Raw genomic sequence first — 67075 nt, 5'->3', positions numbered from 1 at the left:
CAGCCTAGTAGTATTCAAATTTTGGAGCCACATACAGCTGCTCTTGTAGATCCAAATCTTCCCAATCTCCTGCTCCCCATTCCCCAATAATTGTCCATAATTGTTTTGGTAAAGAAAAAGAATAAAACCTTTTGATGTTTAATACCCAAGTTTAATCACATTCAATGAAAAAGTTTCTGTAAAAAAAGTTACTGCTTTCATTTTGGGTTTCCTTTTATAGTGCTGAGACACTTTGTCGTTGGTTATTTGACAGGTGTCGTCTCTAGTCCAAACTCTTGAGAAGCATCAGATCCCCCAAAACCTAAGAATTCTTGTGTCGTTTTCTTCAATAATTTGACACCCAAATCGATAGCAGTTCAACTCTTTATAGGCATTTCAGGTTAAAGTTGAAGTCTTTGGTGTGGGAAATCATGGAGGCTTCACACGAATTGTGTTCCATAGAGGAAGATGGGGATGGTGAGAAGGCCATGACTACCACTTCTTATCCCGCCGGCGCCTCCGACTTCCGGTTGTTTGACCGGCAAGGCTCAGTTCACGATTGCTTTGGTGGGGGACAAGGTCAGCAAAGATTGAACCTTTATGCTCATTTATCCAAACTTGTATGAGGTTTTTTACATTTGGGTATGTCTTTGATTTGTTTTCCCTCTTTTAGAGTTTAGGGTTTGTCATTTGGAAATGGTAGGGTTTAGCTTTTTGATTAGCTTAAGATGATGATGTTCATGGTTGGTTGTGAGTGTATGTGGCAATGTTGAGTGGCATAATGTTGGGGTTATGGAAATGACTGAAACGAGGAGAGGATTGACAATGTTCATAGTTGAAAACAATGTGTAAATAGGGAAAGCTTTTGAAGGAAATAAGATGCCTGAAAATTATGGGTGGGGGAATGTTTGGGGTTTTTTCATGTTCTTTTGATTAATTAGGATATATGATATTGAATCTGATTTTTAGTAAAGCATGACATTGTTGGAGTGGTGTTACTTGCTTTTTAGTGTAGAAGCTGGCCGTGTCACAAGGCTTGCCTCATGAGTTGGGTGAATGTGTTTCATGTTGGACTCGAGGAAACTAAGAGTTAATTCCATTGCGATGACTCTACTATAGTAGGAGCATTAGTATCGTGATGGTGAATAGCAATGCCAGTGTGCAAGGCTTAAAACTGCTTTCTCATGAGTTGAGGCATGTTGATAAACTTCAATCAGATAGACATGCTCTGGTTTTCTAGGAGTGTCAGCTGCCTATGCTTCAATTTTCTAGTGGTTCAGGGACTCTCACTTATAAGGAGGGGCGTATTTTCTGGGAGTTTTCTTTTAATACACCATTTCTATCAGTATGAGCGTTAAATTTTACCTGCCTGGACATTTTTCAATTACTTTCATTGGGAGCCTTGTAAAGTAGCTTTGCCACCTGTTCCCATGTATTTCGTAATATAGGAATTGTTATACTTTCAGTCTGAGCTATGAATGGTTTTGAATGGTGTTTCGTTGATGTATAGTACTCTTTACTTTTTGGGTTACTCTTCTGTGTTCAACCCTTTCTGTTCTATAGTATTTGACCTACTGTGTATCATTTAAATTTTGTGGCCTATTCAAGTGGCTGTAATTATATTTTCTTCGTTTGAAATATATGTAAAGATGGTAGGTCTCCATTAGAAGAAGTTCCACATTTCCCTAGATGATTGAAGTTTCTTTCACATGTCAGAGGAAAAATTATGCAGTTGGTTTTGGATAAAACAGTTCTATAAATCACATTCACGTACCTGCTACAGCTTATTTGTATATATACCTCTTTTCTTTTCTGAAGATCATTCTGTTTAATATTTTACTTTACTCTCTATTTCTTCTTCCTATAGCTGCTGATGTTCTGTTGTGGAGACGGCGGCGTGTTTCTATCGGTGCTATTGTTGCCGCCACAGTCTCTTGGCTTCTGTTAGAGCGGTCTGGATTATCATGCTTAACAGTTTGCTCAGATATCTTGCTGATTTTGGTTGTATTGCAATTCCTTCGAGCCAACTATGCTGTTTTTCGAAATAGGTATGATTTTCTACCCTTTTCACCTATATTAAGCACTCAGACTGTTTTCAATGAGGATAAGTTTCCTATTCTCTGTGTAGACAATTGCAAGCAATACCAGAGCTAGTGGTATCAGAGGAAATGGTTAACAATGCCGCCGCATCATTTCGGGTTAAAATCAACAACGTGCTGCTTATGGCTCATGACATCACTATTGGGAAAGATTTTAAATTGTTTTTCAAGGTCAGTATTAGTCTGCATTTTATCATACAATACAAGACATTCTGAGGTTATATTGCTGTCTTGCAAGCCTGGTGTGGCTTTGGCTTTCTAAGATGTTGTCAAGTGTTAAGCATTTTTGTTTGGCAAATCACCATCTAGCAAACTGTGGCTTAGATATATCTGATAACAATACAGTTTATAGTTGATTTGCATGGCAGTAAGTCGGAACAGTTGTATTTGGGGCCGCTTGCATTATAGAGCTCTCTACTATTAGAATATATTTCGTGAGATTACTATATATATAAATATTTCTCTTTTGACTTTACATATGTCCAAATACTGAGTTAAATGAGAAAGTTTCTAACAACACTACTTTGCATTTGCCAGGTGGTGGTTTGTTTGTGGCTCATGTCTGTCATTGGCAGCTTTTTCTCTTTCTTCACCCTTGCTTATATTGGTATGTACATGTTCTCCTGGTGTGTTAAACAAATGACCTGCATGATGTCTCATAGTTTTCAATCTCCTTTGTTCGTTCTAATTTTCACTTTCTTTTCCTGTATAATGACTGTCACATACATCCCCTGTGGTCCATCACATTAACATGCTGTTCAAGACTTTGAAGATACTGATGAATTGTGATTCATTTGGTGATACACGCACCTTATGCTATGTCGCTAGTGTAGTCATGAGTTCTTTCATCCATATATTGCATTAATGGTTGAGGTCTGGAGACCCCTTGAACAAGTTTCTTTGCAAAATGAAATGGGGGATACACGAAACTTTCTTGTATGGTTTTATACTTATACTTCTCCTTTGTTGGTGGCAGGTTCAGTCATGTCCATAACAATTCCTGCCTTGTTCAGCAAATATGAAGGGACTGTGGATAAGTATTGTGGAAAGATCCACCGCCAATTTTCAAGGCATTATAAAGTCGTGGATGAGAGTGTTTTTAACAGACTCCCCAGAAATACATCCAAAGACAAAGACCCTTAATCCAGATACTTTAGATTTAGACCCCAAAACTAATAGATGTGTTGCTGCTGTGTAAAAGACTGTCATTCAAGGCTTACACTGAGTTTCAATCATTTTAGATGCAGTTATTCTTGTCCAGTCATTGATATGTTGATATCTAATTGTTATGGGTCATTCGATGAGTGCCTTTTTCAGCATATTCTCAGTTTCCTATCTCTAAATCCTGAAGTGAAACGCACGTTCACCTCATCACCTGGTGAAATATGTAGCACCTGATTATTTCTTATTCAAACTTTTAAGCTCTGAATAAAGCAGGTATTTAATTTTGATTAACCGGAAGAACAAACGGTGATCCAAGGATAGATGTGATACTCTAAAATAATCTGATGCCCAAGCAGATGCCATAAATTACCAAGTAGCTCTGGAAGTTCCATGCATTCTCCAAGAGAATAGCAATTCAATTGGTAATTAACATAAACCATTCGGTTTTACACACGAGAAGTCGCACACTTCAGCTCCAGTACATGAAAGGTTTTACAGTGCAAAATGACAGAATGGCTTGTACATCTTCAAGCTCCTTGCTCTTTGCTCCTCTAGGCTTTAAGCAATTTATTTGCCTTGTCCAACCAGACATTGTAAATATCTTCAGAGAAAAGAACGCAGTGCACTTGCAACAATGTAGAATGTAGCTGCTAGTAAATATATTATAATATTAAACTGTTCAAGGGTTTTGGATCAGCAGTGTATTTAACTTCAGTAAGATAATGCTTCAGATAGTTTCCAATATCGGGGTAAAAAATGTTCTGCTTCCCACAAGAACAAAGCCTGACCCATCTAAATAGAGAAAGTGAACATGTGGAATCGCATGAAGAAAGAACGAAAAATTAAGATGGAAAAGAAGACCCACATTACTGCCATGACAAGAAGCAGATATAAGCATACCATACCTCTTTTATGTCATTCACTGATTCTTTAATTGTGGATAGAGCCACTTCGGAAGCTTCATCATAAGGATATCTGGTAGAACATGACAAATTAAGAAGAGATTAATCTGTCAGTCGCTTGTTCAGTTGTTTACAACTCCAATACAAAAAATCCAATGACGAATTACCACAACTTGGTTTCGACTCCAAGTAATGAAAGGAATGAATTGTAACTCAATCAGCTGATCCAAAATGATCAGCAGGTACCGTCATTCCTACCCTTCATGTAAAGCTTATGCAGTGGAACCAAACCATGAACGAAGTTCAGTTGGGAACTTACCCATACCCACCACAAGATATAGCAGGAAATGCAACATACTGAATGTTGTGTTCCTTGGCTATGCTCAAGCTGCTCCTGTTAACATTTTCATCAAAGAAATCTCAATGAGCACAAAAAATTAGATTCCGAGCAAAGTAGCAGCATCTAGAAACAAAAAGTTACGACTAATCACCTGTATGCAGAGCTCAGATAGACTTCAGGGTTATTATAAGCACAGTATACAGGTCCAACGGTGTGAATTACATAAGCCGCCGGCAACTTAAAACCCCTGCATCATTTACAAATGCAGTTGGTTACTAACGCGCAGTACCAATCAAAAGCAATATCAAGTCACAAGTGTTAAATACTACTCTAATCATGACAACTTACGGGGTAATTCTCGCTTCTCCGGTGGGGCAGCGGACTCCAGGCCTGGCTTCCGGAACACATAGCATGCCTGTAGAAGATCTGGCCCAGCAGCCCTATGTACAGCTGCAAGGTGAACCAAAATCAGCATACCAACACTGAATTCATTTTGAAAGTTCATCGTTACAAAACCATTATTTACCTCCATCTACATCACCACCTCCACCACCTCCAAGCATTCTCTCATTAGCTGAATTAACCTACACAATATCATGTTATTAGATTAACCTCCAAACATTCTACACTAAACTCAAAATTGATTTGAGATTCATGATTAAACTTACACTAAACCCAGATTAAAAACTCTTTAGGATACTCAACTAAAAGTCATCACTACAATCTAAAACCCTGAATTTACTGTCATGAACTACAAAAAAAAAAAAAAAAAAATTAAAAATAAATAATAATAATAATTGAGACTAACAATTGCATCAGTGGAGCCGTCGATGAACCACTTGGTGATATCGCCCATTTGTATCACGAGAGTGCTTTTATCAGACAAAGCAAACCTCACAGCTCCTTCTCCACTCGCCATCGCCGAAACCCTAACAAAGCTCTGAGCTTTACCACACCTCAAACTGATCGCCCTCAGACGTCTCGCCATTCCCTTTCAGAGCTTTATCAATGTCAAAATTTCAGAGAGTCCCAGAAATTTACAAGTCACTTGCCACCTGGCGCAACCTGATTGGCTTCACAGAATTGGCCCATATCGGGGCGACAAAACCCGGCCCATTGATGTAACCCAACGCGCTCTTTCGTCTTCAATGATAATAACCATGATGAAAGGTCTGTATTGCCCCCACAATCCGATTGATTTCCGGATACGTATCCGGACGTATCAGACGCGTATCGGGCTATTTTAACGAGTTACCGGAAGTTTCAGCCATACCAGCGAGTAGCCGGAGGGTTCAGAATCTGTCCTCGGATACGCAGGAAGCCGGAAACGTATCCGGAAATAAATCAGATCGTGGGGGCAATACAGACATTTCATATTAAAACAAAAGAAAGTAAAAGTGTGCTATGTTGCTAGTGCAGTCATTGAGTTCTTTCATCCATATATTGCGTAAATGGTTGGGGTCTGGAGACCCCTTTAACAAGTTTCTTTGCAAAATAATGGGGGGGGATACACGAAACTTTCTTGTATGGTTTTATACTTATACTTCTCCTTTGATGGTGGCAGGTTCAGTCCTGTGCATAACAATTCCTGCCTTTGTACAGCAAATATGAAGGGACTGTGGGTAAGTATTGTGGAAAGATCCACCGCCAATTTTCAAGGCATTATAAAGTTGTGGATGAGAGTGTTTTTAACAGACTCCCCAGAAATACATCCAAAGACAAAGACCCTTAATCCAGAGACTTTAGATTTAGACTCCAAAACTAATAGATGTGTTGCTGCTGTGTAAAAGACTGCCATTCAAGGCTTACACTGATTTTCAATCATTTTAGATGCAGTTGTTCTTGTCCATTGTTTGACAAAGATGTAAAACTTTATGGCATTTGATGAGTGCCTTTTCTGCATATTCTGATTATTCTCAGTTTCCTATCTCTAAATCCCGAAATGAAACACACATTCACCTTATCACCTGGTGAAATATGTAGCAGATGATTATTTCTTATTTAAACTTTCAAGCTTTGAATAAAGCAGGTATTTAATTTTGATTAACCAAAAGAACAAACGGTGATCCAAGGATAAATGTGATGCTGTAAAATAATCTGATGCCCAAGCAGATGCCATTAATTACCAAGTAGCTCTGGAAGTTCCATCATTCTCCAAGATAATAGCAATTCTACTGGTAACTAACATAAACCATTCAGTTTTACACACGTGAAGTCACAGGCTTCAGCTCCAGTACATGAAAAGGTTTTACATTGCAAAATGACAGAATGGCTTATACATCTTCAAGCTCCTTGCTCTTTGCTCCTCTAAGCTTTAAGCAATTTATTTGCCTTGTCCAACCAGACATTGTAAATATCTTCAGAGAAAAGAACAAAGTGCACCTGCAACAATGTAGAATATAGCTGGTAGTGAATATATTATAATATTAAACTGTTCAAGGGTTTTGATCAGCAGTATATTTAACTTCAGTAAGATAATACTTCAGATAATTTCCAATATTGGGGTAAACAATGTTCTGCTTCCCACAACCATCTAAATAGAGGCAACGAAAATGTGGAACCGCATGAAGAAAGAACGAAAATTGAAGATAAAAAAAAACCCACATTACTACCATGTCAAGAAGCAAATATAAGCAAACCATACCTCCTTTATGTCATTCACAGATTCTTTAACTGTGGATAGAGCCACTTCGGAAGCTTCATCATAAGGATATCTGGTAGAACATGACAAATCAAGAAGAAATTAATCTGTCAGTCACTTGTTCAGTTGTTTACAACTTCATTACAAAACATCACATGACGAATTAGCACGACTCGGTTTCAACTCCATGTAATGAAAGGAATGAAATACAACTCAATCCGCTAGCAGATACTGTGATTCCTATCCTTCATGTAAAGCTTATGCACTGGAACCAAATCAACAAGGAAGTTCATTTGGGAACTTACCCATACACACCACAAGATATAGCAGGAAATGCAACATACTGAATGTTGTGTTCTTTGGCTATGCTCAAGCTATTCCTGTTAACAATTTGCATCAAAGAAATCTGAATAAGCAAAAGACATTACATTCCGAGCAAAGTAGCAGCCTTTAGAATCATAAAGTTACGCCTAATCACCTGTATGCAGAGCTCAGATAGACTTCAGGGTTGTTACCAGGACGGTATACAGGTCCAACAGTGTGAATTACATGAGCCACAGGCAACTTAAATCCTCTGCATCATTTACAAATGCAGTTGGTTACCAAAATGCAGCACGAATCAAAACCTATATATTAAGTCACAAGTGTTAAATACAGAAATACTACTCTAATCATGACAACTTACGGGGTAATCCTCGCCTCTCCGGTAGGGCAGCGGACTCCAGGCCTGGCTTCCGGAACACCATAGCATGCCTGTAAAAGATCCGGGCCTGCAGCCCTATGTATAGCTGCAACATCAACAAAATTCAGCACCACTAACAATCAATTCATTTTGAAAGTTCTTCATTACAAAACCATTACTTACCTCCATCTGCACCACCACCTCCAAGCATTCTCTCATTTGCTGGATTAACCTACACAACATGCTATTATTAGACTAAACTTCAAGCATTTCTACACTGGACTCAAATTGATTTTAGATTAATGATAAAAGAATTACATTAAACAAGATTATAACTACAATCTAAAACCCTAAATTTACCATCTTGAACTCTAAAGGCTCAAAATTTCCCTATAAATTTCTCTGAACCGCACAAAAACAAAAAAGGTGAGACTAACAATGGCGTCAGTGGAGCCGTCGATGAACCACTTGGTGATATCGCCCATTTGTATCACCAGAGTGCTTTTATCAGACAACGGAAACCTCACAGCTCCTTCACCACTCGCCATAGCCGAAACCCTAACAAATCTCCGAACTTTTCCACACCTCAAACTGATCGCCGGAGCCGACCTCACAAATCTCGCTGCTTTAGGCCCCAAGCTCGCCATTCCTATTACCTATAGTCAAAATTTCAGTCCCAGAAATTTACAAGTCCACTTGCCACCTGGCGTAATCTGATTGGCTTCATAATTGGGCCAAATCGGGGCGCCAACCCGCTTTTCTTACTTGTGCTAAATAATATTAACAAACCAACATGAAAAGTCATTATTGCCCCCATATATATTATTATTTCCGGATGCGTATCCGGACGTGGTGAGGCTGAAGCTGCCTCAGGCTCCAAATTTTTTTATGTATATGTATAAATATTTTCATATAAACTCTCGATTTCTCATGTCTATTCTACTCATCTATCTATTTGTCTGGAGCTAATTTATTTTTGTCCATAGTTACTTTCTTCATCTAGTTATCTATAGCTACAAAGTTATTTATAGCTACAAATTTTGAGAGATGACCAATTTTTTATGCCCAATTCACCTTTTTTTTTTCTCGTATAATCATAGGGCACCATTCTTATAACTCGCCTCATGTCTTCAAATCTCAAGTCCAGTCCTGCGTATCGGGCCTTTTTAAAGCGTTCCCTGAAGTTTTAGTCATACCATCGCGTAGCCGGTGCCATGTATGTTCAGAATATGTTCTCTGATACGCCGGAAACCCGTCGGAAACGGCCCGATACGTCCGAATACGTATCCTGAAATAAATTAGATCGTGGGGGTAATAATGACATTTCATATCTTAAAAAAAAGAAAATGAAAGAGTATCCCGATGTTGGATCATATAGTCAAAACCGAAATCAAATCCAGAAGGAGAAGGAGAGGAGGAAGTAGAGCATCTTCAGTACACGGCATGTATCTTCACATACATACATGAATGGTCAGGATTAGATGAAATAATATAGAAATATGGTAGTCAAACATATGAATTGTTATGAACGGTTAAGATTGCGTCGTGTAAATACACGTCGTGCATACAAGAATTTATAGAAGAAGAACAAAGAAAAGATGAGCATGTCTCGCGTGGATGCAATCCTATCCATGTTCGTTACGGTGCACCCTCACGAGACCTCGGCTCTGCTCCACTCCTCCGCCTGCTTCTTCTTCGTAAGCTCCTTTACACTCATTTCCATCTTCATTTACACTAATTTCAATTCTGTGAGTTTTAATTTTGGTTATTTGAGCTTGAAATTCTGATTCTTCGACGCAGATTTTGTGCGCTTACTTCGTTGTGCTTCCTCTTCGTGACGAAGGAGCAATCTCTCTAGGCTTGTCCAACCTTCCCAGCCTATTTATCGGCTCATTGCTTCTCACCTCCGTTGCTGCTCCGCTCCCTACTCTCTTCTTCTCCTTGCCTAATGTTCCGAAAAGCAAGGCACGTATGACACATTCACTCTCTACTGAATTACTGACATTTCGATTTTTCAGATAGTTGCAGTAGTGATTTTGAATTGGATTTGAAGTTTTTAGTTTTTACAATTAGGTTGGGGTGAAATGCAAATTGATATAGGTGATTTCAGTAGGATGTTGTTTAGGTTTCGGTTACGTTTCGCACTGTAATACTTGCTTCTTGAAATTCCAGGCTTTGGTTTTAATGCACAGGTTTTTTAGTGTTTCACTTGTTGTGTTTCAGTAGGATTTGAGTATGCATGGCTCCATTGTGTGTATCCAAGGTGTGGCGTCTGCGTCTGTAAGTGAACGAGACGGTGATGGTGTTAATCAAGCTAGTACTGCACATCCCATTTGTTGGGAGCACCTCGATTGTTTCTCCGTCTCTGTTCGAATTGGATTGTTCCTTTGGGTATGAAAATTCATGATTTCGTTTTCTTTCTTTTGGAAGTTTGTTATAAGCTTGCTCGGAATGTGAAAATGTATTTATAGTGACGAAATTGTCTGTCTGAAATTGTCTCAACTTTGTATTTGATAACATTATCATCAGTGCAGATGTTGTCTGAAATTACAAGTGCGTACCTGGAAACGACTCGATCGAGGAGTGTTGCTTTTCTCTTATATATCTTCGAAATTAATTAGTACGCAAGGGATGTGTGCTATCTGGTGCCGGTATCGACCTTTGTATCTCTCTTCAAGCAGAGGACAGTTGTCAATATAAAGTCGCTCAAGTGAAAGAGGCAGGCCTTCCTCCACTGGAAGGGTTGTAAGCTTCGGACAGTCGGAGATGAAAAGACTTTCAAGAGAGGTGTGGAATTGAAAGCCCTTGCTCAGTTTCTTTAGATTTGGGAAGCCTCGAATACTCAAATCAACAAGAGATCTGGGGAGCAGTATCTCCGTCTCCTTTGAATTCTCAGCAGCAGGCGGAAATGACACCAGACCTCCATCATCTTCACCCCGTAGACGCAATTCTCTCAAAGAGGCGAGTCTCTGCAACCCTTGAGATTCCATCAGCGCCTTACAATTCTTGATCTTGTAAATTGCCAGTGATGTTAGGTTGGTGGGGAAGGAAGTTGTAGTAGTCAAACCTTCAAAGTAATCAATACTCAGTTTTTCAAGATTACTGGTGTGCATCATGTCTCTGGCCAACTGTGCCACCTCCAATTTATCGCAATTTTCGATCCGTATCACTCTTGGCCACACATTCATTCTCGGCAACGAAACAAGACTTTGACAATCCCAAACAATTAATGACCAAAGGTTGGTGAGGTCGGACAGTCCCTCGGGTAAGGATTTCAGGTTTGGGCACTCCCAGATGTGAATTTCTTCGAGTTGGCAGCTGTCATCGAGGAACCTCTCACTGATTAGCTTCAGCTGTCCACAACCACCTATCTCAAGCTGTTTAAGAGACCTGGGTAATTGACCTTTGCATAATAAGCACATCAAAGAGGGACATTCCCTTATCTTCAAACGCTCAAGACAAGAAGAAAAGAACCGTTACCCACCTCCTCCTCTTTCTCTATTAATGACTTCAAATTCCCACAATTTGTGATCTCTATTCTTTTTAGGCTGGGAGGAATCCGATATTTTGCAAAGTGCAATAGAGATTCGCAGTCCTCAATCACTATGACTTGGAGACAAGGTGACAGACCAACATCAGGAAAAGAAACAAGACTTGAACATAAACTTATCCGGAGCTCTTTAAGTGATGTAAGGTGATGCAATCCTTGTGGTACCTTCACAAGGCTTCCACACCTGCTTAATTCCAGATGTTCAATATTGAAATCCAGGATTTGCAATTACACCAACTGCTTTGCTTCAATCCCTAGCTTTTCAACAAGGATCGAGTTGTCTTCGATATACAGACGACCAAGAGAAATCAAGTGTTTCAGTAATCTATCTTGAAAGCAACATGTAAGCTCCTCACAACCAGTGATCTTCAACTTTTTAACATTTTTCAAGCTTTTCATGAACGCCTCTTTTTGGAATCTCAACTCTGGTATATTTGAAATTGTCAAACTCTCTAGTAAGTCAAATCCAACTGTACTTGTGTCGTACACCACCATCTTGCACTTTTCAATGTTTGATCTATGAAGCTGTTTATATTTGGATACTGAAACCACCAATTCCTCACATCCAAATATCTCAAGCTGTGCTAATGAATCGAGCTTCTCTGGTAAATCACCCTCCAATTTGGGGCAGCCCCTGATGGAAAGTTCTTTCAGGCAAGAGAAAAGCCCCACCCCCTCATTTTGTTGGCAAGGAGACCACTTCTTCCAATTTTTCAGTTCACGAAACTCAAGGGTCTCTAAAACATGAAACGGCAGGTCACTTTCTCCATAAAACTCAACACCAACACTCTCGACTGCATCCATTTCTTGTATACAAAGTTCTTTGAGACAAGGCAATTGTCCGAATGGTGGCAAGAATTGACAATGATTACAACCTTCTAACCATACCTGCACCATTTTTGTGAATGAAGGATTCCCAATCCATGTTGAAAATTTCAATCCAGCATAACCTTTGATGCTGAGCTGTTTGAGCTTGCTATGAGGTTGTAACATGTCAAGCACAATTGCTGCATCTTCTGTTGAGACACTCGAAGAAAACCATTCAAGAAATAGGGCTTCAAGCCTTTCCTTGCTCTTTAAGTTGGCACTCCTGGCGTCCTCGACATAAATCACATTTTCTAGTCTTGAGATGTGCAATGTCCCTTGCAGATGCAATAATGACTCAATCTCTCTTACTCCTGATCCACTACCTTTGCCAATAACAAACTCAGGCAATGTTTGGAGGTTAGTCAATTGACCAAGCTGAGGAGGCATTTCTTCCAATGACCGTGTACTGAATTGTTGAGATGACGCAAATTAACTAGGTTCCTCATGCTTGTGGGCAGTGCCTTCAACCGACCACACCATTTCAATATCAATGTCTGCAAGTTGTAAAGAGTGGTTGTTGAGTCTGGCAAACTTTCTATCAATGTGTAGGAGAGATCAAGATACCGTAGATGCTTCAATTCACCAATTGTATCTGGCAACTCGGTTATTCGGTATCCATTTAGAGAGAGCAGTCGTAAGTAATGGAGTTTGGTCAATAAATAAGAAGTAACCTTATGAGCCAGATAATGAATTGAAAGTGACCCAAGTGGTAAGAACGTTCGCAAAGATGTAGCTTCAGAATAGACCTCAAACTTCTTAACTCCATCATACATACCAAGAATGTAAGACGAATGACGAATCTTGGGCAAACATGTACATTGATGCGAGTCATAATTCTGCATATCCTCCAATCTACAACATGAACTTCCTGCAGCCCAACGTGCCAAATCAGTAACCAGGTCATGCATTATGTACAGCGACTTTCCATTTCTTGATTTTTGAAACAATGATCTAGACACCAACTCATGAAAATAGTCACGTCCCAAATCTTCCATTTGCTTACGTTCTTTGGGTTGCTGCGGAATCAAACCCTCTGCCATCCACCAAAGGATCAATTGCATCTCCTCAAATTCATAATCATTTGGAAGTATTGCACAGTAGGAGAAACATCGTTTCAAAGTTGGAGGAAGATAATGATAGCTCAGTTTTAATGCTGGAAGGATATCGTCCTCCTTGTTCTGGTCTGAGTCTGATAGTGTCCACATCTTGTGGTCTAATATGTCTTCCCATTCGTCTACTTCTTTACAACGTAAAAGCCCACCAAGAGTCCTTGCAGCTAACGGTAACCCATTGCATTTTTCTACAATTTTCTCTTTAAGGAACTCAACATGTTCAGGTCTGTTATTTAAGAGTGCATGTTGCTGAAAGAGTTCCCAACAATCATCTTCTGACATCGGCTTCAAGTTATAAGGGCTACTATCTCCCATCATCTTTGCGACTTTGGCGTCACGTGTTGTCACGATGATCTTACTTCCAGCTGCTCCAACACGAAAGGAGGCCTGCAGTGTAGTCCATTGACCATAGCTACAAGTGCGCCAGACATCATCAAGAACAATTAAAAACTTCTTGCCAGCCAATTCCTTACTTATCTTCTCCAGAATTGAGTTAAGCTCCTTGACCTGAACTGGAGCTGACGTGACTGATTCCAAAACGGCTGCTGCCACCCTTACAATGTCAAAGTCGTCTGACACAGATACCCATCCTTTTGGGGAAAACTGGCCAGTTGCAGCATCGTTGAATACATGTTTAGCAAGTGTTGTCTTTCCTAGTCCTCCAGTACCGACAATACCAACCACATGATAATTTTCTTGTTTTGAAAGCAAATCATGGATAATCTTAGCCTTTGCTTCATCCCTTCCGATCACAGGTCCGTCAAGTTGATAAGTAGTGGGTGGCATTTTCCATGGCTTTTTAGACACTCCAAGTTTCTTCAAACCAAACTGCTTCTCTCGAGTACTTATCTCCTCAAGTCGATCACTTATCTTCTTGATTGCTGAGTTCAGACCAAAATTGGACTTAACTTTAGAGATAGAGAGTGAGCTCCATAGCTTGCTTTTGCTTCCTTGTTTCTTTTCAATCCTCCGCTTCAGCATTTTAGTATCAAATATGTCCAATACATCTTGAACATCGTAAGCCAAATCTCTGAGATCATCCAGCCACTGTTTTACTGCTCTTTGTGTTAGTTGCTTCTCCTCAGCATCACTCAGCACCGCTTCAATGGCCGTCAACGTTCTAGTCCATTTCTCCAGCACCTTTTTGTCGACCCCCTTAAGGCGTCCGAAGTACACAGTGATCTCTTGATCCGCCAACTTCTCAAGCAGCACCGGGAGGAATGCACCAAGAACAGCCTCCCCCATGGTTTCTTTTTTGTACAATCGACGGTATTCAAAACTGCAGAAAGTGAAGCTAGTAGTTAATTAAGGTACAGTTCTAGTTGATCCATGCATGCTAGAAAATAATTTAAACAATGAAATGGGTGTTTAAATTTGATTTGTTTCCCTTAATTTGCAAGATCGGAAAACATGCACTTACATGAAAAGTTGATTATTTCTTCTGTGAGATCACAACTAAAACATTTGCAACGTTAATTCTTCCACAAGGTGAGCCAAGTCTCTTAGATCATGATCATGACAGACTTTCTTGTTGCAGATCGATCTGATTCCAGTTTAATTAGTTCATAATGATAATCCAACATGAATAAAACTGATTAACAGAATGAAATTAGTAACGGATTCAAGAAGAGCTTACATGGATCAAAGGATATCTGAAGCCCTTTCTTCTTTAGAGATGAAAGTCTAGATATGAAAACTTTCCAAAAAGTCAATCGATGAAAACAAAGGTGAGCCACCTCCAATTCTAGGTTAATGATAACGTGTCATATTTTCATTCGTGGCATAAGTTTGGCACTGGTTTTTATCCACGACTGTTTGGATGGACCTTAATTAAATAACTCACAGTTAATGATTTTTGGAAGATGCAAGTTCCAAAACTCACAGTTAATAAATCAAAGTTCAGATTATCCGACTGTTTTTATCCACGACTGTTTGGTTTTCAGACTGTTTGGATCAACGAAGATGCGTTTTTGGCCACCGTTTGGGCCACCGTTTTTTGGTGAATTTGAAAAATTATTGAATAGACTTCACAGAGATGGGCTCATGGGCAATATCATTCAAAACCATACAATTATTCAAAAATTTGGCAAGAGTCAAGAGAGTTTTACATATACATTTGTACCGAAATGAGAGCTGGAGATTGGTTCCATAACACATGTAGTAGACAAACAAGAAGTTTCTCATACATACGTTGAACATAGATAAGCCTCCACAGGAAAGGATCATTCACCATGGTAAAGTAAAACATCTGAACCAAAAGAGAAAAGTTTGACAAATCAGAACAAGTTAGACTTGATATGATAGCAAAGAAGCAACTTGTGTTCAACGCAAAGCTACAATTGAAATGAGCATGGAAACATGGAAAGAAAACAGTAGAAAGGGCCATTTAGTAAAGGGATTGGAGATGTACCAGTATCACTTGTTTTGTTTAGCAACGGTCCTTTGAACAGTTGAAACTCCATCCACAAACTTTGTCCGGAAAAGGACATTAGCATTATTGAACATGCCTTCTTTCAGTGAAACCACAATGAACTGAAAAAAAAATGTGATAAACAAGAAAAATGGGTAAGTAGACGTCGCATATAATCTTTTTAAGTTATGCCACAATCTGCTCTTTTGTAGAATGAGGTTTGAATTACAAACTCCAGAATACCAGACTCTACAACCACCCAAGGGACAATGCCATGTCAAAGAGCAGTGGTTATGCCAGATCAAAACTATGCCTAAAAGTCTAAAACGTTCTGTGAACTTTTTAATATTTGTAAAATTCAGATGGTATTACTCATTTACTTATATAATGACGGAAAAGAAGTTATATCTTAGCTAAATCTAACTTTATGGATTACTAAAGGAAAAGATGGTACATGTCAGAAGAAGATTCCAGCTAGGTAAAATGTAAATAACCAGATGACAGAATCCACCAACCTGGGAGTGCGGGAAATGACTTTTGATCATTCTTCCAATATTCTGGGTGTGACTTAGATCAAGAGCTGCATCAACCTGTAAGTGAATAATAAGATGCTGATAACTGTTTCACCTTAACAATTAGAGACCAATACAATATAATGAACCCACATTAAAGCTTTGCAAATACCACTACAGTCTACAGATGCTCTAAGAATCTCACAAGATTACTCCAAAAAAAAGAAAATGAAAAAAAGAGAGTAAAACTTTGAATGACAACTCCCACATGTGGAGTAGCTATTTCAAACAAAGAAACGACACAAAAAATAGCTAAAACCCATGTAAAAAAGAGCACCAAAGTTGTAGAAATGTTTTGGTAGAGAATCCATAGGAGAAGCTTGTAGTCTAATCCTAAACCCAAATTGCACCCAGTTCAGTTAATAAACCCTAAAAAAAAGTTAAGTATACCTCATCCAGTATATACAGAGGAGCTGGTTTGAAGAGAAGTAATGCCAAGATCAGAGAAAGCGCCAGCAGGGATCGCTGACCTCCACTCAGTTCAGACAAGGACTGTTTCCAAACACCCCCAAATGCAACACGCACCTCAAGGCCGTCTAGGAAGTTACACCCTTCAGGAGGTTCAAGCTTTCCCATCGTGCCGGGTAAAAGGGTAGAAAAGATAGACCCGAAGTCTCTGAAGGAAGAAAGTTTTGATCAGTTTCAGGTTGGAGTCAAAGACAAATAGCATCGGAAGTATAGAGAAGTTGATGAAAATCACAAAGTCAACCGAGAATGACTCACTTGTTAACTTTGACCCAAGTAACGTTCAACGTTTCCTTCTTTTTCTCATCCAGCTCTTCAATCACCATCTTGATCTTAGATTTGTCATTCTAAGAAGGCAAATCTAGAAGTAAGTAAAAGCAAAGGAAAAACAGCACACAGACAGATCAAGGTTCACCAACCTCAATGATGTTCTTCTTAGCCATTAGGTCATTGTACTCGTCTTCTGCTTTCTCAAACATTGCCATAACTTTCTTATTCACCCTTTTCTCAAGGCTACAAAAGGAAGAAAAAGTCATCTCTCAGCCTCATGGAAGGTACTAATAACAAACTTCAGAACATATCAAAAATTTAAATACTCCAGCAAGTATAACCAACAATAATGAAGAAGAAAAATCCAAGTCACGAACCCAGATTGTTGAGCCTGCAGTTTATCTAGTTCTTCCCTTGCATTGCAAGGATCCCGCGTGGCAAAATCATAATCAGTTCCAGTTTTCCCAAACAGCTGTTTCTCAGAAGTTATCCAGGCATGCCTCTCTATCAACTTATCTACTTTCGTAGAGCAGTCTTTCTGTTCCGTTTCCATACGTTTTACCTAATTAATATTTCCAGAAAGATTAGAAATGAGTTATAATTATGGAGAACACTTGGAGGACCATTAGCAAAGTACCTCATTTTCCATCCTCTTCCGTTCAAGATTTGTCTCGCGAAGTTTGTCTTGAAGTCTTTGCTGCTCAGATTCAATGCCATTAATTTGGGAATCACACTCCTTCATCTTCATACGAATTGAATCAAGCTGGGATTTTGCATGATCATGCTTATTTCTTGTAGAATTTACCTGTGAAAGAGAAGTTTGTAGCATGAATAATTGTACACAAAATATGAGTCAAAAACAGTATCAGAGTTTTTACCTTCTCTTTCTGTTCTTCTACTTCTGAAATGAGTCCATCAATTTGTGCTCTCAAAGAAGACAACTGAGTCTCCAAAGATGCAAGCTCTTTTAAAACAACATCCTTTTCCATAATAAGCTTCTCCTTTTCATTTTCATGTCCCTATCAGTCAGTAAAATCATATCACACAAAAATTAAAGAGCTGATGTGGAATCAGACAATAATAATCAACCCAGAAACTGGAGCAGTTTCCAAACAGAATTAGCCACATGAAGACTTCTAAATAACATTGGCAGACATCTTCCAAAATGCTAATCTTTTACTTTTTCCTGGATGTTTCAATTACGGAGGGAGCATCTTAGTTAAACAACTCCCGTGCAGTTTATTTTTCCATAACAAAGTTATGTAAATTGGATTAGAAAGCAAAAGACTTAATGATATTCATAACTAAGTTTATTTTTAAATTTGTTTTATATAAAAAGATGTTGAACATAGAAATCCTTTTAGGAATTACACTTATAATAGTATGAGATCCAAAATTTGATAGGTGGTTCAGCAGGCCAGCCAAACGATCACAAGATCCACTATCTGACAATGAACATCATCAAACAAGTTGTTTCAAATAAAGTAAGCTCAATGAGATCCCATGGACGATATTTCTATTAAATCTCAGCAATAATAAAACTTACCTTGAGATCCTTTGAAGCTGACTGGAGTAGAGCTTTTGTCTCTTTGATCTTCTTTTCCAAATCTTTCAGCCTTCCCTCCCGACTGTTGTCATGCTCTTTGATTGATTTCTCAAGAAATGACACTTTATTCACACAATCTTCATGCAAAAGTTTCTTTTCTTTGGCTGCACTATTTGCTTCTTGTAGCTCTAGCTCAATCCTCTTTACTAATTCACCAAGCTAGATAGCAGAATAAAAAAATTAGGATTCATGTCATAAATGAACCAGTAAACACAGTCCGCAGCATAGTTCTGCAACTGAGTATGCTAAAAGAGAAAAGAAACGTGACAAAACCTTATGATACTCATTTTGTTCAGCCCTGCCCTGAAATAATTTAAGGTCATATGATTTGAGTTCTAACTGTTGTTTAAGCTCCATGAACTTCTTGTGAAGAGGCTGAATCTCTCTTATCTGCAAATAGTAATACATTGATGAAATTACTATGGAAATGAAGTGCCCAATGACATGTAAAACAGCCACAATATGAATTGTCAATTGCATAGTGTGATATGGAATTTCAGTATCTTATTGAGAGAAAATAAGATTTCATAGGCAACCTTAGCTTCAATCTCAGTCAACTTTTTCTGATGCTCAGAGAGTTTTAGCTCAGCTTCAGCCAGCTCATGAAGCTGCCTTAACAGATCACCCCCACCCCTGTGACAGGAAATGATTGCTTAAGAAGGAAAACTAGCTAGAAGTATATGTACTTTGAATTGATAAATGATAAGGACAACACAAGCACATGAAATCTGAACTGGAGGAAAAAGAATAGTGGCTTACTTGCGGCTTCCACCAGTCAAAAGACCACTGGGCTGAAAGATATCACCTTCAAGAGTGACACTAGGGGTACGAACTTCCCTGTTGAAAGCAACCTAGGAAACATTCATAGAGAACCAGATTGGGTCATGCCACTTTCCAGTTTAGATTACAAGTGTTTGAAAGGACAACACTATAAAATCAGCCTACAGCACAATCAAATCAACCTCTCACCTCCTTTGCAGCATCAGTAGTCTTGCACACAAAGGTTGAACCGAAGACATATTCCATAGCACTCTGCAGTGAACATTAAATAGTAGGTAACGTGAGCAATTATCATATTCCGATTGTCTGTAATTTGTTTATGATCGAAAGATACCCTCAGTTGCTCATCATAGCCAACCAAAGAAAGTGCAAGTTCAGCGTTTTCCTTGCCAACCTGATCATAGAAATCAAGGTTTTTAGTATACAAACCACCCCCATTGAGAGGAAAGAAAAGCCTAGAACGAGGTTGGGGCAGGACCAACTATTGGCAAAGGAAACTAACCAATTTAGCAGCAGCATTTTGAACCCTAGGAGGAACCGTGTGAGCTTGAATTTTGTTCAAGGGTATGATTGTCACTCTTCTTCGAAGATTGCCATTCTGAAGAAGTTGTTTTCCAGTACTTTCCGTGTCTACAACTACATTAAATAACTTTCCACCGGCAGTGACCTAGAAATCAAAGATATGCTAGTTAATACACATTCTATAAGTCATGAGATGAAATCATCTGTAATAAATGCATTTTCACCTCTAAGGCAGTCATTGTGGAGCTATCCTTCACTTTGATAAGTTTTGCAACAACACCCTTGACCTTAGACCTATCAAAATTGTTCACAGGATCTCTATAAGAAAAGTCAACGTTTCCCAAGTGTCCTGAAAGATTACGCATTTCATCCTTCAACTTCTGCACACACTCCAACTCAGATGATCGGTCCTGAATAAAATATTCATTTAGAGAAGGATCCAAATATAGAGTTATAAACTGTCTAGATGTAAAAAGAATGATCAAACAGACAGCATGTTAACCTTTTGCAAAGCTTCCATCTGGCCCTCCTTATATGGAAGAGACTCCAGTGCCAATTTAACATTTTCAACATCTGTTTTCCTAGCCTTCAGCTCACTCTCTACAGCAACAGCTTCTTCACGCTTTGACATTAGTTGAGAACTTTTCTCTTTCAACTCCTTTTCACAGTGACGAATTTTTGTTTTCAACTGTTCCAGTTCTGTTTCAGCACTCCCTACAGCTCTTTTGGCATCACCCAATTGATCTTCAAGGCATTTCTCCTCATTTCCACTACTCTTGCCAGCAATTACACCCTGGAAACATTAATGAATCAAAAATCATAGTGATTCCAAAAGTAACTCGCACACCATGCAAGCCTAACATGTGACTTAGATGAACAAGGTATAGGCAACACATAGATACACTATTTACCTGGTACTGAGTCTCATACTCATTCAGACTATGAGAAAGTTCCTCCGCTCTTCTTTTCAAATCAGCAGCTCCTTCTTCAGCATTTCTTATAGCACAGTCCCTATCTTTTAGAGATTGTTTCATGTCTTCAATGTTGCTAGCGATCTGACAACAGAGAGAGGCAAATTCTATGTTACCAAAACCATTTCAGACAAAGCATGTAGCAAATGATTACATAACAGACTTGAAAGTGCTTGGTGTCATACCAAAGAAAGCAGTAAGTAATACGATATATCAATTACCTTTCTAGCATTTTCATTTTCAGTGTCAAGATTGTCCTTCATGTTATCCAGTATAGACACTTCCCTCACTACATCTTGAGAAAGCGCATCTACTTGGTTGGACAGAGTTTTCACTTCTCCACCCATACTAGCCTCCTTTTCAGCAGTCAACTTGGACACTTGTGCCTCCATTTCCTTTATTGTTGCCTGCATCTTTCTGGTATCATTGTCAACCTCAGAAATTTTGGCCTTCACTTGTTCCACCTCACAAACTGCACTGTCTCTAATCCTCTCCGCTTGAACATATTCATAAGCAATGCAAAACCTCTTGAGCCGATCCAAGTCAGCATTGCCATTAGCCCACTGCATATACTGTGTCCTTTCTCTCCTCAACTTGTCCAACGCAGGCAGTATCTCATGGTCCAGAAGCTTATTGATCTCATCAACTTTACTCTGCTTCTTCTCAAGTGTCTTAAGAGCTGCTTCCTTTTTGGTCTCATACATTCTCGTCCCGGCAGCCTCTTCAAGCATAGACAAAATCTCAGGGGGTTTCATATTCAAAACCTTGGTAATCCGGCCTTGCATAATCAGAAAATGCGGATTATTCACATTGAGCTGCACCGAATGAAAAAGATTCTGGACCTGACTCGGCTGCGCAAGTTTCCCGTTGATCAAGTACTTGTTCCTCCCACCAACCACAATCTGTAGAGCAACTTATAACTAAATTCAACCTTTTAAGCAAGAAACCCTGGATTTCAACTACTTATCGGCTCAACTAAATTCCGGTTGCGATTATCTAACTTCTCATAAAATTACAACTTATTCACTAAAATTCAACTTAAAAACAGTAAGGAAACAAAGCAATTAAGCCACAACCCCCAAAATTCAACATCAAAAACGACATCAAAATTCCACAAACGACATACCTGCCGTGTGACGGTGAGCTCCGAATGGGCCTCATACCCGAGAGGACTGCGCGCCCGATCCGAATTGTCGAAGACGATTGACACGGTGGCCTTAGTAATTCCGGCCTGGCCTTGCTTATACACCAGCTCCTGAAGATTGGCGGCCCTCACTTGCTGTAAATTGGTGATGCCCAGAACGAAGCAAATCGAGTCGAGAATGTTGGACTTACCCGACCCGTTTAGCCCAGTTATGGCGTTGAAAAACGGGTCGAATCCCGGCACCACCGTCCGCGTCGCGTAGGACTTGAATCCTTCCAAGGTCACCTCGTTGATGTACATAGCTGCGGTCGCCAGAGAGATGCGGACGCTAATCGGTGGCCGATTTTGGAGAGATTTGGGGTCGGTGATAGATCGGAACCCTAGAAATTTGAGCTTCTGGTTTTTGCTTTCGGAAGTTGAAAGTGTGAAAATGGTTCGAATTTTTTTTGTTTTCCGCTTTTTGGGTGGGTTCGAATTTTTAACCCTAGACAAAGGCGGGAAACTACTTGGATTTTGGGCCTGTGATTTACATATTGCGTTTTATCCAACGGTTAATGAGCTTTAAACTCCTGAACGACGTCGTTTTGGACTGCATGATATCGATTGTAAATGAAAAATTCAAAATTAATACAAAAAGTTTTTGAGAATAGCTGCTCCAAGTTACATAACTCGAAAATCTCAATTCAGTTTTTTTCTAATGATTTTCTTGGTATTCCGAGTTTGAAAAATCATTAAAAGAATTCGGGTGAAGATTTTTGAAGTTGATCAGTTTTGAAATTGCTTAAAAATCATGATTTACCAAAGTAAGGACTTTGGGGAGCATATAAGAACATTAAATTTTTGTCAAAAAAACATGTGTTACAACCCACGATTTCGGATTTTGAACAATTTCTTGTTTTCTTAGAAAAATCTCTGCAGTTGGTTCCTATTGTAAAATTGGTGTTTAACAGTGTTTTCCGGAGCAATTTCTACGATATAGAATAGTCAAAACTTCTTTCTCTCAGAAATACTAGTTCAGTACAACAGGCTACACTCTCGGGCATTGTACATGTTTCTATAGTCTGTATGTCTGAATATCTACTCACCTCAGTTTCTTTTTTACAACACTAAATGACTGCATATTTCTCTACATACACAAGAATCAGTAATGCCATTTTGGTCTTTCTTCCTCTTCCTTCTCGGTCAACTCCCGGTACTGATACCACTCTGCTCCAGACTTACCCACTGGGATTGGAGACCTAACAAATATTTCGACTGGCTTGGGGACATGCACAGCTAAATGCAGTTCCCCTGCAGTTTTTTCTGAATTTGAATCAGAACTTCTTAATAATCTGCAAATAAGGTTCAATACTAATCCACCCAAAGCCTGATATAGCCACATCACATGCTGGCCTGCATACAAGGAAAAGAGAAGAATTCTCATATTGATTAACCAACTAACTTTATGGAAATATCAGAACTGCAATACTCATAGGAATGATTTACCTTTGCACATCTTCAACTTTTATTTGCAATTGACGCCGAGAGTCGAGACCTCTCCATTCATCTGCTCTTTCTTTCCCAGTTGGAGGTGTCAGTAAGACTCCAACGTGTTTCTGCAACATGTTAAAAGGCACATTACAATCACACCAATCAATTTAAAGAGAAAAATATCATGCACACCTTTAAGGCAGGAAAGGTGTCACATTTTGATAGTGTCTGTAATATAAAGGAGTTCACTTTAAATGTTTTCAAAATATTTTGAATGCTTCATAAGTCAGCTGTACTTGGGAAATCAGAAACTATGAATCTCAAGTGGGACATTGATTACCGTATGAATCTGCAGCCAAAGAACTCAATTTTCAAGTAAATGATAGAAGTCCACAATATCAAGTTATCAACCAACATAACCATCTGCCTAGTTCAAAATTTAGTCAGTAGATTAAGAAATGAATTTGCTGTTGATAGGTAAGTAATCTAGAATCTGTGCTTACTTTGGAGCTCTGAAACAACAGGGTAATGATGATGACTACCCCATAACATAGAGGTAACAAAAATGTTTTCTCTTAGTTTAGAGCTCTGAAACAAGCACTATAAAAGAGTCTCATGCTGTTGTTCAACATATATGTTTTGCTACTAAATATGTTACATTTAAAAGTCCGAACTACTTACTTTTTTGACAAATATCAACCCTTGAGAGTGTTTGCCACAGTTTACAACCAGCAATGGCAGCTTGTGTTTGATTAGTTGCTTGATTAAGATGACATAATACATTGTTATAAAGCCATTGAATACTACGAGTATTTGAATAGTTATTAGCAAATTAAACTTCAACATAGAATACAAAACTACATGCAATACTGTTCAAATGCCTGATGCAAGTTTTCCAGCACGAAACAAAACTAACAAATTGAATTGCATTTTCACAGCTTAGCGTATTTGACAAACCTCGACAGAGCTGATATTGTTTCTATAGATACAAAACTACAAAGCAGTGTATTACAAACTCTTCCTGGAAGGGATCGAGTTGAGACTCGAAATGTCATATTATGTGGAGGAGGAAAAGGATGTGCTCATTGCTCAGCATATGGAGACCCGCAGATGGAAGAAATAAAAAGTTCAAATTTAAAACATAGGAAAGTTTGACAAGCTTCAGTATGTTCCTTCACTTTTCAAAGTCAGGAAAGTTTGACGTCGTAATATATGACTTCGTAATTAATTAATTAGTACGCAAGGGATGTGTGCTATCTTGTGCCTGTATCGTCCTTTGTATCTCTCTTCAAGCAGAGGACAATTGCTAGTATAAAGTAGCGCAAGTGAAAGAGGCAGGCCTTCCTCCACTGGAAGGGTTGTAAGCTTCGGACAGTTGAAGATCCAAATACTTTCAAGAGAGGTGAGGAATTGAAAGCCCTTGCTCAGTTTCTTTAGATTTGGGAAGCCTGCAATACTCAACTTAACAAGAGATCTGGGAAGCAGTATCTCCGTCTCCTTTGAATTCTTAGCAGCAGGTGGAAATGACACCAGACCTCCATCATCTTCACCCCTCAGATCCAATTCTCTCAAAGAGGTGAGTCTCTGCAACCCTTGAGATTCCATCAGTGCCTTACAGTTCTTGATATTGTAGATTGACAGTGTTGTTAGGTTGGTGGGGAAGAAAGTTGTAGTCGTCAAACCTTCAAAGTAATCAATTTCCAGTTTTTCAAGATTACTGGTGTGCATCATGTCTCTCGCCAACTGTGCCACCTCCAATTTATCGCAATTTTCGATCCGTATCACTCTTGGCCACACATTCATTCTCGGCAACGAAACAAGACTTTGACAATAAAAAATTATTAATGACCGACGGTCGGTGAGGCCGCACAGTCCCTCGGGCAAGGATTTCAGGTTTGGGCAGTCCCTGATGTCAATTTCTTCGAGTTGCCAGCTGTCATCGAGGAACCTCTCACTGATTAGCTCCAGCTGTCCACAACACATTATCTCAAGCTGTTTAAGAGACCTGGGTAATTGACTTTTGCATAATAAGCACATCAAAGAGGGACAAAGCCATATTCTCAAACTCTCAAGACGAGAAGAAGAAGAACCGTTATCCACCTCCTCCTCTTTCTCTATTAATGACTTCAAATTCCCACAATTCCTTATCTCTATTCTTTTTAGGCTGAGAGATATCTGGTATTTTGCAAAGTGCAACAGAGATCCGCAGTCCACAATCACTGTGACTTGGAGACAAGGTGGCAGACCAACATCAGGAAAAGAAACAAGACTTGAACATTTACTTATGTGCAGCTCTTGAAGTGATCTAAGGTGATGCAATCCTTCTGGTACCTTCATAAGGCTTCCACACTTGCTTAATTCCAGACGTTCAATATTGCAATCCAAGATTTGCAATTGAACCAACTGCTCTGCTTCAATCCCTAGCTTTTCAACGAGGATGGAGTTGCCTTCGATATACAAACAACCAAGAGAAATCAAGTGTTGTAGTAATCTATCCTCATTTTGAAAGCAACATGTAAGCTCCTCACAACCAATGATCTTCAACTCTTTAACATTTTTCAAGCTTTTCATGAACGTCTCTGTTTGGAATCTCAACTCTGGTATATTTGAAAATATCAAACTCTCTAGTAAGTCAAATCCAACTGTACTTGTGTCATACACCACCATCTTGCACTGTTCAATGTATGATCTATGAAGCTGTTTATATTTGGATACCGAAACCACCAATTCCTCACATCCAAATAGTTGAAGTTGTGCTAATGAATCAAGCTTCTCCGGTAAATCACCCTCCAATTTGGGGCAGCCCCTGATGGAAAGCCTTTTCAGGCAAGAGAAAACCCCCACCCCCTCATTTTGTTGGCAATGAGACCACTTCTTCCAATTTTTCAGATTCCAAAACTCCAAGGTCTTTAAAGCTTGAAACGGCAAGTTACCTTCTCCATAAAACTCAACACCAGTACTCTCCACTGCATCCATTTCTTGTATATAAAGTTCTTTGAGACAAGGCAATTGTCCGAATGGTGGCAAGAATTGACAATGATTACAACCTTTTAACATTACCTGCACCATTGTAGAGAATGAAGGATCTCCAATCCATTTTGGAAATTTCAATCCAGCATAACCTTTAATGGTGAGCTTTTTGAGCTTGCTATGAGGTTGTAACATGTCAAGCACAATTGCTGCATCTTCTGTTGAGACACTCGAAGAAGACCATTCAAGAAATAGGGCTTCAAGCCTTTCCTTGCTCTTTAAGCAGTTGGCACTCCTGGCGTCCTCGACATAAATCACATTTTCTAGTCTTGAGATGTGCAATGTCCCTTGCAGATGCAATAATGACTCAATCTCTCTTACTCCTGATCCACTACCTTTGCCAATAACAAACTCAGGCAATGTTTGGAGGTTAGTCAATTGACCAAGCTGAGGAGGCATTTCTTCCAATGACCCTGTATCTGAATTGTTGAGATGACGCAAATTAACTAGGTTCCTCATGCTTGTGGGCAGTGCCTTCAACCGACCACACCATTTCAATATCAATGTCTGCAAGTTGTAAAGAGTGGTTGTTGAGTCTGGCAAACTTTCTATCAATGTGTAGGAGAGATCAAGATACCGTAGATGCTTCAATTCACCAATTGTATCTGGCAACTCGGTTATTCGGTATCCATTTAGAGAGAGCAGTCGTAAGTAATGGAGTTTGGTCAATAAATAAGAAGTAACCTTATGAGCCAGATAATGAATTGAAAGTGACCCAAGTGGTAAGAACGTTCGCAAAGATGTAGCTTCAGAATAGACCTCAAACTTCTTAACTCCATCATACTTTCCAAGAATGTAAGACGAATGACGAATCTTGGGCAAACATGTACGTTGCTGCGAGTCATAATTCTGCATATCCTCCAATCTACAACATGAACTTCCTGCAGCCCAACGTGCCAAATCAGTAACGAGGTCATGCATTATGTACCGCGACTTTCCATTTCTTGATTTTTGAAACAATGATCTAGACACCAACTCTTGAAAATAGTTACGTCCCAAATCTTCCATTAATTTGCTTATGTTCTTTGGGTTGCTGCGGAATCAAACCTTCTGCCATCCACCAAAGGATAATTTGCATCTCCTCAAATTCATAATCATTTGGAAGTATTCCACAGTAGGAGAAACACCGTTTCAAAGTCGAAGGGAGATAATGATAGCTCAGTTTTAATGCCGGAAGGATATCCTCCATCTTGTTCTGTTCTGAGTCTGATAGTGTCCACGTCTTGTGGTCTAATATGTCTTCCCATTCGTCTAGTCTTTTACAGCGTAAAAGACCACCAAGTGTCCTTGCAGCCAACGGCAACCCATCACATTTTTCTACAATTTTCTCCTTAAGCAACTCAACATCTTCAGGTCTGTTATTTAAGAGTGCATGGTGCTGAAAGAGTTTCCAACAATCATCTTCTGACATCGGCTTCAAGTTATAAGGGCTACTATCTCCCATCATCTTTGCGACATTAGCGTCACGTGTTGTCACGATGATCTTACTTCCAGCTGCTCCAACACGAAAGGAGGCCTGCAGTGTAGTCCATTGACCATAGCTACAAGTGTCCCAGACATCATCAAGAACAATTAAAAACTTCTTGCTAGCCAATTCCTTACTTAACTTCTCCAGAATTGAGTTAAGCTCCTTGAATTCCTGAACTGGAGCGGACGTGACTGATTCCAAAACGGCTGCTGCCACCCTTACAATGTCAAAGTCGTCTGACACAGATACCCATCCTTTTGGGGAAAACTGGTCGGTTGCAGCATCGTTGAATACATGTTTAGCAAGTGTTTTCTTTCCTAGTCCTCCAGTACCGACAATACCAACCACATGATAATTCTCTTGTTTTGAAAGCAAATCATAGAGAATCTTAGCCTTTGCTTCATTCCTTCCGATCACAGGTCCATCAAGTTGATAAGTAGTGGGTGGCATTTTCCATGGCTTTTTAGACACTCCAAGTTTCTTCAAACCAAACTGCTTCTCTCGAGTACTTATCTCCTCAAGTCGATCACTTATCTTCTTGATTGCTGAGTTCAGACCAAAATTGGACTTAACTTTAGAGAGTGAGCTCCATAACTTGCTTTTGCTTCCTTGTTTCTTTTCAATCCTCCGCTTCAGCATTTTAGTATCAAATATGTCCAATACATCTTGAACATCGTAAGCCAAATCTCTGAGATCATCCAGCCACTCTTTTACTGCTCTTTGTGTTAGTTGCTTCTCCTCGGCATCACTCAGCACCGCTTCAATGGCCGTCAACGTTCTAGTCCATTTCTCCAGCACCTTTTTGTCGACCCCCTTAAGGCGTCCGAAGTACTCAGTGATCTCTTGATCCGCCAACTTCTCAAGCAGCACCGGGAGGAATGCACCAAGAACAGCCTCCCCCATCGTTTCTTTTTTGTACAATCGATAGTATTCAAAACTGCAGAAAGTGAAGCTAGTAGTTAATTAAGGTACAATTCTAGTTGATGCATGCATGCTAGAAAATAATTTAAACAACGAAATGGGTGTTTAAATTTGATTTGTTTCCCTTAATTTGCAAGATCGGAAAACATACACTTGCAACGTTAACTCTTCCACAAGGTGAGCCAAGTCTCTTAGATCATGATCATGACAGACTTTCTTGTTGCAGATCGATCTGATTCCAGCTATACTGCACAAATTAGTAAGTGGATCCAGTTTAATTAGTTCATAATGATAATCCAACGCAAAACTCTGAATATATACTGGTGCATGCAACTATATACATACATGAATATAACCGATTAACAGAATGAAATTAGTAATGGATTCAAGAAGAGCTTACATGGATCAAAGGATATCTGAATCCAAAATCAAGAAGCCCTTTCGTCTTTTGATGAATAAAGCATACAGTGCAGTGTGTATAGATCAAGTATGAATGGATAGAAGCTCCTATGGCAAAAAGTCTAGATATGAAAACCACTCGCACTTTCCTAAAAGTCGATGAAACAAAGGTGAGCCACTCAACAGGAATGACGGGAAAAGGCGATGGAACACAAAGGTTTCACCCTGCGGACACCGAAATTACCATTTTAACTGGTAAAAGTGTGTGTTCGATCTACTGTAACTGTTGACACTTGCTGTATGTGCATCTAATGTTTTCATCTGTTAAACTGGGGACGGCTATGTTTAGTGAGACTAATATTGCTTATGGTACCAAATGTTTAGTAAATGATTTTTGGAAGGTGTTCCAATTGATCAACGAAGATGCGTTTTTGGCAATAAAACGTATTTGGACCACCGTTTTTTGGTGAATTTGAATAATTATTGGATAGTCTTCACAGAGATGGGCGCTCATGGGCAATATCATTCAAAACCATACAATTATTCGAAAATTTGGCAAGAGTCATGAGAGTTTTACATATACATTTGTACCTAAATGAGAGCTGGAGATTGGTTGCATAACCAACTAGCACATGTAGCAGACAAACAAAAAGTTTATCATACGTAAGTCCTCACAGGAAAAGATCATTCATCTTGGTAAATGATAAAGTATCCGGAAATAAATTAGATTGTGAGGGCAATAATGACATTTCAAAGCTAAGAAAAAAGAAAATGAAAATGTATCCCGGTGTTGGATCATATAGTCAAAACCGAAATCAAATCCAGAAGAAGAAGAAGAGAGAACAGATGAGCAGGTCTCGCGTGGATGCGATCCTGCCCATGTTCGTAACGGTGCACCCTCACGAGACCTCAGCTCTGCTCCACTCCTCCGCCTGCTTCTTCTTCGTAAGTTCCACCGCCATTTCCACCTTCTTCATTTACACTGATTTCAATTCTGTGATTTTTAATTTTGGTTATTTGAGCTTGAAATTCTGATTCTTCGACGCAGATTTTGTGCGCTTACTTCGTTGTGCTTCCTCTTCGCGACGAAGGAGCAATCTCTCTAGGCCTGTCGAATCTTCCGAGCCTATTTATCGGCTCACTGCTCCTCACCTCCGTTGCTGCTCCGCTCGCTACTCTCTTCTTCTCCTTGCCTAATGTTCCGAAAAGCAAGGCACGTATGACGCATTCACTCTCTACTGAATTACTGACATTTTGATTTTTCAGATAGTTGCAGCAGTGATTTTTAATTGGATTTGAACTTTTTAGTTTTTACAGTTAGGTTGGGGTGAAATGCAAATTGGTATAGGTGATTTGAGTAGGATGTTGATTAGGTTTCGGTTACGTATCGCACTGTAATACTTGCTTCTTGAAATTCCAGGCTTTGGTTTTAATGCACAGGTTTTTTAGTGTGTCACTTGTTGTGTTCTTTGGTCTTTGGCATGCTTCGTCGGCTGGATATTCGCAGTCGCAGTTGAAGGTGAGATGATATCTCATTTCGTGATCTGTGTGTATGTTTTTAGGATTTGAGTATGCTTAGTACTGAATGGCTCCATTGTGTGTATCCAGGGTGTGGCATCTGCGTCTGTAAGTGAACCAGAGGGTGATGTTGTTAATCAAGCTAGTACTGCACATCCAATTGGTTGGGAGCACCTTGATTGGTTCTACGTCTCTGTTCGAATTGGATTGTTCCTTTGGGTATGAAAATTCATGATTTCTTTCTCTTTCTCTTTGAAGTTTGTTAGAAGCTTGTTTGGAATGTGAAAATGTATTTATAGTGACGAAATTGTCTGTCTTTTTGAAGATTGCTCTACTTAATCTAATTACAATTTCTTCAACTTGGGCTAGAGTAATCGATGTTATGGACAGTGAGGTACGTTTCCTGCCAGAAGAACTTGATGAAAACTGTAATTTTCTTTGGAACGCCTTTAACTGTTCCCTATTCAGTCAGGTTCCAGATTATTTGGATTTATTGGGGCTGGAGCCACACTTGGACAGCTTTGCGGGTCGTTATTTGCAACCGGAATGGCTTTCTTGGGGCCATGTATGTTTGTTTATTCAATCTCTATGAATTTCTTACCCTCTCTCTGTGATGGATTTTAAACCATGGGTTGGTGTTTTGCAGTTTTGCTACTGTTTTCTGCTTTGTTGATGGAGTTTGCTGCACAGTCATCAAAAGGGATAACACATGATGTACCTCATCTCCATGAGGAACTAACACCCATCAGGTTAGCTACATTATCATAATTTTCTTTTCAATTGTTTAGCATGATACTCGGTTAAGATTTGGTATGCTGGGAATGAATTTGGATCTATTTTTGTCTTTCTAGGACCTGTAAACTGGGTTCTGGAACCTTGTTGCATGCTAAAACTAAGCATACTCTGCAGACAAGACCAAGAATTCTCTCTGCAACAATTTTGTAATGTTTCCAGTTTTCCATATTAAGTGCCTTTTGAACTATGACAATGAGAATCCATACGTGCTCTTCCCTTCAAATGTTATTTCACAGGTTGCAATTTAGATTTGAAAATTAGGTAATGGAAGAGATTTATTATTAGATGTATGCTTGAACCTTTATAGACAACAGAAGTTGCCTTTTCAGGAGTTTCTTTGTAGATCGCTAGTGGGTTTTCTTTTAAGATTAGTTTAGTTTTGCTTTCAAATCATTGCGACTCCAAGTAGTGGGTTTTCTTATACGCTTTCACTTTTTTTATGTAATGTGTTTCTTTTTGGTTTTAGAAAAGCTGAACCTGATCAGCAGAATGAGCCTGATGGGCAAACCAATCAAAATATCAAAGGAAATTCTCCCAAGTCCTCTACTCCGGTGGTGAAGCCTCAGCTTTGGGCCATCTTAGAAGGATTTCGGCTTATATTGTCATCATCTTACTTGTTGTATGTGTCTTTGTTCCTGTGGCTGAGTGCAGTTGTCTCTTCATTCTTTTATTTTCAGGTAGGAGCCACCATCTATTATCTCAGGGATCAAACTTAAATCAAATCTGCATCTCTTTGTCTGTCTGTCTGTTTGTCTCTCCTGACATTATCTGTGTTTCTGTGACTGCAGAAAGTGAGTGTCATTGCCATGACTGTAACTAGTTCTCTTGGAAGAAGAAAATTACTTGCCGAGATAAACAGCTTTATTGCTATTTTTATCCTTGCAGGGCAACTTACCATAACGGTATGAGATTCTTTGGATTAGCTTTTAAAATATACTTGGTCTCTGGCTTGTTTTTATTGGTGTAATCATTTGGATCTATTGCATGGTGTTTTGCTTCATGAAAGCACACAATTCACTTAGCTAGTTCCTGTTTGCAGCTGTATTTGAATTGTCACTTATAAGCTCTCAGAATTCAGTTTTAGTATCCTATTTTTATGATGTCACTAAATTAAACGAAGAAATCTAGTATCGGGCCTGAATAATGACTGTGGGCCTGAATAATGACTGCTGTATGTAAAACCCAATACATTTTCTGTTTCTAAATATGCCCAGACTGTGATTGAGTGGTTCTGTTTCTAGGAGTTCTAAAAATTAAAGATCCTTGAAACAATTAAGGGCTTTTAGATCCTCAATTCTTGAATTTTTGTAGTAATTCCGGGTACTTGTTGTAATTTCTCTGAAAGTGCAATGTGAGTGATCTAATTTATGGTTGAAATGTGCATTTTACTTTCGTGAAGTGTGCATTTTGCTTTCATGAAATGCCTGTAAATGTTTCCTATGTCTATTGTGACATCATGTGTTGGTATATATGCATATTCATTTTCTCCTGTTCTTGTGGCACTTCCACAGGGGCATTTTCTCACTGTTGTGGGAGTTACTACAGCTATTTGTTCTGCTCCAGTTGTTGCTTTCTCAAATTTGGTTGCAACCGCTATTTGGCCAACTTGGGTAGCCATTGCTATTTCTGAGACCCTGCGGAAGGTTTGTATTCTCAAACTTCCAGGTCCCATCTTTCCCCTTTTACATTATATATATCTTAAAACCTAATTGGCCCAAGTTGTTTGCGTTCAATGGACTAGATGCCCAAAATCTCAATATGAGAAAACATTGTGAAGTTGAATCTCCACGCTTTTGTTCTGTGTTGTGCAGTTCGTGACTTATGTTGTAGCCAGGCCTGGCAGAGAACTCCTATTTACTGTTGTCTCACAGGATGAGAAGTACAAAGCAAAGGCATGTCATTCTAAATTCATTTTTCCGTAAAATCTTTTCCAACTTGGTGCTTGCCGATGGTTTCTTACTTTCATAGTAAAGGCTTTAATATAAAATAAAATTGAAGCCCCAAACGAAAGGCTTTGCGTTAGCCATTCCAGCCACTATATATGTTACCTCTTTATCAGTCTTCTATTGCATCCAAAATGCGACCTAGTTTGAACTATAATTTCACAGAGTACATGCTACTGCAGGTATGTATTGATGTGTTTGTTCAAAGGCTGGGAGATGCTACAGCAGCAGGAATGTACAAGCTACTTTTCAGCACTCTTAATGGGAGAGCATCAACTGTGTCTCTCTACGGCCTGCCTGTATGTGTCAATTTTCTTCATCTTCATTAATATATTTCCTTTATCACTTGGTTATATATATAAACTGTGACCCCCTGAGCCTATTTTAACTCCAAGTATAATGGGGTAGGTGAATCCTGGGGTCAAAATAACCAGTGGCTTTAGTTATATTCCGAGGGGCAAAACAAAGCACCCTGTCCTGTGCCTACTGTTTTTGGATTTACAAATTATTCTCTTGATTGTTTCTCTCCAGTAAAGAAAACTGAGTGTAATATTTCCTTTTGGTCTTTCTCCAGGTCTGTTTGTTGTGGATAGTAATTGCATTTCACTTGGGGCGCCGTCAAGCAGAACTTGCAAGGCTCCAGACTCACTCCACTTTATAATGTTTTCCAAGTGTTCTATTGGCCCTTTTTACTGTAGATAACCTTGTTTAAGAGCTTTTAGGGATTCAGTTTTGTTAGATCTTGTAGACGTGACAGAAAGGGCAGCACGCCATGATGTTGTTGCCCCCAAGAGGCAGCATACACTATATAGTCAATATTCAAATAACATATAGAATGTTAGATGCTTACACTGTCAATACTCAGATACCAATTCCATCACTAAATCAGCAACAAGAGGGTGCTTTCGGAATCGTATAACATGTTTAGCTAGCTTGCGATTTTCTTTTGCTAGTGTTCATCATTTGGAACAGCTAACATGACATGTTAGCATATTCCATAGATTGTCTAGTGGCCGCATGGAAGAAGATGCAGTTTCCTTTAAATACATAATCAATGTCAAGCTCAAGCATATGTTGCTGTTTTGAGACTTCCAGTTCCCCAGACCTTTTATTTCTCCAGTTATTCTGCTTGCGTTGCCAACGATTTGACTCAAAATTCAATTCCCATCTGCGTTTGTTTAACAAATTAGTATCCACTATCCAAAGATAGAAGGATTATGAGAATTAAGGAGGAAAAGGTGATGATCTTGTATTTCTATTTACAGAAAATGCTTAAATTCAAATAGACAAGCACAGAGAATAAAGAACAAAAATGGGTTCTCCACTGTCCCATTGAAATGGACAAGGAAGACAGAAAGAAAGAGATGATAATACTGGTATGTATAGTACTGTATTACTATCTCGCAAAAGCATCTATAATTGATTTGAGTCTTTTCTATGTATTCTCTAATAGTATTGGTCGGTTGATTCGTTTAACCATTCAATTATCACTCATCATATATACATGTTCCTTGCTGTTAAGATTGGTTCTAGGGCAGACGGCAGTCTTAGAGCGCCTAGAAGCTGCCTAGACGGGATGGGCGGCCTTTTTTTAAAATATTGGTTATAGTATTATACAGACTGAAAATAGAGAGGATATGAGTTTGAGGTTATGGAATAGAGATTTTCGATTGAGATCAGTTCCGTCCTACCCAAGATATCTTTTCTTTCTCCACCTCCCTAACTTCAATATCTGATAGATGACATGCAGCATGAAGCATCCTCTTTGTTTTGTTGTTCTTGGAATTAAAATTCTGAGAAAAAGACCATGAAAGTTCACCTTCCTAATGTGACATACTAGCTTTAGCATAATTGAGGGTCCCACTTTATTGGGATATTTTTGAGTGCATGATTCAATTAGAGGCCTTACTTGATTAGCTTCAAAGAAATGGAGAAAGATATAGTTCATTTATTTTTATAGGGATTCTCCTTTTCCTTTCCAACTAAACAAAAAAAATATCAAATGAGTTCCATGATGTGCCTTCTCTTGATTGTCATGTCACTCGTGTAGCTCTCATGTTTTTGTAAGTCTTAACTCATGTCTTCACACATCGAAGGAAAAGATCGATAGTGTTTACAACGGACTAAAATATTCATGCTCAATCACTTTAGATTTATATTGAATGATTAAAAACAAAATAACTCTACCAATAAATAGTACTACATACCATTAGATTTACATCTAAAATGGTTGAACATGAATCTTTGGTCAGTTAGCGACAGGATGAACATGAATGAGAAAGAGATATATGTCTCACGATTCATGTATTCCTAATCGATCTCTCACCATCACACACATAACCAATTCTATTGCTTATTCCTTACTCTCACCTCTGGTTGTTGTACAGATCATCTGCTCGAGTCTAATGTGGGTTAATTACTTCTATAGTCTTTTGCCTCTTTGGAAGACTTTGATTTCTGTACACATGTCATTACTCAAAAAGTATTATGTATCTTCATCAAATCAAGGATCCTCAAATCAACTCGAAGCAACGACTGGGAGGATCGATTGAGAGAGGTATGTGATATTTGAACCAACTTGTACTTGCACATCAAATCAGCTTTCACTAACCAAAGCCAAAAGGAAAACCGAAAGAGGCCTTGTCCTGCACAGCAGCATGCTTTGAAAACACCCTTGTGTTTGTTTCTGGAATTATATATGCAGAACTGACCAAAACTCTTGTGTATGTGGTGTGGAGTGGAGCGGAATGGAGTAGAGAGTGGAGTGACAAAACTCGACCTGACCTCCTAGTTCTTCCTGGCCATTCAAAGTTGAAAGTCCCACACCTATGGATGAATGAATGAATCAGATGAAAAGTGCCACATTATAACCATGGAAAAATAAAAAATGTGGGCTCCGAGAAATAATACCAAGATTTGTTTTCTCTTATTGTCTCATCATTTGAAGTGCGCATTCTTTTTCTTTTGGTCTAAAGTTTCTTGGGATTTCATTGAGACTATATATAAACCTATCATTAAGGACCAAGAAATTAAGGTGTTTCTTTACATTAAGCAATATCCCACTAAATCATGTCTCAACATTGCTTCTTGATTATATGACAAATTGAGATGCATGAACATTGTCCGGTTCAACCACGGTTGTCATTGATGGAATAACGTGGTTTAGATTAGAGCAATTTGAAATCTCATCTCATAAAAATAAAAAGGTATCCGTGGTTTATAAAGAATTGTACCACATACATTAATGTCGAGACATTTTGTATTAAAACCTCTTGCCGGATCTTTACCGGAGTGGCTAAAGTGGGACTGTGGGAATATCAACACTATTGGAATTAACTCTAAAACACTTCGAGAAAATTATATATACCAAATCGATCAAAGAACAAATGTTAATCTCCAGACGTGCTAGTAGCTAGATATGGCATGATACATTATACAAGTGGATTAACAGAGGGGTCCAAGCAGGTCCAGCAAGCATAGCTTATGATCCATCAATTCTATCTGAAATTAAAGCCAGATAACCTGCATTGTTCAATTGTGCGCCATCATTTTCACTTTAATTAACAGAAAATTAGAAGAATTTAGCAGGCAACTTTGCCTTAGATGGCAATTTTATTATCACAGAGTCGGGCAGTGGTGGCCGACCTATTTCAACAATCCAACATATAAAAATTAGAAATGACTGCATATTCCGAATCCCTCAAGATTTATTCCTTCGTGGTTGTCATAATCATGTAAAGGCTAGGAAATTTTTTACATGACCAAACTCATATACATATAACAGCAACAGAAAGCAGCTAAGTATAATGGTATCCAGCAAAATATCCATCTTAATTTGTTAATCAATTGTTAACAATCTTTTTACAAATGGAATTAGGTAAATATCAATTGCTCGTGGAAAGTTCGTCACGGATAAAATAATTTAGGTCACTTTGCATGGTAAAGTGATGCTGTGTTTTCAACATCAGAATTATAGCTAGCTAGTGCAGAAGGAAGAAAAAGAGATCTTGTAGCAGAAGTTATTATACAGAAACGAAGACACCAACTCGAGCCAAATTTGAGGCCCCTTCATTTACGACTCGATCTGTTTGGGGCATACTGCTGAATATAACAGTAGGTACTCCGTACTCGTATGCATGCAATTCTCAGAGAGAGAGAGAGAGAGAGAGAGAGAGAGAAACTAGGGTTTGGCCATATCGTGTTGTTGTCCATGGAGCTGAGTAGATGGAGCATTCACTGTGCCCTGACCAAGGAGGACACTGCTCTCGTGAAGTTGTCACCATGCCATCAATAATTGAAGAGCAATCAGTTTTTTGCTGACACGCTAGCTATGGACTTGAATATTCAACTTTGATTACTATAAGCTAGCTAGCTGCTATAACGAAACAAGGGTACTATTTGATGACTGATACGGTACCGTTTGTATGCTGCTGCCTCTTTTTTTTTGAAAGTTTGAATTGAGAATGATCAATCCCCATTAATTACATCAAATCTTCTACTTATTGCATGAAAGGGAAAATTTGGTGACGCCCCTCAAATTCCGATTGTGTTTTCGTTAATAAATGCAAGAGAACTTATTAATTGTAATATACTAGTTGTGGTACACATTACTGTTTAGTTTGATTTTTCATCATCTCATTATCACGACAACCTAAGAAAATCAATGGTTTCGATAATTTAATATGATCGAATCCACAATGGTGAAGGTGTGAAAATTAATCCCTATCTAGCCTAAAGAGTATTCACATGGTACTTAGAGAAAATTTAATAGACTCCCTATTAATATTTTAGCTATTTTAAAGAACGTGTTTATCTTTTTTGATATTTTCGGAGCTCCAACAGACTAGCCAAAGTTTAGCTATTATAACTTTTAGCTATCTTGTTAGCTAAATATAGAGAGCGAGATGACTCATATGTGACTAGCTATAATTTTATACATTCATTGTAAGATATTTTATGTGATATAAAAATATATTTAAACGATTTAATATTTATTTAAAGAATAATGTTGATGTAATGCTAGCTAAAATAGAGAGCATTGATGCAGGCGCATTTTAAAAATGGTTAGTCAAAATGATATTTTAACTAATTTGACTAAAATTTAACTAAAAAATAGTAAACATTACTAAAGATGCTCTTAAACACAGACTAATCTTAAGTTGCATGAAGCATCATGATGCAAACTTTTGGCCGGTTAATTAATTAGCTGGGTTTAATTTGTTTATCAACAATTTAACAGCTTGTTATTACATGGCTCCAGCTGCAAACTATTGCCTTCTCAAGGTGCATTATTAAGCATGCAAATGACAAGATTCTTATGCATATATGTAGCATAATTGAGGTAGAATCTTTGGGTAATTTGGTCTAAATTACTTAACTAATCCATGGTTTTAGTTGAAAATAAACTCTGGCCGGCTATACGTATGAGTTAGAATATCCCAATTCCCAAGCATGTTTCTATATATATTAATAATTTGTGTCAAAGTCTTAAGCGAGAGAGAGTGGTACCGAAGTAGGCTACTTGCTATGGAAATTTCAATTAAAATATCTCCAGGAATTTTGTTTCATTTCAATCACAATTTTCTGAAAACGAAGTCAACTTCGGATTCGACCCCGCTAGGCATATATTAGAAATTTGTCTCTATCAGGAGTTAACTTCAAATTTTTGGAACAAGTTTCTCCACACATTTTAATCAAGTTTATCATGATGTATAGTGTGAAACACAAATCGACTAGAATAGTTGCTGTCTAAGCTGGAAATCACATCAAGCTATATAGAAAAGAAGAGTCACACTGTAATGTTTGGATGAATTACGTCAATAGTTTAGTTATTTGACAAATCAATCATCAAATTCGATCGGGAAGTTAATATAATTCAACTCCGACGCTCCAGCCTTTGCTTACGGGTCTAACTTCTAACTAGTGGGTTTTTGGTCTCTATTTTAATTCAGTTGAATTTCAAAGTTTTCGAAACAACAAAACTAGCTGCTGCTCATCATTGTTCACACTTATAATCGAGAGTTGAGACCACATTTCACACAATTTTCACACACAATGACATTTGCATTACCAAACACTTCGTCATGCATATACCAATTTTGCTTTCGCAATTGACAAAAACAATTTCTTTCAATATAATTTTCCTTTTATACATTTTCTTTGCTATATATATCTGATAATGGAAATATGTTGGTAAGCTGATAATTTCCTAGTAATTAAGTACATGCATCAATATAATCTTTTCTTAAAAAAAAAAGAAAAAAGAAAAGAATAATCTGTTTTTGTTCGATGCACATGGAAATGTTTGTTCATGTTTGTTGCTTGTGGTTTGAGAATTTGACCCTCATTTGTACCTAAAAAAAACATGCATGCATGTTCTTCCAATAAGTGTCATGTAAGTGTATAGAACACTATTATACATTTCTGTTATATTTCTTTGAACGTTTGTAAATAATAAGATATCAAGTTTTGTATCCAACAATTTTTTTTATTATTAAAGGGAATCCAACATACTTAAACAACTGAGTTTGTTACAATAATAGAAACGGTAAGAATTGACGTTACTCACATAGTAGTTAGGAAGCTGCTTAAACATACTGATGTTTGTCGCATTTCTTGATTACAAGTTACAAAAACCTTGAAAGTGCAATGTGACTAATCTCCTCGCTCGCTATCCATCTACCGGGTTTTGATGTTTGTCGCTACGGTTTCTTTAGTTACGATCATGTAATCATCAAAATTGAACTAAAGTTACACTATTTCGTAATTAATTTTAAACGATGTAAATAAATTTTGAATAATGTTTTACATATACCATAAATTGTACCGCTCGGATTATAGATTCGTCATAATCAAAATGTATCAATTTATGGTACAAATCAATTTAAAGAAATTAATTACAAAAAGAAAGTCAAATTGAGAATCATAGGGAAAGTCCTGTAAAACATTTTAACACATTAAAAAAGAAGATCCCTCTCCTCTCCTGTTGGAATCTCTCTCTTAATACGCAAGTAAGTCGATCACCCTGCCATCTTCTTCACATCCCTAATTTACTATATATACAAAAACCCACCAATCTCACACAGTCATCTTCACCACATCAAACCCTCAAACTCTCTCTGAACAAATTAACCTCCACCACCACCAATGGTCATGGAGGATCCTCGGCCGCCGGCAAACCCTAGTCACTTAACTCGCCTCAACACCTACGTCGCCAAGAGCCGAGTCGGCAAGCGCTTCAAACTCACCGAGCGCAACTCCACCTTCACCACCGAGCTCCGCGCCGGCACCGCCACGTTTCTCACCATGGCCTACATCCTCGCCGTCAACGCTTCCATCCTCACCGACTCCGGCGGCACCTGTTCCGTCTCCGACTGCATACCCCTCTGCTCCAACCCCTCCTTCTCCGCCGCCAACTGCACCGGAACCGTCATCCAGCCCGACGAGTCGTGTAAATTCGACCCTGTCAACTCCGGCTACGCCGCCTGCCTTGACCGCGTAAGAAAAGACCTCATTGTCGCCACCGTCGCCTCCTCCCTCATCGGCTGCCTCATCATGGGCGCCTTCGCCAACCTCCCTCTCGCTTTGGCCCCCGGAATGGGCACCAACGCTTACTTCGCCTACACCGTCGTCGGGTTTCACGGCTCCGGCAACGTCTCATACCAGAGCGCCTTGGCAGCCGTTTTCATGGAAGGACTAATTTTCCTCCTCATCTCCGCCATCGGACTCCGCGCCCATCTCGCCAAGTTGATCCCTAAACCCGTCCGGATCAGCTCCTCCGCCGGCATCGGCCTCTTCCTCGCCTTCATCGGCCTCCAGTCCAACCAAGGCATCGGACTCATCGGCTACAGCTCCTCCACCCTCGTCACGATCGGAGCCTGTCCCACCAAGTCGCGCGCCATGCTCGCGCCCGTCGTAGCGGCCGCGAACGGCACCGTCAGCCTGCTAGCTGGCGGCACGGTCTCGGGTGACATATTCTGCACCCGAGACCGGATGGAGAGCCCCACATTCTGGCTCGGTGTGGTCGGCTTCATCATCATAGCCTATTGCCTAGTCAAAAACGTAAAGGGGGCCATGATCTACGGCATCGTGTTCGTCACGGCCGTGTCATGGTTCCGTAACACACAAGTAACGGCGTTCCCTGACTCCGACGCCGGGAACGCGGCGTTCGAGTATTTCAAGCAAGTCGTAGATGTCCACACTATCAAATCCACGGCGGGGGCCCTCAGCTTCAAGAGCTTCGGAAAAGGGTATTTCTGGGAAGCCCTAATTACGTTCCTATACGTAGACATATTGGACACGACCGGTACGCTCTACTCCATGGCACGCTTCGCCGGATTCATGGACCAAAACGGTAATTTCGAAGGTCAGTACTTTGCCTTCATGTCGGACGCCACGTCGATAGTGGTGGGGTCCTTGCTCGGCACGTCACCGGTGACGACGTTTATAGAGTCGTCGACGGGGATAAGAGAAGGAGGACGTACGGGGCTGACGGCTTTAACGGCGGCGGGGTACTTTTTCTTTGCGTTTTTCTTCACGCCGTTATTGGCTTCGATTCCGGCGTGGGCGGTGGGGCCGCCGCTGATATTGGTGGGGGTGTTGATGATGAAGTCGGTGGTGGAGATAGAGTGGGATGATATGAGGCAGGCGATACCGGCGTTTGTGACTTTGATACTGATGCCGTTGACGTATTCAATAGCCTATGGTTTGATTGGTGGGATTGGGACCTATATTGTTCTGCACCTATGGGATTGGAGCAGAGAGCTTTTAGTGAAGCTTGGAGTTTTGAAAGGTGAAGAAGGAGTTGTGGTGGTCAATGGAAATGGGGTGGTGCATGATCAGCCCAAAGATGACCAAGCTGCGAAAGAGCTTGAAGTTTAGCTTCTTCTTCTTCTTCTTCTCCTTAGTTTTTTCCTTTTTTTTTTGTCTTTTTTTTTTTGTCAGAGATTAATTTTCTAAGTTTCAATATAGGAATTGGTGACATTCATTGATGTAAATACTTACATATTGTTTAACTCTTTTCTTCTGTCGTCTTTGTGACCAAATGCACCTATTGTCTGGAACTGTATGGTTGTTTTTACTATAAACCGGTATATGACATTCTTCGTTCAGTTCAGCTTGTAACACAGTACTCAATTTCCGGTGATGACATACTTCGTGCTTAAGCCTGTGTAGTTTCTTGAATTTGTTTCCTTTGATGGGTTATTGTATAGTGGTTATCCTATTTCAGATAATGATGTGAAAGAAAGAAGCTTTCATTAATTTGTGAGTCAATGAGTTTTTTCTTTAGTCCTCAAGGCCTTATTTTCCTGAACCAAATGCTTATATATTCATTGTAATTGATTATGGTACTAACTAATACTAAAACAATGGAAAAGAAGAAGAGCATAAAGTATACATTTTTATTTGCCAAGATAAGATCAATGGCATAAAGTATAGTAAACTAAGCAAGTTATGGTGCACTGGTACTAGCTAGTATCCAGTCCATGAGGACAACAAGGATATGAAGTAAAATCAAACTTCAGATTCAGAATAACAAGTGATTCTCTCATGTCAAGATCTGGAAAAAGTTGCATAAATCTACTCCTGGAGTCCTGGTTTTGAATTGGCCCCTACGAAAACCACAACTCACAAGGTTCTTCAAGGCAGGATTTAGTGGGGAATTCTGATACCATGCAAACACCTGTCCAGTTGTGTTGTTTTCTAGTGGGGATTTAACTGATTGCACCAAAAGTACCAGAATTCTCATCTGGTTTTTTCTTTGTACATAATAATTGACATAGTCAGAAATTGATGAGCATGATTGGCTGGTTAAGCTGGTAATGGACATATGATCAATATTCTTATTGCCATCATAACCATAATTCCGCAATGGGCTTAAAGAAAGGCAAAAGGAGAAGGGGCAAAGCTGAGTAGAGAACATATTCTTGGCTGTGTTGATCTGACATGAAACATCAAACATGGTGGTGTTGCATGTGCCACTCTCTAATCCTAAAAGCCCCAATCTGGATTTGTTTTAAACTAACCCAGGACACAAATAAGCATAGGATTAGGGACACATATGCAGGTTCTCATGTGAATTGACACCAAATTTAGATTATGTTATTCAGCTAGTGTGTCACCAAATTAATGGCCTCAATTCTCCAAACCCATTATAGAATTATAATTTGTGTATTAGATTGAGAACACTGTTACCCAAGTAAGAAGAAGTAGTAAGAAGAAGAACGAAGTTATTTTTTCTGATTAATCAACAGAGTACATTGAAAACCTGATTGTGAGATCCTAAAAATATCATCTTGGAACTTAAGAGGGATCTAAACAATAGGGTATTATGATTTGTGAATGAAGGACAAGGGCATTTTGGACAAACCAGTTGTGTGGTATAAAACTTCTGGTAGGCAAATCACAGCATCTGAGAGCAAAAGAGGAAAGGAAAGAATGGCAAGTGTTGGGAACAGTTGTTTGAGCTCAGTGTTCACAGCTCCTCTTGAAAAAGATGTGTTCTTGAAGAAGATGCAGAAATCTTCATGCAATTGTTTAATGGGTTCCAACAACTCCTTCAAATTGAGCAAAGTCTATTGTGGATTGCCAGAGAGTGGGATTGAAAAGAAACCCAAAAGCAGTACAGCCTCAAATTCAACCAAAGTGGTTGAGGATTACAATACAGCTATGAAGAGGATGATGAGGAACCCATATGAATATCATCATGATCTGGGTCAGTTCTCCTTTCCATCATTATATTATTTTATTTGTTCTTCTGCCCCCATTCACATTTGGGAATTGAAAACCAATGTCTAGGTTGTTTGAATTTAGTATGAGTTTCATGTGGTGGATTTGAGATTTGTCATATGAATCGAAAAAGGTTGGATTTTTAGTGAGTGGGTAGCTTTTCTGTTGTGATTTTTACTGGAATATGGTAGACTAATTGACTTTTCATTGCAACTTTTCTCCAGAAAATGGGCCACTTTATAAAGAAACTTTGCACAGGATTTAGAGCTTGATAAAGTTTGATACTTTGGGAAGTGGGTGCCTCAGAAGCGGTACATTGCACTGTAGAAAATCGCTTTCTTGTTCCTCTTTCTCCTTTTTGGCCCAGAAAGCTGGTCTTCTTTAACAGTGGGAAAAATTATCTAGTTTGTCTGAAATGTCTTTTGATAATGTGAACTACTTAGGCAGCAGCATTGTCATTTTGGCCAAATTATTATCCTAAATAGTTTTTTCGATCAATCGTTAATGAATCAGAACCTTACGTTGCAGTTTCGTCTTTTCAAATTCTGAGTAACTAGGAGCATGGTAATAGGTGAAGAGCTAAGGAAGCTTGGGTTTTGCATTTGGAGTAAATGTTTAGAGAAAATAAGCATTGCCAATTTTATTCTGATAGTAAGGAAGAATGGTACAATGGACTTGATTCTGGTTCTTCAGCTAATTTGATTGCTACTGTTCAATGTTCAGGCATGAACTACACACTGATAACTGATAACTTGATCGTGGGCTCCCAGCCTCAGAAACCAGAAGATATAGATCACCTGAGAGAAGTAGAGAATGTGGCATACATTCTAAACTTGCAGCAGGACAAGGATGTTGAATATTGGGGAATTGACTTGCAGTCAATCATAAATAGATGTAAAGAAGTCGGAATTCGTCACATGAGGAGACCTGTAAGCAGATTCTTCCTTGCATTATTCATTTAACAGTGAAAACGTTTTGAGTATGTGGGTGAACCATTCTAGATGTTACCACTTTTGTGCATTTGCCTTTCTTTACAGGCAAAGGATTTTGATCCAGATTCCTTGCGAAATGGTCTACCGAAAGCAGTTTCATCACTGGAATGGGCCATATCTGAAGGAAAAGGAAAAGTGTACGTTCATTGCACTGCCGGACTGGGAAGGGCCCCTGCTGTGGCAATAGCTTACATGTACTGGTTCCTTGGAATGAATGTGAGTTTATCTATGTATTTTTATTTGGTTCAAGAAACTGCATCATGCCATTTTTTTTAAAAAAAAACTTTTCAGCATTCCGACAGTGTTGTAAGAAGGCCTTGGTGAAGACCATATTATTTGTGAAACTCAGATGTTCATTGCTTCTATTGTGTGGCTATGTGCAGCTCAATGCAGCATATGATGCATTGACTTCCAAGAGACCCTGTGGACCCAATAAGAGGGCAATACAAGGAGCTACTTATGATCTGGCCAAAAATGATCCATGGAAGGAGCCCTTTGAGAATCTTCCTGAATATGCATTTGAGGATATGGCAGATTGGGAAAGGAAGTTGATTCAAGACCGTGTCATTTCTCTCCGCGGAACATGAACACTTAGGTAATCAACTTTCCTTTCTCATTAAACTCCAGTCCATAATTGCAAGCTATCTATTCTAAAAATCTCAGGCTGTCTCCAGAGGTACTGTGTCTAAGATTTCGAAGAACCATGTCTTTTACTGGCCAACTATTCATGTAGTTGATCTGCCAGCATAACAACAATTTGGTATTAAACTTAATGTAAATACTGATGCTCCTAAGAACCTTCTAAACTAGTCTCATTCCAACGCATGGCTGGCTTGGAAATACTTTCTCTTCCCTAAAACTCCCAAGGTCGCTCTGAAGCTTTTACAGTTTTAGCGTAATCTTCTACTTAGGGTTTAGATCCAGACAAAACAGTTTCCTTTTTATTTCTACACTATTCATGAATCATGAATCAAGTCATGTCTTAACTTGAACTCTTGAAGCATAATGCAGTTTCTTTTCAGCTCACCTGCAATTCTCTACTTCACAGGTTTCCATGTAATTCAAACCATTGTTCATCAGTGTGGAAGAGAAATAGTGTTGGGCACAAAGCAGAGGTATGTATCTGGGGCATGCCTTTCCAGCATGCTCATCCTTTTCCCACCTACCCTGTGTGTTCAAGAAATATCTAGCTCAGGTAATGTATATGCTTAATAATGTGCCTAAAGTAAATAAATGTTGCACTGAGATTGCAATATGTTGCACTGAGATTGCATCGACAGTATTTAAGCTGTGCATGCAAATCTGATAATATATGTATAGGTATGCAGGTATGCGACCTTTTAGGTGCAATTTTATGTCAGATCCTGCAAATTAAAGTTTTAAGTTTTCGTTAACAAACGAGTGGAGTTTGCTATTAGATTGTTTAAGTTCTACAATTATTTGATGGTATGAAACACTAATACCACGGTATTATATGATCTTTGGGGAGCATAAACTATAGCGCCATCGTTTCCAAGTTTGTTATGAAAGATGTTGATAAATATATAACAGAAACTAAATGTGCTGAAATTTTATTGATTTTGAGCTCATTTACAAGTATCGGCTACTTAGTAAACAGCTACAATGCCCTGTCATCGTTTACAGACTACCACTATATGAAGGTAAAATTTGAACAGAAAAAAAGAATAGCCGCTGCAGGTATGCAAATCACATTCGACATGAACACAGACTTCATGAAAGTGTAGCTGTAAATTTTGAAGAACACACGCTGGCAATTCGAACCATGCAAATCTTGAACAAACCAGACAGATCTAATCCGCTTGACAGAGATATCATATCAAAATGGTTCAAAGAGGTTGGTCTAGCAAGCTCTTGACTCTCATTGTTGTCACGATCGTCAGACCCTGCACCAGCACCCAACAAACCCGGGTCTTCTACTTCTGTGATGGTCGTAATGGATTTAGAGCCTTTTCTGAACCAGCCAGTTTCCATTATCTCTGAAATAAGAATCCTTTTATGTGGATCTGGGTTGAGGATCCTAGACAGAAGACTCCTCACTTCATCTGAAAACCACCTCGGACATCTATAATCTGCTGCGCATATTTTTCTAAACATGATTATCATATTTGGATCACGAAATGGAACCTGACCAGCCAATAGTGTATACAAGATCACCCCACAAGACCATATATCGGCTTTGGCTCCATCGTAGCCTTTACTGGCATTACTGCCTAGGACTTCGGGAGCTATATAAGGAGGAGTGCCACAACTTGTATGTAGTAAAACATCTCTCCTCTTCGATTCAGCAAGCGCACTCAACCCAAAATCTGATACCTTCAACACTCCATTTTCATCTAGCAGCAAATTCTCGGGCTTCAAATCGCGGTGGTAAACACCTCTCTTGTGGCAGAAGTCGACGGTGGCAATCAGCTGTTGGAAGTAACTTCTTGCTTCTTCTTCATCCAGCTTTCCTTTTGCTATCTTGTGGAAAAGCTCACCGGCTTTCGCATATTCCATGACAAGGTAGATCTTGTCTTTGATGGTTATGACTTCATATAGCTGCACTATGTTTGGGTGTTTAAGCATTCTCATGATAGCTATCTCTCTTTCAACTAGTCCTTCTTTCGCAACCATATCTTTGTGCATTACTTTAATGGCCACACTCTTATTAGTTTCGAGGTTCCTTGCTCTATAAACTTTTGCAAAGGTTCCTTGACCTAAAGTTTTCCCGAGTTCGTACTTCCCCCCAATCAACACTTTCCCCCTCTTCATACCAACACGATATAGCTTCAACATTAGTACACAGATATGACCACAAACTAGTCTCTGGCAGGAAATTCGGAAATTCGACACAGCGTGATCTGGAGCACACCGGAGAAGACAGAAGATCTCTGGTTACATTGATAATTCGATACACTGTTTACAAGCCTCAGCAAGTGCTCTTATAGAGGACCATTAGGAGTGGATAACAGAAAACGGTAAGTAACCATAGCGAACAAAATCTTAACTGAAAATACTATGCTTGGCTTACAAGATAGCAAATCTAAACAAAACAGGAAAGTAGAAAGACTAAAAAAATAAAATACCGTATACTGAAACATTGGATTTATCCTAAACCTTCCCGTTCAGTACTTTGTAAGAAATCTAATTCTAACTTATAAATCCTAAATTGAATTTTGGTTTTGGGTAGTAATCTTATCCTTGAGGTAGAACCAAAGGAAAGAATATCGTAGAAGATCTAGATGTCATATTACTGGAGTCTTCAGGATGTTGGAAACCATAGGAGAATTACTTTCAAATTTTCAGGATATTTGTTTAATGGATGCATAATGCATTGCAGGGAAGAGATTTCGATTCAGATTACTTGTGAAAAGGTCTATCTAGAGTAGTTTCATCACCGGAATGGCTTATAAAATCTGTAGCTGACCATGTTATTTTAGCTATTATATGTATATGATTAATTAAGAGTAATGTGACCAAATTAACTGAATAAATATGGTATCGAGAATAAGTGCAATCAGGATTTCAGGATTATAAGCTGTGTATTGTGCAAATCTGATACAGTATTCATGAAACAATACTAGAGCCACAGTATTCCTTAACTCTCAGCTCAATGACTGATGAGCTTCTTTCTTTCCCAGCTTACTATCATAAGGGAAACATAAAAGTGCCACTGTTTGCAAATTTTGTATGGAAATGCAGGAAACCTATAATAGATAGACAATAGATATACGTAGAAATTTGCATTGATTTAAACTCAATTTATTGCTCAAATATAAGCTTTGGTCACTTAGCTAGTAATATAGACAGCTACGTTAGCATGTCACCTGTTACAGACTAGAACTTTATACGTTTAATTTGGTAGGAGTTAAAGATTAGCACCACAAAGAGATGTATGCAGTTAATTTTGTGTATATCAAACGCAGATGCTGCTATTGTTGTTACTGCGCTCACCCTGCCATGTCCAGACGACGTCTTTGAGAGCCGGCCTTATATCCTCGTCTACCATCTTCCTAAACTCAAATGTATCCCCATTAGATTTCTTCATCTCCACTAAATGAAAGGATGGAGTGAACTCAAAAATTTCGGCTTCTATGGATAATGCCCCCTTCATTAACTTCAATGATGCTCCTTCTTTCTTCGATTTCAGCTTCAGTTTCCGAGTAATATCCCTCAGCTTTGTCATGATGGATGTCGCAGATTGCGCGGATGTGAACTGCACAGCTGATCTCTTTGCATCCTTCTGCATCATCAAGCCAGAAAGATCGAATCCACTAGAGAGAGATATGATATCGAAAGCACTCAAAGTGGCGGGTGTAATAGTCTCTTGGTTCTCGCTTTTGTCACAGTCATCAGACTCCCCATCAACATCTTCCACTTCTGTTTTAATCTTGGAGCTGAGTCCTTCTTGAAACCAGCTACTTCTCATTATGTCTGAAGCAAGAAACCTTTCATTCGGATTTGTGTTGAGGATTCCAAACAAGAGCTTTCTTATGTCATCGGAAAACCACCGGGGACATCGATATTCTGATGCACATATTTTCCTAAACATGTTGTTTAGATTTGAGTCATCGAAGGGACGATAACCAGCCAATAGTTGAAACAAGATCACCCCACAAGACCATATATCAGCTTTAGCTCCATCATAGGCTCCAAGCCGGATAACTTCAGGAGCTACATAATTAGGAGTGCCACAAGTTGTATGCAGTAAAGCATGTTTCCTCTTCGATTCAGAAAACGCACTCAACCCAAAATCCGACACCTTCAGCACTCCATCTTTATCTAGCAGCAAGTTCTCGGGCTTCAAATCGCGATGGAAAACACCTCTCTTGTGGCAGAAGTCGACAGCAGTGATGAGTTGTTGGAAGAATCTCCTTGCTGCTTCCTCCTTGAGCCTCCTTTTATTTATCTTTTGAAAAAGCTCGCCGCCTTCTGCGTATTCCATGACAAGGTAGATCTTCTTTTTGGTGGCCATGACTTCATATAGCTGCACTATGTTGGGGTGTTTAAGCAGTCTCATAATAGAAATCTCTCTTTTGGTCTGATCAACGAGTCCCAATTCAAAAACCTTCTCTTTGCTGATGATCTTAATGGCTACAATCTGGTTGGTTTTGAGGCTCCTTGCGTGGTAGACCTTTGCAAAGCCCCCCTGCCCTAAGAGCTTCCCAAGTTGGTACTTCCCCAGCAACACCTCCCCCTCCTTGTCCATTCCTGAATCGTAATGGACGACAGTAAAACTAGTCTCTGGTAAGCTTTCCAGAAATTTCAACACAGCAAGATCACGTGAACACAGATTTATCAAAATCAGAGGAAGATGGATGAACTCTCTAAACTACATCAGTAACATGATCAACTGAATTTACAAAGCACGAGCAACTGCGTTTATAATGAGCAGTAGAACCAACAAAAAACGGAAAGTTACTACTATAACGAGCAAAGAATCTTCAACCAACATTAGGAAAATATACCAACTTGGCTTGGAAGACAACAAACCTAAAAGAATCTGGAAACTAACACCTCCCCAAAATATTCAAAAGATGTCCAAAAATTATGACCCGAAACTTAAAAAGAGAAAGAAATCATCCCAGATCCAAACTGAATCCAGTCAAAAATCTTCCCATCATATCTTGAACCTCCTTATACACAGACCTCAGCAAAAGCTTTCAATCTTTGTGTCGATGATCTAACCCGGGGTCCTAGTTTCAAAGGCTTTAAAGATCAAATAGCAAGTCTCAAACTCAAACACATCGTAAAACATGTTCCAAAATCTCACAGTTCATCAAAGAAAACAAAAGATAAGAACAACTTATAAACATGTTCACTTGGTTACTAATGACCTATGATCACCAACCATTAATTTCTTAGTCATTATGTGAACATTACAATAAATATTAACAACGAAAAAGTAGAAAAAGATACGGGATATGTTCCACATTTTTCTGAATATTAACACCAAAAAGATTAGAAAGCATAGCTAGCTGAACTGAACTATACGTTATCTGCATCAACAAATAATAAAAGAGCAGTTTACTTTAACAAGGAAGAAAGGACTTGAATTGGAATAAAAAAATTACTGAGAAGAGAACTCAACTAAGCAAAATTGTTAATATCTGATGTCTTTCGCAACTTCAAAGAAATGGGCAACGTTCTCCTCTGGTGTACCTACTACAATTCCATGGCCAAGATTCAAAATATGTTTCCCTCTACCAGCTTTCCTCACAGTATCATGTATTCTACTGGTGATGAATTCTTTTGAACCGAAGAGAACACCAGGATCCACATTACCTTGAACGGCTACATTTGGTCCCAGTCGCTTTCTACCTTCAGCCATGTCAACACTCCAGTCCAAGCTAACTACATCCACGCCAGTCAAAGCTAGCCTCTCAAGCAAACCCCCAGACCCACTGGCATAAAGAATTAAAGGAAGATCTGGATGAGTCCGTTTCACTTCATCCACAATTTGTTTCAAGTATGGAAGACTGAATTCCTCAAAATCCACAGGGCTGAGTTCTGTGGCCCATGAGTCAAATATCTGAACTGCTTGAGCTCCACTATCAGCTTGGTATTGAATATACTTTGTCATTGAAGTTGCAAATTTCTGAAGTAATGCATGGAGGACCTGAGGAAGGAACCACAATTCATTGGAGTGGAGTCAACAGACAAAGAAGTAAGGGAGAAGGCATTAACTAAACAAGAAAGAAGACGAGATGATTTGTGGACTAAACAAAGTATCTACTTCTAGATTTACATTCCCAGAAAGACAAAAACCTAAGTCCTAGTGAAATGTTAAGAGATGGATTTGAAACCTAAATCCTCACAAACAAAGTACCCTAGAAGCTATTAACCCATACCCGAGAGGAAGTAATATAGAGGTGCCAGATGATGAGAGCTAATTACCATCAATAAATTTAGCAATAAAGGAGGATGCTATAAACCTACATATTGGCTGTCTCACAATGCAGGTAACCATGAGTCCATGATTGAATAACAAAAGATGAAATACAATGACTAGCTGGACCAATTTTCAGACCCCAAGTCACAAAAATAAAAGAAACTCCAGAGACGTTACAGTGCAGCGATTAAGGGTTTAATGATCCAGAACAAAATAAACCCCAGCAAGTAGTCATAGAGTCACAAGAGTACAAGCTATGCTAATAAACCTCAAACGATTGCATAAAATACGATAAAAAGCAGCACCAAAATTACCTTGGGTTGAGAGAAAGCTAATCTCTTTATTTTTGAGAAGTGCTTTGATGAACCACCTTCGACCACATATGATGCTAAAGTGAAAGGAGCACCAACAAAACCTAACACCGCTGCCTTATTATCTACCTGGCAAAAGTAAAGAAACAGATCAATATACCTAAGGTTATAATCTTTGCTGAAGCAAAGAAGACATTCAAATCTTGTCTAATGTCAATAACTTTAGTGTAAATAAAGAACTATTTAGATGTAAAGTATCCATACTGATAATGTGAAACAAGTGAAGGTTGTAACTTATAAGTATGGGTTCAAGTGAAGTTTTGGGATGCTAGCATTTAGGATATATTGTCATAATATGCAGTATTAAATCTTCTGAAATACATGCTGTCCAACATAATCGTAAAATTTGTGAAAGAATGAGGTTAAACAATACAATGATCACAGCACATGTAGAGCTACTTATTCCAAATTCCATATCTATCAGCAAACTATCGACACCATAGCAAGTAGACACTGTCAGTGATCCATTCGAATAACTGGCTCTAGTGTAGAGTGACATCAAGAAAATGAGCAAAATCAAAATTGAATAAGGAGACATAGGGATAGACCTCTTCTCGCAAGATTGTCAATGCTTCCCCAACATACGGGACTGACTCTTGAGGAACAAACTCTCTCACTTCATTAACATGCTCAGCACTACTCAAAGGATTAAATATCACCGGACCCTTGCCTTTAACAATGTCAAACGGTATGTTCATCCCAGAGAGCGGAGTAAGAATGTCTGAGAACAAAATGACCTGTCACAATGAAAAAGCTCCATGAGATAATGATACAAACAACCTAACACAAGAGATAATAGGCAACATTAGCAACATCTTACTCCATCAGGCTGGAAAACCTTCCATGGCTGCAGCGAAATCTCCACTACAAGGTCCACATTCTCGGATCTTTCTCGAAAAGAAGGATGCTTCTCACAGAGCTTCATATAACTCTATCAAATCAAAACGACTGAATCAAGTTACTAGACTATCTACACAAAACAAGACCTCAGCTAAGAATCAAATAACAGAGACAATGTGATACAGTACAAGATTCATAAACCTGCCTTCATGTACCTCCCTGCTTGCCTCATGAGCCAAACTGGGGGTCTCTCCACATCTTCACCCCGAACCGCATTGAGCAAAAGGGGTTCAGCCACAGAGGTAACTTGAGGCTCCGCCACACTCCCTGAATCAAAATGTGGAAAAATCCCAATTGGGTATCTATCAAACTAGCAAAAGCAACCAACTTTGTGCTTAAAAATCCCAACTTGGCAAAACCCAGTACTTCAATTTCATGAAAAACCCAGAAATAAAGATGTGAACTTTGAACTTGTTACCTCCTAAAGCGCAGAGAATTCGAGGTTTGGGGGAGAGAGTGGATCGCCTTCTTGTAAATGAATTGGAGGAGGGAGCAGAGAAGCAAGCTATGGAGCCATAGCTGTGAATGCAGGACATGTTTGGAGACAAAGGTGAAAGCTTTAGGTAACTATGGAGAAGAAGAAGGTGTTTGCATATCAGTGTGAGTAGAAAAGGAAAGAAGGAAAAGGGAGAAGAAGAAGAAGATGAAGATTTGTCAGACGATGATAATAATAACGATAAGGGGCTCTGATTCTTGCCATGTCACACACCCCTCCAACAGTCAACGGTTAAGGAAATGAATGTGGTTATACGATGTCGTTTGATTCATTTTTAGCTCGACGGATGTTGCTTGTTAGTTAGGGCAGTTGGGGTTCGGGAACACCGGTGCGTTGGCTGGTGCAATTGCAACACCAACACCAAGAGAGAGATCAGTGTGCTAACCGCCGGTGTTCAATGATGGCCGGACCAGGCCCGAATCAGAAATTTTTAGGCCTAAGTTGAATTATCAAATTTGGGCCCTCAAAATATAATATTTATTTAATTTTATAATCTCTTTTTAAGAAACACACAAAAATTTTAACGAACTAGACTCAAAATCTAACCACAAAAAAACATTAGAAATCCTATTTATATTAAAAATCTTTTTAATACAACAAATCTCTTACTTATGCTGCTATTTTTTTCTAAAATAATAACTAATAATAGTAATATAACGTAAGCTTTTATATTCATTTTTCTCTTTTGTAATTTAATACCACCCTAATTGGATGCTCTTAATTATTTTTGGTTGTTTTTAACTAAACTAATGTGATCACACAAAGAAAAAAGAAAATTTTGGGCACTTTAAGGCTCCGGGCCCTGAGTCCATCAACTCTTAAGACTCTATTCAGATACGGGTCTGGGCCGGACCAAACTGGAACTAAAACAGTTGGTAGGTGCAGCAATTGGTATTTTGGTGGCAAATTGCAACTTTAGGCAGCGTGTACATATTCATGTAACTTCTTTGGTCTATATCTGATTTGCTCTTCTTTTCTGAAAACGAAGGTATCGAGTGCAAAGGCATTGAGTGCAAACCAAGAACCAAAAGAGTTTGAGTGGGGTACTTAATCACATGAATGCTTTCACTATAATGAATCCGTATATCAAAGATAAGGCTAATGAGATAAAGTTCAAAACCAAGAACTAAAATGAAGAAGAAATCAGCTGCTAGATGGCCTAGATTACATGGAGGGAGGACCAATGGGTCAATGAGAGTTTCATTGACATCCAACGTGTAAAGTGGTGGGGTTGTTCTCTTGTAGTGGGTCTATCTCCCTCCTCGATTAGTTGGTCCACAAGCGTAGTCTTGATCATCCACTTTAGATTGCTGAAGGTATGCCTCGGTGGTCTAGAATCGTGTCTTGGCTGTTCACCGCATGTGACTTGAGGAATGACATGGATGGTCTTGTGCATCCGCCTTCCTTCAATGAGATTGGATTATTGGTCATAGACATCAGCTTTCCTCTTCTTAAAGTGAGGTGTCTTAGAGCATTGTTGTTGTTGTTTAGCGGAGGTGGTCATATAGCCTTTGACATCCTTCAATCGATGGTGAGCTTCCTCCACTCGATGGCGAGCTTCCTCCACTCTGTTGGGGGAATTGATAGTTCGTCTTGGACTTCCTTCGGTTGATATTGAGCCTTCACACTCATTTGTTGGGTAGAACTGATAGTATAGCCTCGGGTGTTGATGGTGGGCTTCCTTCGGTCGATGTTGAGCCTTCAAACTCTTTTGTTGGGTAGAACTGATAGTCTCATCTTGGACTTCGTCCACTCGGCGTTGAGCTTACTCCATTGGATTGTGGATTTCCTACACGTGATGGTGGTGTCCTTGCTCATTTGTCGGATGATGCCGATACTCTCGTCTTGGACTTCCTTCGGTTGCTAGTGAGCATTCACACTCGACGTTGAGCTTCATCCACTTGATGAGAGAGGAACTTTCTCCATGAAGACAACTTACACAAGTGAAGAGAAGGAAGATCATCGGAGGACCAGCCTAAGGCCGGCCAAACACTCTCCGACGCCCAAGTCAATAGAGTGTTTGAATAATGAATAAAGATATTAGAAGTGTATGATGCTTTGGCATTAGGCTGATGCATCCCTGGCATGCGAGCAAAGAAAGAGATAGAGAGAGATTATGCACTTTGGCATAATCTTTGGGGGGAGAAGTGAGATAGCTTCTCTTATCACTTTGACATAGGTTTGGGAGAGAAAAGAAGAAGTAATGGAGTTGTAGAGATAGAGGGAGATTATGCACTTTGGCATCATTTTTGGGGGAGAAGGAATGATAGCCTCTCCTATGCATTTTGGCATGGCGGGGGAGAGAAGAGAATAAGAAATGGAGTTGTAGAGATAGAGGGAGATGATGCACTTTGGCATAATCTTTGGGGGAGAAGGAATGATAGCCTCTCCTATGCATTTTGGCATAGTTTTGGAAAGTGAAGGCATGGGCTTTGACCAAGTGGGTGACTGACAAGGGATGGGCCTGACAAGCATGTGCTTGATTGAGTGGGAGGTCAAGGAACGTGTCACATATCTATGGCTCCATTGTCCTTGATTCAGACTAAAGCCATACCTAATAGACATGCTTGATGTTGGAGCTTGACACGTGGAAGGTTGGTGGAGTGTCAGGATACGTGTCGCACATCAAAGATAGCTTTGACTCTCGAATCACCATTCATATGTCATGAGACCCATACTTGATGTTGGAGCATGACACATGGAAGAGTTGGTGAGTTTCTCCTTAGCACTCTAGCTGACTATTGCATGTCTAAGAGTGACCTAAGGGTCAAGGATCAGCCTTGGAGGTTGTGGCTATGACAATCAGGGGTCGAGGCTTCTAAGCCTCGGATGTCGAACTCTTGGCCTGAGAGTTAAGGTTCTTGATTCGTTTGGACTTGGTTTCCCAAATGGTTAGGTTACGATATGCTCTAGTCTTGCCAATGCCTGAAAGTGAGGTAATCACTTGGTGATCATCCAAGATACTTAGTGGTTGTCCAAGACACTTGGTGAGAGTCCAAGGTTGGAGACTCGGAATGCTAAGTTAGGCACCTTAAATGTTTAAATGCTTTGAAAGGTTAGAGTCCTACGTGTCTCTTTGACATTTCAACTTGCCCTACGTGGAATGAGTTGAAAAGTCAAGTTCGTTGTCGAACCAAATTATGACATCAACAAATAATCAATCAGAAAATAGTATCGATTGTAAGCTTCCTCTTCGGCGGAGTTTTCTCTATAATATGTTTTTGGAGGTCCATGAATGTAGAACCCCTATTTGCAAACAGTCTTCGTAGATTGATTACTGAAAGTTCATTGAAACTAGCAACTGCAAGATCAGCTTGCACCTGATCATACATGTGTGTGCAACCATGAATCTCAACTCAGTATATACAGTCTACTTCAATTACATCAAAATTCTATATTTATGCGAGCAAGATCACATACACATGGTGGGTACCGATCAATCCTACGACGATCATCGTACAATTATGAGCAGCAGTTATACTTCTAAGCTCATCCTCGAACACTACACACTTGGATGGCTTCCGATCCAGCTGCAAAATTCATAGGTTAGAGTTGTTGATGTCATAATTTGGTTCGATAGCGAAACTTGACTTTTCAATCAATTCCACGTAGGAATCGTTGAAATGTTAAAGAGCCACGTTAGGACTCTAACCTTTCAACGCACCCAAACCATTATTCAAGAAATAAAGATAATCCTCACTCGTAAAAAATAGTGAGATGCCTAACCTAGTATTCAAAGGCTTTCTTGAACTATCATCAAGTGTCTTGGTATGCCACCAAGTGGTTACCTCACCTTCTAGCTAGCATGGTAAGATTAGAACATATTGTGACCTAATCATTAGAGAAGTATAGTCTAAATGGGTCTAGAGCCTTAACCTCCAAGGTCGATACTTTGAGCTCCAAGACCAAGAGTTCGACCTTCAAGGCTTAAGAGCCTTAACCCTCAAACTCTCTCTTGGACGTCCAAGAGTCGCATAGAGACATGTCAGCTAACGGTTTACGTACCCTTCACCCACCTTCCCCACGTGTCAAGAAGGCATGGCTCAAGACTGACTTGATGATAAGAAGAGACCACAAAGTGTCGACACGTGTTACCAACCCTATCGCATCACATGGGGTTAGTCATGTACCTTGTCAGGTTGACCATCCCTTGGGAGTGTCAGACCCATCCCTTAGAGCCCATACCTTCCTTCCATGTCATCAACCTCTCCTCCTATAAATACCAAGCCTTCCCAAGGCTAAGAGGATCTCCACAACTTCATTTTTCTCTCTTTTTTTCATTACTAACAACACTATCTCTCTCTCTCTCTCTCTCTCTCTCTCTCTCTCTCTCCCAAGGTCGAGGTGGTACGTGTAAGCCCAACATCAGTGGAGGAAGTCCAGGAGGAGACTACTGGTTCCCTCGACAAAGGAGAGGATGAAGCTTACCATCAAGAGGAGTGTGAATGCTCAACACCGCTAGAATGATGTCCAAGATCAAGAATCTAGTCTTATTCAAGGAAGTCGAATGCACAAATTTGTCAATGCCATACCTCCGGTCAAATGCGGTAGACGACCAAGACGCGATACACGGCCACCGTGGCATATCTTTAGTCACCAAAGATAGATGATCAAAACCATGGAAATAGTCAAACTAACTGAAGGGCGAATATATTCCCACTACAAGAGAATAACCCCACCATTTTACACGTATGATTTCAACAGAACTCTCGTTGACCTGTTGGTGCTAAAAAAGGGCATCAACAAGAGTGATGCCAGAAAAATTAATCCAGTAGGATGTGCTCTGTCAGTTTGTTAACACATATACCATAAGATGCAGAGATATAAATAGCGATGGACCTTCAATGGTCAGACATGCATTATGTGTTTAAGAAATAATAATCATGTGTTGCAAATAATACCTTCATAGCTGCAGAAAGAAACCTACGAGCTATTGAATCCCTGCCATCCTCGGTCACAATTGTCTATAACCCCAAGAAAATGACAATCAGTTGAGGAATGTGTATACTTCAGTGAGAAACAACAAACTGAAAGATGTGCTAGTCCTGGTTCTAAAGGTTCACAATTGCCTATAACCCCAAGAAAATGACAACCAGTTGAGGAACGTGTATACTTCAGTGAGAAACAACAAACTGAAAGATGTGCTAACCCCCCTTGGCCCGCCTAGGTTCGCCAAGGGACCGCCTTGACCTACCTAAGACCACCAAGCATCCGCCTTAACCCGCCTTGACACACCTTAGGTCGCCTTAGGCCACCTTGACCCGCTTTAGGCCGCCTTGACCTGTCTGGGCGGCCCTAGCCAGGTCAAGGTGGCCCCTTGGTGGCCCTAGATGGGTCAAGGCGGCCTCTTGGCGGCTCTAACAAGGTTAAGGTGGGGCAAGACGGCCTAAGGGATGTTAAGACGGGTTAAGGTGGAAGCTTGGCGACCCTAGGCGGGTCAAGGCGGTCCCTTGGCGAACCTAGGCGGGCCAAAGGGGTCAAGGCGGCCCCTTGGTAGCCCTAGAAGGGTCTAGGACGGTCAAGACAGCCCCAAAGGCAGCCCCTTAGCGGGTGAAGGCGGCCCCTTGGCAGCCTTAGACGGGTGAAGGCGGCCCTTTGGTGGTCTTAAACGGGTCAAAGAGGCCCCTTGGTGGCCCTAGTCTAGGCGGGTTAAGGCGACTTAAGGCAGGCCAAGGCAGGTTAAGGCGGGTCAAGGCATGCCCTTTAGTGGCCCTAGGGGGTTTAGGAGGGTCAAGGCATGCCCTTAGCGGGTTAAGACTGCCCCTTGGTCACCCTAGACAAGTCAAGGCAGCCTTTTAGCGGTCTTAGGGAGGTCAAGGCGGCCCAAGGCAGGCCAAAGAGGGTCAAGGCGGCCCTAGGCGGGTCAAGGCGGCCCCTTGGCGGCCATAAACGAGTCATTACGGCCCCTTGGCTACCTTAGGCAGGCCTAGGAAGATCAAGCCGACCCTAGATGGGCCAAGACGGGCCTAGGAGGGTCATGACGACCCTTTGGAGAGTCATGGCGGCCCCTAGGTGGCCTTAGGAGGGCCTAGGAGGGTCCAGGCGGCCCTAGGTAGGTCTACGAAGGTCAAGGCGGCCTCTTGGCGGGTAAACGTAGCCCCTTGGCAGTTAGCCGGGATTAAGACGACCACTTGGTGACCCTAGATGGGTCAAGGTGGGTTAAGGCGGCCCTAGGGGGGTCAGGGCGGCCATTGGTGAGGGTCTAGGACGATCAAAGCAGTCCCTTAGTGGGTGAAGGCGACCCTTTGGCAGCCCCTTGGTGGCCCTAGACGGGACATGGCAACCCCTTAGCAGGTCAAGGCGGCTCTATGAATGTAAAGGGAGCTCTTTGGCGGGTGAAGGCGACTCTACAGCGGCCTTAGACGGGTGAATGCGGCCTCTTAGCGGCGCTAGGCTGGTCAAGGAGGCTGTTAAAAGCAGGTCAAAGCGGCCCTAGGTGGGTCATGGCGGCATCTTAGCTGTCGTAGGCGGGCCTAGGAGGATTAAGGCGTCCCAAAACGGGTTAACGAGGCCCCTTGGCGTCCCTAGCAAGATTAAGGCGACCCCTTGGTGGCCCTAGATGGGTCAAGGCAGCCTCTTGGTAGCCCTAGGAGGGTCAAGGCGGCCCCTTAGCTACCTTAGATGGGTGAACGCGGCCCCTTGGCGACCCTAACCGGGTTAAGGAGGCCTCTCTTCGGCCCAAGGCGGGTCAAGACGGCCGCTTAGCAGCCCTAGGCTGGTCATAGCGGCCCTAGGCGGGTCAAGGGGCCTTAGGAGGGTCAAGGCAGGCCCTTAGTGGGTTAAGGCTACCTCTTGCGGCCTTAGACGGGTGAAGGTGGCCCATTGGTGGCCCTAGACGGGTCAAGGCGGCCCCTTAGCGGCCCTAAAAGGGTCAAAGCGGCTTCTTGGTGGTCCTAGGCGAGTTAACGCAGCCCAAGACAGGTCAAGACGGCCCCTTGGCTACCCTAGGAGGGTTAAGGTGGGCTAAGACGGGTTAAGGCGGCCCCTTGGCGCCCCCAAATGAGCCTAGGAAGATCAAGGCGACCCTTTTGCGAGTCATGGTGGCCCCTAAGTGGTCTTAGGAGGGCTTAGGAGGGTCAAGGCGACCCTAGGCGGGTCTAAAAGGGTCAAGGCAGGCCCTTAGCGGGTCAAGTCGGCCCAAGGCGGGTTAAGGCAGCTCTAGACAGGTCAAGACGGCCCCTTAGCGGCCCTAGACAGGCCTAGGAGGGTCATGGCGGCCCCTTGGTGGCCCTAGGAGGGTCATGGTGGCGCCTTGGTGGCCCAAGGAGCGTCAAGGCGGCCGAAGACTGGTTAAGATGGGTCAAGGAGGCCCTAGATGGGCCAAGGAAGGTCATGGCGACCCTTTGCGAGTCATGGAAGCCCCTTGGTGGCCTTAGGTAGGCCTAGGAGGGTAAGGCGGGTCTAGAAGGGTCAAGGCAGCCCTTTGGCGGGTCACAACGACCCTTTGGCAGCTTTAGACGGGTGAACGCGGCACCTTAGCGGCCCTAGCCGGATCAAGGCGGCACCTTGGTGGCCCTAGATGGGTCAAGGCAGCCTCTTAGCATCCATAGGAGGGTCAAGGCGGCCCCTTGGCTGCCTTACACCGGTGAACGCAGCCTTAAACATGCCTAGGAGGGTCATGACGGCCCCTTGATGGCCCTAAACAGGCCTAGGAGGGTCGTGGTGGCGCCTTGGTTGCCCTAGGAGGACCTAGGACGGTCAGGCGGCCCCTTGGTGGCCTTAGATGGGTCAAGGCTGCCCTAGGTGGGCCAAGTCGGGTCAAGACGGCCCTAGACGGGTCAAGGCGGCCCCTTAGCTGCCCTAGACGGGTTTAGGAGGGTCATGGCGATCCCTTGGTGACTCATGGATGCTTTTTGGTGGCCCTAGGCGGGCCTAGGAGGGTCGAAGGCGGCCTTAGGCAGGTCTAGGTGAGTCAAGGCGGCACAAGGCGGCGCAAGGCAGGCCAAAACGGGTCAAGGCGGGCCAAGGCAGGACTAGACCAGTCTAGGCAGCTCCTTGAAGGCCCTAGGCGGGTCATGGCGGCCCCTTGGCTGCCCTAGGCGGGTCTAGGAGGGTCAAGGCGGCCCATGGCTGGCCAAGGCGGGTCATGGCAGCCCTAGACGGGTCTAGGAAGCCCTAGGAGGGACAAGGCGGCACTAGGAGGGTCAAGGCGGGCCATGGCGGGACAAGGCGGGTCAAAGCAGCCCTAGGTAGGTCATGGCGTCCCCTTGGCTGCCCTAGGCGGTCAAGCCGGCCCAAGGTTAGCTAAGGCGGGTTAAGGCGGCCCTAGACGGGTTAAGACGGCCTTAGGCGGCCATAAGAAGGTCAAGGTGGTCCAAGGCGGTTCAAGGCGGGTTAAGGCGGGTTAAACCGGCCCTAGGCGGGTCATGGCGGCCCCTTGGCTGCTCTAGGCGGTCTTAGGAGGGTCTAGCCGGCCCAAGGCGGATTAAGGTGACCCCTTGGTGGCCCTTGATGAGCCTATGAGGGTCATGGCGACCTCTTGGCGAGTCATGGCGGTCGCTTGGCGGCCCTAGTTGGGTCTCGACGAGCCTTAGGGAGGTCAAAGCGACCCTAGGCGTGTAAAGACAGCCCCGTGGCGGGTCAAGGCGGCCCTTGGCAGCCCTAGGCAGGTTCAGAGGGCGGCCCAATGCCGGTCAAGGCGGGTCAAGGAGGTCTTAGACGGGTCAAGACGATTGCTTAACGGCCCTAGGCAGGTTAAGGCGGCCCCATGGTGGCCCTTGGCAGCCTAAGGCAGGTCAAGGCGGCACTAGACCGGTCAAAGCGGATCCTTGGCTACCCTAGGCGGTCAAGGCGTCCCCTTGGCTGCCATAAGCGGGTCAAGACGGGTTAAGGCGTCCCTAGACGGGTTAAGGCGGCCCTTGGGAGGTCTGCCCTAGCGGTCCATGGTGGCCCCTTAGTGACCCTAAGTGGGCCTATGAGGGTTAAGGTGGCCCCTTAGTGGCCTTAGACTGGTGAAGGCGGCCGCTTAGCGGCCCTAGGTAGGTCAAGGCAGCCCATTGGCGACCCTAGAATGCCCTAGGTGGGCCAAGTCGGGTCAAGACGACCCTAGACGGGTCAAGGCCGCCCCTTGGTGGCCCTAGATGGGTTTAAGAGGGTCATGGCGATCCCTTGGCGACTCATGGATGCTTCTTGGTGGCCCTAGACAGGTCAAGGCGGGTTAAGAGGGTCCTAGACGGTTCAAGGCAGGTTAGAGGGTCCTAGACGGGTCAAGGCGGGTTAAGGGGGTCCTAGACGGGTTAAGGCGGCCCTAGGCGTGTCAAGGTGGCCCTAGGAATGTCAAGACGGGTTAAGGCGGGTCAAAGCGGTCCTAGGAGGGTCAAGGCGGGTTAAGGGGGCCCTAGGCGGGTCAAGGCGACCCTAGGACGGTCAAGGCGGGTTAAGGCGGGTCAAAGCGGCCCAAGGTGGGTTAAGGCCGGTCATGGCGGCCCTAGGAGGGTCAAGCCGGCCCAAGGTGGGTTAAGGCGGCCCTAGACAGGTCAAGGCAACGGGTCAAAGACGGCCCTAGGCTGGTTAAGGCGGCCCAAGGCATGTCATGGCTGCCCCTTGGCAAGTCAAGACGTCCGCTTGGCGGCCCCCTTGGCGGCCCTAGGAATGTTAAGGCTGCATCTTGGCGGCCCTAGACGGGTCAAGGCATGTAAAAGCAGCCTTTTGGTGGCCTTAGGTGGGTCATGGCGCCCCCTTGGCTACTCTCAATGGGACTAGAAGGGCTGAGGAGGGTCAAGGCGGCCCAAGACAGGTCATGGCGGGTTAAGACGGTCCCATGGAGGCCCTAGACGGGCCTAGGAGGGTCATGGTGGCTTCTTGGTAGCACTAGGCGGCCCAAGGCGGTTCAATTCGGGTCAAGGAGGCCCAAGACCGGCCAAGGCAGATCAAGGCGGGCCAAGGTGGTCTAAAGCGGTCCATGGTGGCCGAAGGCGGGCCAAAGCGGGTCAAGGGGAATGAAGCCAAGTTAAGGCGGTCCAAAACGGTCCAAGGCGGGTCAAGGGGGGTCAACGCGACCCATGGTGGTCCAAGGCGGTTAAAGGCGGTTAAAGGCGGCCCATGGCGGCCTAAGGCGGGTAAATGTATCCCTAGGAGGGTCATGGTGGGTCAAGGTAGGCCAAGGCAGGTCAAAGCGGCCCTAGGCGGGTCATGGCAGCTAGGAGGGTCCAGGCGGCCTTAGGTGGGTCTAGGTGGGTCAAGACGGTTTAAGGCGGCGCAAGGCAGGCCAAAGCAGGTCAAGGCGGCGCTTGACGGGTCAAGGCAGTTCAAGGTGGCGCAAGGCAGGCCAAAGCGGGTCAAGGCAGCCCTAGGAGGGTTAAGGCGGCCCAAGGCGGGTTAAGGCAGGTCAAAGCGGCCTTAGGAGGGTCAAGGCGGGTTAAGGGTGCCCTAGACGGGTCAAGGCGGCCCAAGGCGGGTCAAGGCGGCCCATGGCGGGTCAAGTCGTTCCAAGGCGGTTCAAGGCGGTCCAAGGCAGGCAAAAGCGGGTCAAAGCGGCCCAAGGCGGGTCAAGGCAGGTCATAGCGGGTCATGGCGGGCCAAAGCGGGTTAAGGTGGCCCCTTCGCGGACTTATGTAGCCCCTTGGCGGCCCTAGGCAGGTCGTGGCGGTCCCTAGGGAGGTCAAAACGACCCTAGGCGTGTAAAGGCAGCCCCTTGGCGAGTCAAGATCGACGTCCGCTTGGCGGCCATAGGCGTGTAAAGGCGGCCCCCTTAGCGGCCCCAGGAATGTTAAGGCGGCCTCTTGGCGGTCCTAGACGGGTCAAAGCATGTAATGACAGCCTTTTGGCGGCCCTAAGTGGGTCATGGCACCCTCTTGGCTACCCTCGATGGGCCTAGAAGGGCCAAGGTGGGTTAAGGCGGCCCAAGGCGGGTTAAGGCGGTCCCTTGGCCGCCCTAGACGGGCCTAGGAGGGTCATGGCAACACTTTGGCGAGTCATGGCGGCTTCTTGGTGGCATTAGGCGGCCCAAGGCGGTTCAAGGCGGCCCAAGACTGGCCAAGGCAAGTCCAGGCGGTCCAAAGCGGGTCAAGGCGAATCATGGCAAGTCAAGGCAGCCCAACGCGGTTCAAGGTTGCCTTAGGCGGATCAAGGCGGCCCAAAGCAGGTCAAAGTGGCCCAAGGCAGTCCAAGGTGGGTCAAGGCGGGTAAAGGGCCCTTGGCTGCCCTAGATGGGCCTAGAAGAGCCGAGGAGGGTCTTGGCGACCCCTTGGCAGGTCTACCCTAGACGGGTCAATGCGGCCCTAGACGGGCCTAGGAGGGTTATGGCAACGCCTTGGCGAAACATGGCTGCTTCTTGGTAAAGGTTGCCCAAGGCGGGTCAAGGCGGTCCAAGACGGTTCAAGGCGGCACAAGGCGGTCCAAGGCGGTTCAAGGCCGCCCAAGGTGGGTCAAGGCGGCCCATGGCTGCCCAAAGTGGGTTAAGGCGGCCCGTGGTGGCCTAAGGCGGATCAAGGCGGGTAAAGGTATCCCTAAGAGGGTCAAGGAGACCGAAGGCGGGTAAAAGTATCCCTAAGAGGGTCAAGGCGGCCCAAGCGGGTCAAGGCGGCCCATGGTAGGCCCAAAGCCGGGTTATGGCGACCCGTGACGCCAAACGCGGGTCAAGGCGGTCCATGGTAGGCCAAAGCGGGTCAAGGCGGGGCAAGACGGGTCAATAGGCCCATGGCAGCCCAAGGCGGGTCAAAGCGGTTCCTAGGTGGGTCAGGCGTCTAAGGCGGTACCAAGGTTGTTCAAGGCGGCCCAAGGCAGGCCAAAACTGGTCAAGGCGGGCCAAGGTGGCACAAGACGAGTTAAGACGGCACAAGGCGGCGCAAGGTGGCGCAAGGCAGGCCAAAACGGGCCAAGGTAGGACTAGACCAGTCTAGGTAGCCCCTTGGAGGCCCTAGGCAGGTATTGGGGGCCCCTTAGCTGCCCTAAGCTGGTCTAGATGGGTCAAGACGGCCCCTTGGCAGCCTTAAACGGGCGAAGGTGGCCTGTTGGCGGCCCTAAGAGGGTCAAGGAAGCCCCTTGGCGGCCCTAGGCGGGTCTAGGATGCCCCTTTGCAGCCTTAGGCGTGTCATGGCGGCCCCTTGGCTGCCCTAGGCAGGCCTAGGAGGGTCAAGGCGCCCTAAGGCTGGCCAAGGCGGGTTAAGGGGGCCCTAGACGGGTCAAGACGGCCTTAAGAGGGTCAAGGCGGGTTAAGGCAGCCTTTTGGCTGCACTCGGTGGGCCTAAAAGGGCCGAGGTGGGTTAAGGCGTCCTAAAGCGGGGCAAGCGCCCCTTTGGCCACCCCTTGGCTGCCCAAGATAGGCTTAGAAGAGCCGAGGAGGATCATGGCGGGTCTACCCTAGACAGGTCAAGGCAGCCCTAAATGGGTCAAGGCGGCCCTAGACGGGCCTATGAGGGTCATGGCGACGCCTTAGCGAGTCATTGAGGCTTCTTGGTAGCCCTAGGCGGTTCAAGGCGGGTCAAGGCGGCCCAAGACCGGCTAAAGCAGGTCTAGGCAGTCCAAAGCAGTCCATGGCAGTCTAAGGCGGGTCAATGCGGGCCAAAGCGGGTCAAGGCAGATCAAGGCGGCCCAACGCGGTTCAAAGCCGGTAAAGGCGGCCCAAGGCAGTTCAAGGGGGCTCAAAGAGGGTCAAGGCGGCCCATGGCAAGCCAAAGCGGGCGGGTCATGGCGGCCCATGAAGGCCCAAAGCGGGTCAAGTAGGCCCAAGGCGGGCCAAGACGGGTCAAGTAGGCCCATGGCGGGTTAAGGCGGTCCTAGGCGGTTCAAGGCCGTCCAAGGCGAGTTAAGGTGGCCCATGGCGGCCCAGGGCAAGCCAAAACTGGTCAAGGCAGCCCAAGGCGGGCTAAGGCGCGTCAAGGCGGGTCAAGACGGTCTTAGGCGGTTCAAGGCGGTTCAAGACGGTCCATGGCGTTCCAAGGCAGTTCAAGGCGGTCCAAGGCGAGTCAAGATGACACAAGGCAGGCCAAAACGGGTCAAGGCGGACCAAGGCAGGACTAGACCAGTGTACGCATCCCCTTGGAGGCCCTAGGCGGGTCTTGGCGGCCACATGGCTGCCTTAGGCAGGTCTAGGAGGGTCAAAGAAGCCCCTTGGCGGCTCTAGGCGTGTCATGGCG

The 67075-nt window shown here is 42.0% G+C and overlaps 11 protein-coding genes, 1 non-coding gene and 1 pseudogene across 14 annotated transcripts; 5 read left to right on the top strand and 8 right to left on the bottom strand.

The window, feature by feature from the left end:
* The first annotated feature begins 245 nt into the window (after nt 1–245).
* Nucleotides 246–3417, top strand: LOC101301433 (reticulon-like protein B16-like). Its single transcript, XM_004307675.1, has 5 exons — nt 246–558; nt 1847–2027; nt 2108–2249; nt 2616–2685; nt 3055–3417. The coding sequence occupies exons 1-5, from the start codon at nt 411–413 to the stop codon at nt 3219–3221; spliced, it is 708 nt and encodes a 235-aa protein (XP_004307723.1). The 5' UTR covers nt 246–410; the 3' UTR covers nt 3222–3417.
* Nucleotides 3418–3575: 158 nt separating this feature from the next.
* LOC101311335 (macro domain-containing protein XCC3184-like) lies at nt 3576–5472 on the bottom strand. The gene is given in 8 exon segments (XM_004308927.1): nt 3576–3889; nt 4148–4217; nt 4464–4538; nt 4636–4731; nt 4833–4890; nt 4893–4934; nt 5011–5068; nt 5293–5472. Coding segments are annotated over 8 exon segments (675 nt in total). The 3' UTR covers nt 3576–3793.
* Nucleotides 5473–10382: 4910 nt separating this feature from the next.
* LOC101311055 lies at nt 10383–15053 on the bottom strand (annotated as a pseudogene). The gene is made up of 3 exons (XR_185363.1): nt 14973–15053; nt 14757–14879; nt 10383–14615 (listed from the first exon to the last, which is right to left on the bottom strand). The product of XR_185363.1 is annotated as a putative disease resistance RPP13-like protein 1-like (transcript).
* A 310-nt stretch (nt 15054–15363) lies between these two features.
* LOC101301143 (structural maintenance of chromosomes protein 2-1-like) lies at nt 15364–22376 on the bottom strand. The gene is made up of 21 exons (XM_004307674.1): nt 22059–22376; nt 21154–21834; nt 20873–21016; nt 20464–20754; nt 20186–20371; nt 19942–20106; nt 19774–19833; nt 19629–19691; nt 19419–19510; nt 19196–19292; nt 18933–19049; nt 18600–18818; nt 17932–18072; nt 17691–17858; nt 17431–17615; nt 17203–17296; nt 17042–17130; nt 16709–16934; nt 16262–16336; nt 15747–15868; nt 15364–15584 (listed from the first exon to the last, which is right to left on the bottom strand). The coding sequence occupies exons 1-20, from the start codon at nt 22374–22376 to the stop codon at nt 15752–15754; spliced, it is 3528 nt and encodes a 1175-aa protein (XP_004307722.1). The 3' UTR covers nt 15364–15584; nt 15747–15751.
* A 2307-nt stretch (nt 22377–24683) lies between these two features.
* On the top strand, nt 24684–25871 carry LOC101300858. Of its 2 annotated transcripts, none has more exons than XR_185279.1 (2): nt 24684–25122; nt 25197–25871. It is a non-coding gene; the product is annotated as an uncharacterized LOC101300858 (transcript). The 2 variants fall into 2 exon arrangements; XR_185278.1 differs by having other exon boundaries at nt 25188–25871.
* Nucleotides 25872–26137: 266 nt separating this feature from the next.
* On the bottom strand, nt 26138–27497 carry LOC101310762 (putative disease resistance protein At3g14460-like). The gene is made up of 2 exons (XM_004308926.1): nt 26262–27497; nt 26138–26143 (listed from the first exon to the last, which is right to left on the bottom strand). Exons 1-2 carry the CDS (start codon nt 27495–27497, stop codon nt 26138–26140), a joined length of 1242 nt encoding a protein of 413 aa, XP_004308974.1.
* Nucleotides 27498–27564: 67 nt separating this feature from the next.
* LOC101310476 (putative disease resistance RPP13-like protein 1-like) lies at nt 27565–28947 on the bottom strand. The gene has a single exon (XM_004308925.1). It carries the CDS (start codon nt 28945–28947, stop codon nt 27565–27567), a length of 1383 nt encoding a protein of 460 aa, XP_004308973.1.
* A 1247-nt stretch (nt 28948–30194) lies between these two features.
* On the top strand, nt 30195–34434 carry LOC101300571. The gene is made up of 14 exons (XM_004307673.1): nt 30195–30309; nt 30413–30577; nt 30785–30883; nt 30973–31101; nt 31208–31276; nt 31351–31447; nt 31529–31631; nt 31734–31823; nt 32144–32354; nt 32466–32579; nt 33189–33320; nt 33489–33569; nt 33803–33919; nt 34195–34434. The coding sequence occupies exons 1-14, from the start codon at nt 30211–30213 to the stop codon at nt 34279–34281; spliced, it is 1593 nt and encodes a 530-aa protein (XP_004307721.1). The 5' UTR covers nt 30195–30210; the 3' UTR covers nt 34282–34434.
* A 6307-nt stretch (nt 34435–40741) lies between these two features.
* Nucleotides 40742–42573, top strand: LOC101300289 (adenine/guanine permease AZG1-like). Its single transcript, XM_004307672.1, has one exon. The coding sequence runs from the start codon at nt 40767–40769 to the stop codon at nt 42498–42500; it is 1734 nt and encodes a 577-aa protein (XP_004307720.1). The 5' UTR covers nt 40742–40766; the 3' UTR covers nt 42501–42573.
* Nucleotides 42574–44039: 1466 nt separating this feature from the next.
* On the top strand, nt 44040–46907 carry LOC101299997 (phosphoglucan phosphatase LSF2, chloroplastic-like). Its single transcript, XM_004307671.1, has 5 exons — nt 44040–44334; nt 45072–45277; nt 45386–45556; nt 45724–45935; nt 46389–46907. Exons 1-4 carry the CDS (start codon nt 44058–44060, stop codon nt 45925–45927), a joined length of 858 nt encoding a protein of 285 aa, XP_004307719.1. The 5' UTR covers nt 44040–44057; the 3' UTR covers nt 45928–45935; nt 46389–46907.
* Nucleotides 46908–47071: 164 nt separating this feature from the next.
* On the bottom strand, nt 47072–48136 carry LOC101310178 (CBL-interacting protein kinase 18-like). Its single transcript, XM_004308924.1, has one exon. The coding sequence runs from the start codon at nt 48134–48136 to the stop codon at nt 47072–47074; it is 1065 nt and encodes a 354-aa protein (XP_004308972.1).
* A 1120-nt stretch (nt 48137–49256) lies between these two features.
* LOC101309888 (CBL-interacting protein kinase 2-like) lies at nt 49257–50549 on the bottom strand. Its single transcript, XM_004308923.1, has one exon. The coding sequence runs from the start codon at nt 50547–50549 to the stop codon at nt 49257–49259; it is 1293 nt and encodes a 430-aa protein (XP_004308971.1).
* A 622-nt stretch (nt 50550–51171) lies between these two features.
* On the bottom strand, nt 51172–54169 carry LOC101299710 (uroporphyrinogen decarboxylase, chloroplastic-like). The gene is made up of 6 exons (XM_004307670.1): nt 53922–54169; nt 53649–53770; nt 53424–53534; nt 53152–53340; nt 52547–52672; nt 51172–51959 (listed from the first exon to the last, which is right to left on the bottom strand). The coding sequence occupies exons 1-6, from the start codon at nt 54037–54039 to the stop codon at nt 51444–51446; spliced, it is 1182 nt and encodes a 393-aa protein (XP_004307718.1). The 5' UTR covers nt 54040–54169; the 3' UTR covers nt 51172–51443.
* Nucleotides 54170–67075: the final 12906 nt, after the last annotated feature.

This window comes from Fragaria vesca, linkage group LG7 (assembly GCF_000184155.1).
Source record: "Fragaria vesca subsp. vesca linkage group LG7, FraVesHawaii_1.0, whole genome shotgun sequence".
NCBI lineage: Eukaryota > Viridiplantae > Streptophyta > Magnoliopsida > Rosales > Rosaceae > Fragaria > Fragaria vesca.
Note: the sequence above shows the minus strand (reverse complement) of the source record. Positions and strands in the feature narration are given on the sequence as shown.

Excerpts from the sequence above, each read along its gene's own strand:
- LOC101301433 (XM_004307675.1), top strand. The coding sequence starts at position 411 with ATGGAGGCTTCACACGAATTGTGTTCCATAGAGGAAGATGGGGATGGT. Across the intron at positions 2,028-2,107 it reads TATGCTGTTTTTCGAAATAG|ACAATTGCAAGCAATACCAG; the intron begins GTATGATTTTCT and ends TTCTCTGTGTAG. Across the intron at positions 2,686-3,054 it reads CTTCACCCTTGCTTATATTG|GTTCAGTCATGTCCATAACA; the intron begins GTATGTACATGT and ends TGTTGGTGGCAG.
- LOC101301143 (XM_004307674.1), bottom strand. The coding sequence starts at position 22,376 with ATGTACATCAACGAGGTGACCTTGGAAGGATTCAAGTCCTACGCGACG. Across the intron at positions 18,819-18,932 it reads AACAAAATGAGTATCATAAG|CTTGGTGAATTAGTAAAGAG; the intron begins GTTTTGTCACGT and ends TCTGCTATCTAG. Across the intron at positions 16,337-16,708 it reads CTCTGTATATACTGGATGAG|GTTGATGCAGCTCTTGATCT; the intron begins GTATACTTAACT and ends ATTCACTTACAG.
- LOC101310762 (XM_004308926.1), bottom strand. The coding sequence starts at position 27,497 with ATGCATGACCTCGTTACTGATTTGGCACGTTGGGCTGCAGGAAGTTCA.
- LOC101310476 (XM_004308925.1), bottom strand. The coding sequence starts at position 28,947 with ATGGGGGAGGCTGTTCTTGGTGCATTCCTCCCGGTGCTGCTTGAGAAG.
- LOC101300571 (XM_004307673.1), top strand. The coding sequence starts at position 30,211 with ATGAGCAGGTCTCGCGTGGATGCGATCCTGCCCATGTTCGTAACGGTG. Across the intron at positions 31,824-32,143 it reads ATTCTCTCTGCAACAATTTT|AAAAGCTGAACCTGATCAGC; the intron begins GTAATGTTTCCA and ends TTTTGGTTTTAG. Across the intron at positions 33,321-33,488 it reads TTTCTGAGACCCTGCGGAAG|TTCGTGACTTATGTTGTAGC; the intron begins GTTTGTATTCTC and ends TGTGTTGTGCAG.
- LOC101300289 (XM_004307672.1), top strand. The coding sequence starts at position 40,767 with ATGGTCATGGAGGATCCTCGGCCGCCGGCAAACCCTAGTCACTTAACT.
- LOC101299997 (XM_004307671.1), top strand. The coding sequence starts at position 44,058 with ATGGCAAGTGTTGGGAACAGTTGTTTGAGCTCAGTGTTCACAGCTCCT. Across the intron at positions 44,335-45,071 it reads TGAATATCATCATGATCTGG|GCATGAACTACACACTGATA; the intron begins GTCAGTTCTCCT and ends TTCAATGTTCAG. Across the intron at positions 45,278-45,385 it reads TTCGTCACATGAGGAGACCT|GCAAAGGATTTTGATCCAGA; the intron begins GTAAGCAGATTC and ends CTTTCTTTACAG.
- LOC101310178 (XM_004308924.1), bottom strand. The coding sequence starts at position 48,136 with ATGTTGAAGCTATATCGTGTTGGTATGAAGAGGGGGAAAGTGTTGATT.
- LOC101309888 (XM_004308923.1), bottom strand. The coding sequence starts at position 50,549 with ATGGACAAGGAGGGGGAGGTGTTGCTGGGGAAGTACCAACTTGGGAAG.
- LOC101299710 (XM_004307670.1), bottom strand. The coding sequence starts at position 54,039 with ATGTCCTGCATTCACAGCTATGGCTCCATAGCTTGCTTCTCTGCTCCC. Across the intron at positions 53,771-53,921 it reads AATTCTCTGCGCTTTAGGAG|GGAGTGTGGCGGAGCCTCAA; the intron begins GTAACAAGTTCA and ends ATTTTGATTCAG. Across the intron at positions 53,535-53,648 it reads AAGCAGGGAGGTACATGAAG|AGTTATATGAAGCTCTGTGA; the intron begins GCAGGTTTATGA and ends TTGATTTGATAG.